The sequence below is a fragment of the Hypomesus transpacificus genome, chromosome 22 (assembly GCF_021917145.1).
Source record: "Hypomesus transpacificus isolate Combined female chromosome 22, fHypTra1, whole genome shotgun sequence".
Lineage (NCBI taxonomy): Eukaryota > Metazoa > Chordata > Actinopteri > Osmeriformes > Osmeridae > Hypomesus > Hypomesus transpacificus.
The window spans coordinates 4,962,706-5,034,794 of record NC_061081.1 but is presented as its reverse complement, the minus strand read 5'-3'; the positions used below and the strand labels follow the sequence as shown (position 1 = coordinate 5,034,794).

General features: G+C 42.3%; 3 protein-coding genes across 3 annotated transcripts; 2 read left to right on the top strand and 1 right to left on the bottom strand.

Annotated features, from left to right (window-relative positions):
- Window positions 1-38,865: 38,865 nt before the first annotated feature.
- Window positions 38,866-42,568, bottom strand: LOC124484725 (FAST kinase domain-containing protein 5, mitochondrial). The gene is made up of 2 exons (XM_047045792.1): window positions 42,472-42,568; window positions 38,866-41,967 (listed from the first exon to the last, which is right to left on the bottom strand). Exon 2 carries the CDS (start codon window positions 41,957-41,959, stop codon window positions 39,512-39,514), a length of 2,448 nt encoding a protein of 815 aa, XP_046901748.1. The 5' UTR covers window positions 41,960-41,967; window positions 42,472-42,568; the 3' UTR covers window positions 38,866-39,511.
- Window positions 42,569-49,863: 7,295 nt separating this feature from the next.
- On the top strand, window positions 49,864-52,151 carry LOC124484351 (zinc finger MYM-type protein 1-like). Its single transcript, XM_047045237.1, has 3 exons — window positions 49,864-50,055; window positions 50,150-51,066; window positions 51,627-52,151. The coding sequence occupies exons 1-3, from the start codon at window positions 49,864-49,866 to the stop codon at window positions 52,087-52,089; spliced, it is 1,572 nt and encodes a 523-aa protein (XP_046901193.1). The 3' UTR covers window positions 52,090-52,151.
- A 10,421-nt stretch (window positions 52,152-62,572) lies between these two features.
- On the top strand, window positions 62,573-66,264 carry LOC124484211. The gene is made up of 4 exons (XM_047045036.1): window positions 62,573-63,669; window positions 64,074-64,655; window positions 65,179-65,322; window positions 66,172-66,264. Exons 1-4 carry the CDS (start codon window positions 62,956-62,958, stop codon window positions 66,262-66,264), a joined length of 1,533 nt encoding a protein of 510 aa, XP_046900992.1. The 5' UTR covers window positions 62,573-62,955.
- Window positions 66,265-72,089: the final 5,825 nt, after the last annotated feature.

The window sequence follows — 72,089 nt, the reverse complement described above, 5'->3', positions numbered from 1 at the left end:
GAAGAAGTATAGGTTCAGCAGGCCCAGCATAGTTTATCTAGATAGATTTAATTGTCATTCTTACAAAAAGAAAAACATAAATAATATATACAGTGCCCTCCAAAAGTATTGGAACAGTGAGGCGAATTCCTTTATTTTTGCTGTAGACTGAAAACATTTGGGCTTGACATCAAATAATGAACGTGAGACCAGAGATCAACGTTTCAGCTTTTATTTCCAGGTATTTACATCAGGATCTGATGCACAACTAAGAAAATATCACATTTTGTTTGAATCCACCCATTTGTCATGTGAGCAAAAGTATTGGAACAGATATACTTAAAACATATTTAAGTGAATAAGACTTAATATTTAGTTGCAAATCCTTTGCTTTCAATAACTGCAGCAAGTCTGTGACCCATTGACGTCACCAAACTTTTGCATTCTTCCTTTTTGATGCTTTCCCAGGCTTTCACTGCAGCCTCTTTCAGTTGTTGTTTGTTTTGTGGGGTTCCTCCCTTCAGTCTCCTCTTAAGCAGGTAAAATGCATGCTCTATAGGGTTTAAGTCTGGAGATTGACTTGGCCAGTCTAATACCTTCCATTTCTTGCCCCTGATGAACTCCTTTGTTGTTTTGGCAGTGTGTTTTGGGTCGTTATCTTGCTGCATGATGAAGGCTCTGCCAATCAGTTTGGTTGCATCTTTCCTTAAATTGGCAGACAAAATGTTTCTGTAGACTTCCGAGGTCATTTTGCTGCTGCCATCATGTGTTACATCCTCAATGAAGATTAATGAGCCCGTCCCAGAAGAAGCCATGCAAGCCCAAGCCATGACATTACCTCCACCGTGTTTCACAGATGAGCTTGTGTGTTTGGGATCATGAGCAGTTCCTTTCTTTCTCCAAACTTTAGCCTTTCCATCACTTTGGTAAAAGTTAATCTTTGTCTCATCAGTCCATAAAACTTTGTCCCAGAATTTTTGAGGTTCATCTCTGTACTTTTTGGCAATTTCCAGCCTGGCCTTCCTATTCTTCTTGCTAATGAGTGGTTTGCATCTTCTGGTGTAGCCCTTGTACTTTTGTTCATGAAGTCTTCTGCGAACAGTAGATAGTGATACCTTCACTCCTGCCATCTGGAGGTTGTTGCTGATCTCACTAACAGTTGTTTTAGGGTCTTTCTTTACAGCTCTCACAATGTTTCTGTCATCAACTGCTGATGTTTTCCTTGGTCTACCTGTTCGACGTCTGTTACTTAGTACACCAGTAGTTTTCTTCTTCTTCAGGACATTCCAAATGGTTGTACTGGCTATGGCCAATGTTTCTGCAATGGCTCTGATTGATTTTCCATCTTCTCTAAGACTCACAATTGCTTGTTTTTCACCCAAAGACAGCGCTCTGGTTTTCATGTTGTTTTCACCTCTGAATACAGTCTGCATAGACAAAACCTATCTTACCCAATCTGAACCTGAGTGTAGACATTCAGTGGTATTTATTGATTGAATAATGTATGTAATAGGACACACCTGGGCAACAAAACACACCTGTCAGTCACATGTTCCAATAGTTTTGCTCACCTGACAAATGGGTGGGTTCGAACAAAAAGGTGATATTTTCTAATTTGTGCATCAGATCCTGATGTAAATACCTGGAAATAAAAGCTGAAACGTTGATCTCTGGTTTCACATTCATCGTTTGATGTCAAGCCCAAATGTTTTCAGTCTACAGCAAAAATAAAGGAATTGGCCTCACTGTTCCAATACTTTTGGAGGGCACTGTATATATAAAATAACACTTTAGCAACTCTTAAGGATGGCAATAAACACATAAGAGCAGCCTACCATCCTTTGTAGAAAGTAATAGAAAGGAGAGTAGACTATAATAGGAGAAAGGAGGGTAGTAGACTGCAGTCTATGTAGGTAGGTCTAGACTATGTAGTCTGCTGGAATCACACACAAGGAAGCAAACCCACTGTAGCCAAGCCTTGACACTGTTCACTCTGTTTGCATCTGTCTATGTCTTTGCATGTGGGACGTTCTTGAACTATAGCCTATATGTTGACAAGCCTCTATATTACCTCTCCTCTGGCTTCCCCAATATTATAGCTGCAATATACTGTCCCCATGGGTGTATCCAGGCCCATTGGAAGACTCATGGGGTGACTGCCTGGTGCCCCCATGGTTGAAAGTGTTTCTAAAATGCCCTTGAGTGGCAAAAATTAGACCAAGTGCCCTACTGTATGCCATTCACATTGTGAAATATGCTTGAGGGCCAAGGATGCCCCACGCAATAAATGACAGTGTGCCCTCTATAAATGTAAAAACATGAGTTCCTTTATAGTATAGAAAATGTTATGCAGTACCCAATAAGGTATAATGGCCTAAATTGGACTGTTCCCATGCCCTTACTTCCAATGGAAAAGGGTGGTGTTTTGAAGTGCCCTTCATGCTGCCCCTACATGACAGTGTCCCTAATGTTGCCCTTTCCAAAAAAGACAATTAGATGCTGTGCTCAACAGTCTCCCCTAATGTTCCCAGTAGGGCATGCTTTCCCAAAGTGAGGCTGTGACAACCCTTGGCACAGCCACAGTCTGTCACTGTCCAAGCCCCTTCTGGATCTGTGGAGGCAGACTGTGTTATGCTATGTTGTACGGAAATACTCGTAATATAATAATGATAGTCATGCTGAGCAATTTTAAATGACTGTTCTGCCAACCAAAGTGTGCAGTTTAGGTCACCTTCTGATCTAAAAAGTCAGTGCTGGATCTGTGCATAACTAGTCATTTCAGTGAATCCCTATTGTAGACATGGTTATCTTTCCCTTTTATCTTAAAGCTCAGCATTTAGCATATCTGTTAATAAATGTGTGTGGCAAAGTTATTTTGAAGTAATTTATTGATTTTGTTCAAGATGTGAAGACAAAAACATTATTAGCCCACATCAAGTGCAATTAACTATGGCCTTCTTCAGTGTTTTGAATTTGATCCTACATTTTTCAATTGCTGCCACGTTCTTTTTGGGAGGGGGCTATTATTCTCAATCTCCTGTTGAGAATATCGGCCATAGGCTAGCCTACTGCCAGAACGATTTCAGACAGCTCATCAAATTACGGTAATTATCATATATAGGCTATATATGTTAAGTAGATTTGGTAGGTCTACAATTTACGCATGTTAACGGTGGTACAGTAATGGTTTGACAAGTTGTCTCCCTTGCCATGTTAATTGCGGCAACATTGCCCTTTTTGGGGATAACTCCCCAAAATATCAAAAATATCAATTAACGCTGCTGAAACAACACCCCTCTGCTGATTTACGCTTTACTTTTTGCGACATAACTCCTCTTTTCGACGATCGCCTGATCTGGGCTGCACAGTCTAAGCTTATTGAGGTCTAGCTTGAATTAGCGCTGCCTGTTAATGGAACGGAACGTTAGTGGAACGGCTTGAGGCTTAAGTCTAAATTGACATTTACCCAAGTGATTATTGAATAAGTGACCTTATTGTTGTTAGCGCGACTTGCGTTAGCGACGTTGATGGAACACCCCCCTGATGTTGCATGCAGAGGTACCCCAATTGTAATCGCTCTGACTAACTGTGTTTTTTTCCACTCTCCTCTATGTCACGGTACCTGCTATGTCGCCCGCGGGCGACGCCATCCGAGCCCCCATTCGTCACCAACCAAGGCAAGGCCATGACGAGATCTTGGTTCGCGCAACGACTCCGCGTATTCTGTGGACTGTCCCCAGAGCTGTACACAGCGCACTGCTTCCGGATCGGGGCAGCCACCTGGGCATCATTCAAAGTTCCTGCAGCCACCTTGAAGATGATGGGACGTTGGTCTTAATCGGCGTATGAGCGCTATGTATGCACCAATGCCGTGGACGATGTAGGAGCCCAGAGGTTTATGAGTTTGTTATGAACAGAGCGTTGCGGCCATGTGGTCAAGTTCTAAGAATACTATATCAATAAACGAGTTGCATTCAGATGGTGGCTGGGTCGGCTTGTTAACCCATAACGGTAGATTATCTCTTTTGATCTCGGTTAGGCGTGGTGATCCGCAGACGTGCTCTGATCTGGTAGCTACCAATCAGAATCCATAGTGTCTGAACCGAGATATCTTTAGAGATGTCCTGGACTCCAGGGAACGGCGTGTGCTCTGCCGACACATTTGTTTATTAATTCTCAGATAGGGACATTGATGGTACAACATGCGCCTCGCGAACATCTTGGGGTCGCCGAATGGCGCTAAAGGAATGGGTCTCTAGAGATAGAAGTGACTCTGCCCTGTATGGTTGAGATGTTACCGGATCACAATCATGGTAGAATGTCTCCGTAGATCTTGGCTCAGCACTGGTGATCCACAGACGTGCTCTGACTCGGTAGCAATCGATCAGAATCCAGCGTCCGAGTCAAGATATCTGCGGAGACACCCTGGATACCGGTCAGGGAACAGCAGGTGCTCTGCTGACACTAGTCATTCTCACTAGATAAACATATCTTCGTGTTCCGGCACACATGCTGCCTTTGTCTACATCCTGATGGGTTCGCTGACGGGCGCAAAGAGGGGCAGCTCTCTAAAGGTAATAATCTGCCCGATGTCGGATGAGAAGGGTACCGGGGAGATGGTCGGTGTATTTGGCTTGTCGCAGGTTCACCTTCCGTCCAGCACCGGGTCCGGACGGGATGTGCGCGTGGGACGGCTCGGTAAACCGCACATCAGATGGTATGTAACACGATGGATATGCACACATAGTCTTAGTCATCGTTAATGCTAGCATGACCCCCGCATCCATAAAACGCTTGTTATCGCCCTAGTACGTACGTAGTGGGATGTCAGGGGGTCCTCCTGTGGCTCAGGAGCAGCAGTGCTCCGCTCTACACATAGGCTGGCGGAGTGGGGACGTGTGTTTGGGGGATTATATCTATATTGCTCCCTGCCTCATATGTCATGTATGTATGTGTTGCATCGAGGAGGCAGGGAGTGCTTCCCTTAGATCAGGGGTTGGCAACAGGCGGCCCAATTGTGGCCCGCCAGCGATTTTATTTGGCCCGTCAAAATATTTCCGATAATGCAAAACAAATTGCTCGCGCACTATGCGCTATGAGCAATAATGTCAACTTCTGATTTCACCTCATATCAAAACCTTGACTAGGTCCTAGTAATCCTATTCTCACTGGATGAGACAGTATTTATGTGCACCAACGATGACGACCCACCACGTTGGGATGACAGTGACGACCATGTTGATAGAGAGTTTGTTAAGATAATTAAATTATTCAAACAGACCACCAATGGGCTCACATGGTTTATTATCATTAGGTATTTGTAGTAGACCTACCCATTCTCCATGTAGGCCTAGTTGTTGCGAGTGCACGTATTGCAAGGGCACCTATCGCAGCGTCTAAATAGGCAGTAACCCAGACTCTGGCCCGCCATGTAGTGACGAGGAAAAATACTGGCCCGCGGACCAAGTTACTTACCGACCCCTGCCTTAGATCATCCACTCCGCCTAAGCAATCTACATGTCCATGTCATGTAACAATAAATGCTCAAATCTAATACGTGATTGTCTTGACTGAAATAAGCGCAGCTAGTTCTGGCAGGGTAATCGGGCAGCGCACGTCATTCATTTATCGGGGACGTAAGGCGTCTTACTCCACCTTCCTTTACTCCACCCACTACCGCACCCATGTTAGCAGCGCATATCCATTGGGCCACGTCCGATAAGGCGTCTTTAAAAGACGCGCGGATATGCACACACTCACCCCTCATGTTGTATGATCAGTGATGCTGCCACCCTCCACCGTCCCTTTCTCCCCCATGCTGTCTGTATGTCTATCCATCAGGGGGATTATATCTTTATTGCTCCCTGCCTCATTTGTCATGTATGTATGTGTTGCATCGAGGAGGCAGGGAGTGCTTCCCTTAGATCAGGGGTTCCCAATCCTGGTCCTCGGGCCTCCCTGCCCTGCATGTTTTAGATGTATCCCTGCTCCAACACACCTGATTCCAATGAATGGGTCGTTATCTAGTTATGCAGAAACCTGCTAACGACCATTTATTTGAATCAGGTTGAACTGACGCTCAAGAGCTCATAATAGTAAACTAATCCAATCATGAGAGTGTCAGCATCACTTCCTAATTATAACATTTTTTAAACAAATTATTATTTGTATTATACCTTGTTTAAGTTTGAAATAAACAGAGAACATACATCCATTCTTTAGTAAGAGTAGTCAAAATCTCAACCTGTAGTTAACGTATTTGGTAGGATATAATATTCATAAACTGGTTTCCACAAAGAACCCATTTGAGGCACAAGCTTCTGAAAAGTTATGACCATGTTAAGAGTGAACAACCAAATTGTTCACTTTTTAGACATGTTACTTTTGTGATTAGTAATTAATTGGTTATTTTTTCTTAATTGGTGATAGTTCACAAGTAGCTCTCAAGAGGATACATGTATTTATTAATAACCAAATACCTACCAAGGAACTACCTTTGTTGTAAATTAGCTATTACTTACTGCTTAGTTAATCTTGGTTCCATATTAGTTAATAGTATTAAATTCGGTGTTAATGTAGAACTACCTATTACTTCCTGCATAGCTACTTGTTAACAACGGACCATTATTCTAAAGTGTTACCGCATATACACATGAAGACATGGAAGAACAAAGATAAGTGTCCCACTTCGGCCTACCAATATTCACGGATTCTGAGTCCAAATAGATTAGAGTAAAGAAATGTGTATTTCATGCTAATAACTAACAGGCAATACATATATTATAGTTAAGTTACAGATTATGATACCCCCTGGTTGTGTTTATTTATCGACCCGGCTGTACAGGAGAACTACACGGAACGTTGTCGTGGGTGCACAACGTAACACCGGCCTCCTCTGGCCACTGCCTCTTCCACCTCCTCTACCTCTTTCACCTCTTCGGAATGTCTGCAACCTAGAAAGCAAGTTAGAAAGCACAATATAAACAACTTCAAACATTTACTTCTTAATTTCAAAACAATAATCATGCTTTCATCACATTGCCAGACCATTCTTACATCGAGTAGGCATACATGGTCAATCTCACTCTAATTATGAACAAGTAAGACTTGGCTATCTTTGTTTAGTAAGTTTAACAATTAAATAGCCAACTATAATTAGTTAAATATTAATTTATTAGCCTAGGCTATAGCACTTTTTTAGCCATGGGTTGGCAGCTAGTAGGCGAAAACATCAGTAGGCTACATTGTGCTGAGTATGTCCAGACACCCAAAATATTCATACCTTTTAATGATATCTTCCTCCTCATTCTCATTCTCGTTGCTATTTAAGATTATATTCATGTCAGCGTTGAACCTATGCCTTAGCACCAACAGTCGACTCTGCAGATTTCTGTTGTTCTGTTCTGTGTATTATCTACGTCTAAAGCTGCCAAAAACCCATACTGGAATGTTGAGCTCCTAAACATCAGATCTCTATCCACAAAGGCCGTATTGATTAATGATCTGATGTCTGAATGCAGCCTGGACCTGATTGGATTCACCGAAACCTGGTTAAAACCTGACGAATATTTCCCCCGGAATGAAGCATCGCCTCCGGATTTTGCGTACTCACACATCCCTCGTGTTTCAAAGAAAGGTGGTGGTGTTGCTATGATATATAAAGCTAGCTTCAACCTCAGCCTAAAATCTGTAAATACCTTTAAATCATTTGAGATAATTTGCATGAAACCACCAACTACTTTAAAAAGGACTAATTATACTACTGTTGCCCCCCCTCCCTCATTTTGTATAGTTACTCTATACCGGCCCCCTGGCCCGTATTCCCTCTTCCAAGAAGAATTTGCAGATTTTAGTGCTGATCTTGTGACATATACTGACAATATCTTAATTATGGGTGATTTTAACATTCATGTGGATTACCCAAAAGATCCTCTAAGTAAGGCCTTTACTGCTCTAATGGATTCCACAGGTCTCACTCAGGTGGTTTCTAAACCTACCCATCTTCACTTGCATACATTAGATTTAGTTCTCACAAGGGGAATCAAGATTAGTGATGTCATTGTCCACCCCCACAATCCTATATTATCAGACCACTGCCTGGTAACCTTTAAAATGGATCTCTGCCAGAGCCTTGGAGGCACCCAGAATATTTATATTAGCCGCTGCTTTACCCCAAACACAGCGCTGGAACTGGCTAGTATTCTACCCGCTGCACTAGAAGCACTTGGCGTCCCAAATAAATCATTAAATGCTAAAACAAGGGATCTGAATTTGGTTCTTCAGCAATCCCTAGATTCTGTTGCCCCACTCAAACCTAGGAAAAGAAAAGACAAGAAACTGGCTCCATGGTATTCAGAGGAAACCCACACTCTCAAGAGGTCCACTAGAAAATTAGAGCATAAGTGGCGTACCACTAAATTGGAGGTTTTCCGCCTGGCCTGGAAAGACAGCCAAATAGAGTACAAGCAAGTCCTCATCAGGTCCAGATCAGAATATTTCTCTAAGTTGATTAGTAAGAACAAACACAACACTAAATTCTTATTTGATACTGTTGCAAAACTCACTAAGAAAAGTACACTCTGTGTTAGTTCAGATCTCTCTCCCAATGATTTCTTAGATTTCTTTGACCAAAAAATCTATGCAATAAGGGACAAACTACAGACTAGTCCTGGAGGAGTGGCCATCACCACTGACTTTCCCTCTGTACCCAGCATTCTGCATGTTGAGAATCTCACTCACTTTAACCCTATTTCTATGGAAACGTTCATCAAGCTGATAGATTCCTCGAAACCCACTAGCTGCCTTCTCGATCCCCTCCCTGCCAAACTTTGTAGGGAGCTTCTCCCTATTATTGGACCACCCATGCTTAGTATTATTAATGAATCTATTGTAACTGGACAAGTCCCTGACGATTTCAAACAAGCTATTGTTAAGCCCCTTCTTAAAAAAACAAACCTGGATGAAGGTTGTCTTAGCAATTACAGGCCAATTTCAAATTTGCCATTTCTCTCCCAAATTTTTGAAAAAGCTGTGGCAAAACAGCTTACTGAGCACCTCTCCTCAAATCAGCTCTATGAACCTCTCCAGTCTGGATTTCGTCTTCACCACAGCACAGAAACTGCATTAGCCAAGATAGTCAATGATCTATTATTAGCCTCTGACGCGGGCTCTAGCTCTGTCCTGGTTCTTCTAGACCCAAGTGCAGCTTTTGACACTGTGGATCATGAGATTCTCCTGGAACGTATGGAGAACTATGTTGGGATTTCTGGTACTTCACTTCAGTGGTTTAGATCGTATCTATCTGATAGATCACAATATGTCCACTATGATGGTTGCTCATCCAGGAGCTCCACTGTAAAATACGGAGTACCACAGGGTTCAGTTCTAGGCCCTCTGTTATTTTCACTCTATATGTTGCCTTTAGGAAACATAATTAGAAGTTTTGGGGACAATTTTCACTGTTATGCAGAGGATACTCAGCTATACATATCTATAAAGCCTTGAGAATTTCCACATGCTATGGAAAAATGTGTTACCGGGTTGAAAACTTGGATGACAGCACATTTCCTTATTATTAATTCAGGTAAAACCGAGGTTCAAAATTTTGGCCCAAAAAACACATAAATAATTTATCCAATCTGACATTAGACTTAGACGGCGTCAATGTATCTCAAAGCCAGCTGGTAAAAAATCTAGGAGTCACATTGGACCCAGACCTTTCGTTTGAGTACCATATTAAGCAAATCACCAGAACCGCATTTTTCCATCTACGTAATATTGCCAAAATACGAAAATTCCTCTCAAAGGATGATGCTGAAAAACCAATACATGCTTTTGTTACGTCCCGATTGGACTAATGCAATGTGTTGTTCTCTGGCCTCCCAATTACGTACCTAAAAAAATTACAGCGGGTGCAAAATGCTGCTGCTAGACTATTGACTAAAACAAGAAAGTTTGATCATATAACATCTACTCTTATCTCTTTACACTGGCTCCCTATCCAAGCCAGAGCTGATTTCAAAGTTTTACTACTAACTTACAAATCTCTGCATGGATTGGCACCACTGTACCTCTCCGGTCTCCTTGCACCCTATTGCCCTGCTAGGAAAAAAACAGCTGGAGGTAGGGCGTTCTCATATAGAGCACCTCTTCTCTGGAACAAATTACCCATCTCAATTAAGGAGGCTGATACTGTTCTGACATTTAAAACTAGATTAAAAACGTTCTTGTTTAGTCAATTTTATGACTGTTAAAAGGAAGTATGTGTGTACTTTCTATGTAAATCTGGGGTGTGTGCTTGCCTATGTGTGTATCACATGTCACTTTTAAATTGTAATTATAGCTCATGTTCACATTGCCCATCTAGATGTTACAAATAAAGTAAACCGGTTCCTGTATCTTGTTATTATTATAGTTTTTATTACTAGTTGGAGACAACGGGGGACTGGTTGTTTTCATCCTTATTCGTAGAAGTATAACCTATTTTAGAGTTCTTTCCCCTGGAACAGATTTCATGTTCCAACCGAGGGGGGCTGTCGCTGTTTTGGTGTGTGGGGCTGCATCAAATACCCTTTTAGCTCTGTTAAATTGCTGCACTAGTCCACACTTGACCGGTGGGGATCTCATTCTATTATGACTGTAACTGTTAGCTGCTCCTGGCATTCTCTAATCCCTGCTCCCCTCTCTCTGTCCCCCCCCCCACACATTCCCTGTGGTGTGGGGGGTTTGAGCTGTCAGGACCTACTTGGTCGTCGGTCTGCCAACGTTGGACCAGGTCGTCACCCGGAATCCAGTCTCCATGACGGCCAACAGCGAGTTTCCCGGTCCCATCCAACGTCTATAAAGGCGAAAAATGGGTTTTGGAGTTTCAAAACCCGTTGACACTGTATGACTATGTTTAGCTTGTGTTCTGCTCCTCTCTCCTACCAACCGTCTCTGGAGGGGGGATGCTTCTCTGAATTGCTCCTCCCAAGGTTTCTTCCATTTTTTCTCCCGTTGGGAGTTTTTCTGGGAGTTTTTCCTTGTCTTCCTTGAGGGTTTAGGTTGGTTGAGGGGCAGTTCTATGGGCGCATGTGAAGCCCTCTGTGACATGCTTGCGTGTAAAAAGGGGTATACAAATACATTTGATTTGGTTTGTTCTTCATTCCACTGCAATCCACAGATGTGTAGAGAATGCGCCTTTTTATATATGAAATGATACATTTGTGCGCCTTTTCAGGAGCCTAATTGATTCATTCATTTTTGAATGACGTGCGCATAATTAACTATTGTGTCATGTTTGTATTTTTGTAGGCCTATTCAAAATAGCGCTTTCTATTTACTTTCTACTTCAATTTGCAACTGGAAATCCTATTTCATTATTAATAAAATAAATGTAGGCTAGCCTAATAACCAGACTAGTGCGATGGGTTTGGGGGGTGTTGCAGCACACCAAAAAAAGATCTAACTACTTTGGGATAGACTATAATTGACTTCTTATCAGTATAATCAAAAAAAGATTGAGACATTAAGGGGAGACTTTAGGCTTGTCATACAGTTGAGTTTATAATTATATTAGATATAGGTCTAGATTTATAGATTTTGGAGCAATCGTTACCAAAAGTAATCATATGAAACTATGCGCCAAACTCACCGGAGGTCGATAAACAAAACAACATGTAAACAAAACTCGAAGGGATTGGTAGCTTTGCCATATATACACCCAAACTGCGCAACTAAAATGGGGACACTGACTATATGAATGAAAGATTGCCTAACGTAAGCCTAATACAAATTCACATCGGACCATCACCGGTTTATTCAGTGGCTGCAGTCGACCAAATGCGACGCTTTTGCAGGACAAGGGAATATATAGCCTTAACATATTTTGGACTACTGCATGCACAAACTCTGTAAACCCTGTAAACTAATGACTGCTAATAAAGTAATCTATAATTTGTTTATAAAATATGAGAGAATCTGTAAGAATAGGTTCACTGGGTTTTATTCAGTAGTAATAGGATGAGGAAAAATAAGAGAGATACACACACAAAATAAAATGTTGGTAATCCTTTGAAGCCCTATTGCTGTTAGGAAACCTGATGAGACACCTTGGGGAGACTAATGGACGATTTATACTTCTGCGTTTTTATGCACACGCACACGGGGAACGCCCTCTCCGTCAAGAAACGCCCTCTGCGTGTCCTCGCAGAGCCCTCGCAGAGCTCTGCGTGTGCCTCCTGATTTTCCTGACTATCCGTCTGTCCGTGCGTCTTTTTACGGATACCCCTTGGCTATGATTGGTCCGTATTAAGAACCGCTTGCGTCAGGGGTGGGGTTGCCGTGACCAACAAGAGAACAGAATCCTTTGACCGCTATTGTTGTAAGTTTTTACAACTCTTATTTCAACTAAACAGTACATGTAAATCAGCATCTGAATTAAAATGTGACGAGAAATGGGCAGTGTAGTTGCTGAAAATTTGCTTATTTTATTGATGAAACGGTTCATTTGTAAATTTGCTCCGACTTTTCGATAACCTAGCTAGCATCGCAGTGCAGCGCCATCTACTGTTCTGGCTGTGAATTGCTTTCAGCACGCAGAGCCGTCGGAGTAGTATAAATTCAACCAGTCCGTCCGACTCCGTCCGACTCCGTGCGTGCGTCTGTCCATTAACGGAGACGCAGAAGTATAAATCAGCCTTAAGGAATAGGTTAGGCTACTACAATAACATTTGACTAAATGTAAATTTGGTCCGTGGGGGAAACAAAGGGGGGTGGGGGGTAAGGTGGTGGGCTAAACTAATTTTCTTAAGTCTTCCATAACTCTTATGAGGATAATAAAAAGACACAGTCAGAGTGTAAGCAGTTAACGGTGTATTAAAATATATTTGTACATGGTTTAATGATTTTGTTTTAACGAAATATATGGCCATATTGTGTGTTAAAAAACAACTAAATTTTCCCTGTTAACAGCATTGAAGGAGATTTTGACATGTGGTAAGCGTAGGCCTACCTATAGCCTAGCCTATGAACGACGAATCTGCAAGCTCAATTAGTTCCTCATTTGCATTTGCGAATGGGTCTGGCGATGCGATGCCAAGCTAGTTTACCTCTTAGACCAGAATAAAAAAAACTTTTGCAGAGTTCGGACACATACAAAGAAGTTGGAATTAACATTGTCTTTTGGATAATAGAGTAACCTCTAAAAGTAAGTTGACTTGGGACAGTAGGTTAATGATTTGAAGTAGACTTATGTCATAATCCTACATTTTCTCAAACTTTTGCAAGTGATTCAATGTGAATTAGTCATGGACATACTGCCATTGTACACTGCTATTTACATCACGTGACATCATTTGGGAGCTAGTTATACACATATAGGGAGGCCAGAAGTAGCCTAATATATGCTCTATGTATGTAGCCTATTATTGTAGCCCTACAGCTTTGTAACTATTGCAAAACAAAATCGCATTTACCCTGCTGTATACATGTTACACTGTGTGTACATCTAAAGACTTACAAATGTCTTCTTTTGTGTTTTTTGCAATACCTTACTAGGTTTTAAGGGTAATCTACTATGGATCGATGAGTTTTCCTCATACACTGCAGACAAATGTTTAACGATTGCTGTCGGCAACTACTAACAGACAACGTTGAAACCGATTTAATTCAACCTACAATAACCAGGTGAGAGAAATCTATGCAAACGTCACTTTATTATTTTGTTGACCATACTGCATGGATACTCAGTGGTGGATATTCACCAGTTGGAAAAAAAAGTTACAAATAAATGGTTCCAATGCTTGTTTACAATACTTGTAGTAGGTTGGAAACAATCAAGCAGAGTTTGGGGTGGGCAGCTGGACACCTGATCACTGTAGCTGAAGCAGATAATTTCATTCAGATCATTTTAGACTTCATCCAGGAGGTCCAGAACAATGTACCTCTTGATCAAGGTAGGTTTTATCGAAGTGGTTGCCTTTAAGATTGTGTAACTATAAATAATATACATTTTGTACACATTATGTATACGCAACTAATCATAATTGTTCAGGTGGATACATTTTGATGTTTTTCTGTATAGTTATAGTGAAACTTAGCCCTAAACCTTTAATGATTAACATTCAATGACCAAGCTAGCTTCTGATCCTATTCAGAAGGAATTAAGTACATACAGTATACATACACCTACATTACAGCTGTGTAAGATTTCATGTAAAACCGTCTGTATGTTACTGTTATAGATGTTCCAGGTTACCAAGCACCTATAGTTTATACTAGATTGAGAGGACAGCCAAGATACAACATCACTGAAGATCAGCTGGGATTTCTTGTGTCGTGTGGCTTTACGGGGACTGAATTAGTAACCATCCTGCAAGTGTCAAGAACGACAATGAAAAAAGTAAAGGATTACATTTATTTTTCACAAATATTGGTTAATGCGTTTATGCATTATGCAGGCTTTAACTAAACTCAAGCTTTATTACTAGTAATAAAGTGTACGTCAAATGCACCATGTCACAAAAGCGCAATGCTTTTCTTTATTTAAAGGGAATTAAATCTGACCCGGGCCAGTCAATATGCGCAACTCACTGATGCTGAACTTGATGACCTGGTAACCAGTGTCGTCAGAGCTAATGAGCAGCTTGGCCCAGAGTCTGTCAGAGCCCAGCTGAGGGCAAATGGTGTCCTGGTGAAGAGGAGCAGCATGATTAGGATAAATCCAAGGGCAGCTGCCCTCAGAGCCAAGTCCAACAGGCTTCACTGCAGGGCATACCAAGTTGCTGGGCCAAATTATTTGTTGCACATTGCTGGAAATCATTAGCCTGATCCTAACCAGACCCTCGTACATTTCATTTGTACAGAGGGTCTGGGATAGCCTGACGTTGTCATACTCATAATTCTAGTCAGAATATGAGTCTGAGAACTCTCCGTTGGGCTTTGACTACAGGGCGTGTTTCAAACGAGCCTGGAAAACAAATGCCTCTTCGCTCAATTGGATAGATCTACAACCAATCAGAGCAACAGAGTATGTGACGTATGTTAAGCACCGCATAGTTGTTGTCAACAGAACTAAACTACAAGCAGGGTAGGGGGAGTACTTGTTCACACGGTCAACCTTTTTGAGCGAAACAATAAAGGGCAATGCATATACGAACAAGTTCTCCGTTTAGGATTACAACTCCACAAAAGAAAAGGAGAAACCACAATGGCCACTGGGTTTTCATTGTGTCCCATCTTCTTCGCGACCATCGGGGCCAGCTGATAAATTCAACTTTTACCGAATCCCGTAGGAAGGACGGCAAAAACATATTTTCCATCGACAAATGCCTTGATTGCGTCTCTCTGTTCCTCTTTCAAAATTAATGCTCTGTCGATGTCTTCTAAAACAGACTCGATGGCAGAATCATAACATCCCAGATCTCCAGCGGTAGCCATGTTTGTTCAAAACGAATTCAACTTAAGCGCTCTTTTGTGACGTGGGTGATTACGTTACTGTTGATCATCTGTCCATCATCGTATAAAGACCGCCCTGGCAATTTCATTGGTTCGCCCAGATTCTGGTTTTCTGTAGTTGGTCCCCAATACGAGACCCTCCAGACCCAACTTCCCGACCAAATGTTTTTTTGGGCGGGGAGAAGTTGGGCTGGCAGCCAGGCTAGGTCTGGGATCTCTCCATTGACAAACGTTAACTTCCTTGAAGGCGGGTCCTTTGTTGAAGTTTAAAACTATTGGATCTGCCCAGAGCCACTCTGATATGCCATAACCAATCGCAAGCGTTCGCCTTAGCCAACTCCTTCACCACACTGTAACGGAACTAGCTGCCGTAGCTGGAAAATCAAACTTTTCCCGAACCCCGTGGGAAGGAGGGCCACAACATCATGGCCACAAACAAAACTAAGCAAGGAATATTCTTGCTCCGGCTTTAACCTATGGATATTCGGCAGCGTTGCCACACCCGCAGAATAGCTTCGCTCGCATCTTTCTCCGCCGCCATTAATGAACTGCTCAAACGAGTGCACGACATTAACGTCATCGTTCTCAGCCACTCCCTCTGTTCGCTGATCGGACCTCCAAAAAATGTGTTTCTGGAAACCGACTTCAAAGTCAAGCTCCCAGACCTTGTACAGAAGCAAAATCCAAATTGAGCGGAAGTACGTAGGAGGGCAGAGCCAGGCTAGGAAATCATAAGCTTATAAGGTAATTTTTATAAGAACTGTATGTTAAAATGACTGGCAAAAGCAACAGACTGTCCCTGTTAATATCTCCATCTCTTTGCCTGACTGTATTTCACTTACCCCTTTCCTCCTGAATTCATATTTATAGGATAGTGATATGATTATAAACAGACAGACCATGCCTCAATGGGTATAACATTTGTGATATAGTAAGAAAAGTATAAAGTTGCAAGTGGATATACAGTTCAAAAGAATGTTTACACATTTATTTTACAGTTTAACCTTAGCGTGAATGGTGATGTTTATTTTCTTGTGTTACAGATGGAGGATTGTTATTCATGGAGGCATTGATGGCTACAGTAGGCTTGAAGTTTTTCTTAATGCATCCAACAATAACAGGAGCCAAAATGTCATGATGCAATTCATGAATGCCATTGGCAGGTATGGCGTCCCTTCAAGAGTGAGGTGTGACTTTGGTGGGGAGAACAATGACGTCTGCCTGTTCATGGAAGTTTATCGTGGATTAGGCAGAGGGAGTGCCTTGAGGGGAAGGAGCACCCACAACCAGAGGATTGAGCGGTTGTGGGGAGACGTCTAGCGTGGCATAAACAATGTCTACCATGACCTTTTTTCTTTCCTGGAGTCAGATGGCATCATAGACATTGACAATGAAATGCACCTCTGGGCTCTACTCAATGTCTACCTGCCCAGAATAAACAAGGACTTGAGACTGTTTTGCTCTCAGTGGAACAACCATGGTCTGCGAACAGAGAGGAACCGTTCTCCATTGCAGCTGTTTGTTCGGGGAAGCCTAGAGCTGCAGGGTAGGCCACTGACTGCAATAACAGACTTGTTTGCCAGGGACCTGGAGGGACAAGGAGCTGCTGGTGCTGGGGGAGGACCAGGAAGACAGGGAGCTGCTGGTGCTAGGGGAGGACCAGGGAGACAGGCAGCTGCTGGTGCTGGGGGAAGACTAGAGAGACAGGGAGCCACTGGGGGAGGACCAGAGGCAGAAGAATTGAATATCCCTGAAGGCCGGTTTGCATTAGACGATGCACACTTGCAAGAACTGTCTTGAATTGCTGATCCACTTGGTGGGTCGAGAGAGTCTCTAGGTATGGATATCCTCCAAGGAGTGCTACGATACCTGGAGTCTATTGATGTGGCATGAATAATTAGTGAGCATGTGCATTTGAGTAGTGTAAAAACAATACATCCCTCCCACTACACATGGGTGTTCGGGTCCAATGGACCTGGGGATTAAAGATGTGAACTACCTATTGTAAATAAATGTTTTGTCACTTTTAATTTCATTTGTGCTCCCAGATTAGCACTTTATGTCAAAAATCTGTGTCAACCATGTTTGCATAAAAAAAGTTTCAGTTACATTGTTTAATCTTATTGGTGTTGAGCAGTGGCGGTTCTAGACACATTTTACTGGGGGGGCCAGTGTTAAATCAGAGGGGCACATAAAAAAACGGAAACAAATTATATTTAAACATAAATACTTAAATTTTGCTTTACATTAAAATCATACAAACGGCTCTGGCTCTCTTCCAGCTCCTCAGCTCTCTCAATAAATGTATATTTTACATTTAGTCATTTAGCAGACGCTCATTCCCCCCAAGGCAAGTAGGGTGAAGTGCCTTGCCCAAGGACACAACGTCATTTTGGCATGGCGGGAAATCAATCCGGCAACCTTCTGATTACTAGCCCGACTCCCTCACCGCTCAGCTATCTGACTCCCCATCTGAATACCTTGATATGTTTCTCAAACTTTTTTATTAACTGGAGCAAAACAGGCTGCAATGTCCCTTCCTCGTTTCATGATGACTACTAGAAGGTGTACAAAAAAAGTTTATTTTTATTCAGTCAGCTCAGCCACAGGGGGGGCCAGGGACATTTTTACAGGGGCACTGGCCCCTTAGGCCCCCGTGTAGAACCACCCCAGGCGCCTCATGTATAAACGTTGCGTACGCACAAAAAGCTTGCGTACGCTGGTTTTCACGCACACTTTGTGATGTATAAAGATTTACTTGACGTGGGAATGTGCGGGCCGTCACGGAAACTTTTGAGCAGACGTGAGAATGTGCGGACCGTCCGCAAAGTCTTGTCTGGCTCTGTAACATGGCGAATTCTAACTGAAAAGTGCAGAGACTCACCAAACATTACAAAATAAAGTTTCCACTGTACGTTTAGGACGTTGACTATTCAAAAAACATACAAATAAAAGTTTGATCATTAATGTGGATGATCACATTGTCGAACGCACCTGAAGGAGCCTTCGTTTTGATGGACTTTGGAGATTTCTTTGAGAAAAGATAGAACAAAAGAAAATGCTTATGAAAAAAAATGACTTTGACTTTGTGCATACGTATATACAAGTTGTGCATTAAAACAGTTTTTAGATGCTTGGAGACATATATAAAGGTTTTTGCATTTTTTCAAGCATACTTATATCACGTTTTGTATTTTCAAGAGAAGTTTTGATCTCTAGCATACATATGTTTTCAGAATGTGCATTGGCAAATGTTTTAAGAAAGTGCTTGCATATATTTTCAGAATGTGCATTGGCAAATGTCTTTTAAGAAATAGCTTGCAAAATGTTTTTGGAACTTGTTACCTTTTTGAATTTTAAATACTTAATAGATGTGCATCTTAAAATAAATATGTAGAATTGCTAATGTGTAGAAGTTTAAGACAAATGTTTCAGTATGACAGATGCAGAGGATGTGGTTAGTAAATGCTTGCATTGGTAAAACCACATTTGACCTTTTTGAAGAGTGCAGGAGACGTGTGTAACAAACAGATACCTACGTCATATATGGCCCAAAGTCTAGACAGGGCCATCTGTATTGAAAGATATAAGAATTAAAAATAGTGTGTCAGCTCACACTCTCAAGAGCACCCTGAACACTCTCTCTCTGCCTGTCGGAAGTTGAGTCGAGTCGCGAGTCGAGTTTTTACCTGAGCTTGTTTTTTGCCTGTTTTTACCTAGAGAGTTTTCTTTTCGTCAGTTGTACTGACCACCTTTTAATTTCTGTTTTACTAGTGGCCTTAGGGTCCGCGTTTTCTTGTTTTCTCCTGTCCGCCCTTGGTCAAAGAGGTTAGCTTCCTTTTTAATTTTCTTTTTACCATTTGATTTTGTTCCTATAATTTTATGCCAATAAAAAATTTGACAAAGACAGTCGTTGCCCCACCACCCATTTGTGCGCCCCTCACTCAAGACCAAGGCATCCTCTCAGCGCCTCACACCTAGATTCAGGTGAGTTCCCCGGGGATTCGCGACCAGTCATTTAGACACGAATACTGTCCAGCTGGTGATTATGCGAACACCAGAGTGTTCGTCTGTTCAGACACATGTACTCTCTCGATAGGTGCGGTGTTGCGTCTCACGTGGGATAAAACTAACGGGGAGGGAAAACGTTTTGTTTTATGTGACCCGTGGGAAGGACGTTAACCGGGAGGGAAACATAGCCAAGGAATAAGTGATCGATGAACTATGATGTGTTGCCCCAAAAAGGGCCTATAAATATTTGCTGCTATACAAGATCTCTTGAGGTTGTGATTGAAGGCCCGGTGAACGTCTGCGACATTGTGGTCGCTGTGTTGGGTGCGGTGATTCCTGAGGGGAGCCTTCAACTAACTCGTAACACAACGTTTTATATCGGACCATTTCTGTAACGTATTGAGTTTGATTTACTCCCGTGGCTACAGCCTGTTCTGTACTAATGTTTTACTAATGCTTTACCCATAGTGCTGTATGTGTGACGGATGCGCGGCACAATAAAGTTGGCATGATCGAAGCTAGAAGCGCGTACGTTGACTGAAGTACATTACATGGTGTCAGAAGTCTTTAAAGAACCAAATAAGAAATAAAACTGCCCAAAAAGAAATGGCTTGTCGCAGTTCGAACATCCCAAGATTGATTGGGATGCCTCTGATTTGTATCAAGAGTTTGAAAGATTCCGAAGTCACGTCACGTTCGTCTTCGATGGTCCCCTCTCCGCCATAGCGGCTAAGCGACAGGCAGGCTGGCTAGGTACGTGGATCGGGGAACAGGGCAGAGAAGTCTACAAGATGCTAGCCTGGGGTGAAGGAGAAAAAGAAGATCCGGCTAAGGTATTGGATAAATTTGCCAATTATATCAGACCCAGAAAAAACAAAAGGATAGCCAGGCACCGTTTCAAACAAAGGAAACAAGGGCCAACCGAAAGTTTCGATAACTTCCTGAAGGATTTGAGCCTAATTCTTATGGACTGTGAGTACACTGACCCCGACGACATGCTAGTTGACGCCATAATCGCGGGAGTGAGAGAGAAACGAGTCCAAGAGTGGCAAGAGAGGCGACGACCTCATGTTAAACAAAGCCATAGGAATACCTCAGCAGTTTGAAACTTCACAAAAACAGATGAAGATCGTCAGAGATGAGGATTCACAAATGTCAGCAGTGTCCGTTAGACCGAAGCACTTCCTACCGAGTAACAAATTGCACAACATGGGAAACTTTACACGAAAAGGAAACATCAGTCAGTTCAACAAAAAACTGCACAAGGTGTGGAAAAGACCCACAGCACAAGTGGAACCAAGGCAAGTGCCCAGCAAAAGGCTCTGTTTGTTCATACTGTCACAAACCAAACCATTGGGTGGCAGTGTGTCACAAGCGTGCGGTAAGCGCTGTAAGTATTGAGGCAAACCAAGATTCTCCGGACGAGGAAGAAATTCTGAGTATTAGTCTGATGCAACTTGCTGACCCCATTGTTGACAAATGGGTGGTAAAATTGGAAATTCTGTCTAAAGAAGTGATATTCCGAATCGATACAGGCGCCAAATGCAACACGTTAACGCTAAATAGCTACCAGTCACTCGCCCACAAAGGTGAGCTACAGCGCTCTGAGATAGTGCTCCGTTCATACTCCAATCACAGGCTAAAGCCCATAGCCTCTGTCAGTATGCAAATTGAGTCAACAAAGTGTAAAGTGAGTGCCGGGTTTGAAATAGTGGAGATTGTTCTCAGTGGTGCGACAGCGGAGGCGCTAGGCTAGGACTGATCGTGCGCCTTGATTTGCTGCAAAGCGCCCAAAAGTACTACATAATGAACCCTGACAAGACCGGAACACAGAGTGTTCCTGCTGGACTTGAGGAGTTCCCAGAACTGACACGTACCACTGGAACGATGCCAGGTAAATACACCATAAAGCTCGAACCAGGTGCAAAAGGTGTTGTCCATCCTGTAAGCAGACAACCAGCAGCTCTCAGAGGAAATAAATGGAAAAAGATGGCTACATTACCAAAGTCGAACAGCCTACTGAGTGGGTGAGTTCTATGGTTGCTGCAGTAAGGAATGGCAAGGTTAGAATCTGCATAGATCCAAGCGACTTGAATAAAGTTATAAAAAGAGAACACCACCCCATGCGCACCGTAGAAGAGGTTGTCTCAATGATACCAGGTGCCAAAGTCTTCTCAGTTCTGGATGCTAAATCTGGCTTCTTGCAGATAGAGATGGATGAACAGTCGTCCTTCCTCACAACCTTCAATACACCAATAGGTCGATTTAGATGGCTTAGACTACCTTTTGGTATCAAATGCGCACCTGAAATCTATCAGCGTATCATGGACCAAATGCTTGAGGGCATCGTGGGAGCTATAAGCGTGATGGACGACATCCTTATAGCTGCCCCCACTGTAGAGGAACACAACGCAATCCTGCGTAGAGTGGTCGAGAGAGCTACAAGCTACAACCTGAGGCTTAACATCAGCAAATGCCACATACGCCAGCCATCAGTGCCATATGTGGGTTAAAAAAGGTGTCCATCGCTTCCTCGGTTTCGTCACTTACCTGTCGAAGTTCATACCTAACCTCAGTGAAGTGGACGCACCGCTGCGCCAACTCCTCAAGAGAGATGTAGAGTTTGCATGGCAGCCAGTTCAGCAGCAGGCATTTGAAAAGCTGAGAGAGTTGTGCACACATCCTCCCGTGCTGAAGTATTTTGATCCAGCAAAGCCTGTTGTGATATTCTCTGATGCCAGCAGCAGCGGACTAGGAGCAGTCCTGCTGCAGGATGACCAGCCCGTTGCCTTTTCCTCAAGGTCACTTACTGAAGCAGAAACGCGCTATGCGCACATTGAGAAGGAGACACTCTCCATCGTCAAGCCTGCACCAAGTTCCACAACTACATATTTGGAACACATGTCATGGTATACAATGACCACAAACCTCTTGAAGATATCTTCAAAAAATCCCTGTTGTCCACACCAATGCGGATCCAGAGGATGCGTCTTCGCTTGCAGTGGTATGATCTGTGAAGTATAGAAGAGGAAAAGACATGGATCTTCCAGACACACTGTCCAGAGCACAGTTATCCGAGAGCACACCAGAGATGAGTGGCTTAGAGTGCATCTCCATGCTGAACTTTGTCTCAGTCAGTGATCAGAAGTATTCAGAACTGCAAGCACGCTCAAAAGAAGAGCTCAGCTGCCTCCAACAAGTCACTCCAACTGTGAAGCGGAGCGTGCAGTGCAAACTGTGAAGAGGCTCTGGCGCAAGGCACCAGACAAACATCTTGCGCTGTTGGACTACAGAACTACTCCCCTTGAGTCAGTAAGCCTTTCACCAGCCCAACTGCTCATGGGAAGGAGGCCACGCAACATGCTGCCTACGGCAAGTGAGCTCCTTGCACCAAAGGCCTACGACCCACTGAGAGTAAAGCGCCTGCTAGATCAGACTAAGGACTATCAAAAGTACTATCATGACCGCAAGAGAGCAGGCGAACCTCGTGTTGCTCTCGAGCCCGGAAAGGAGGTCAGGATGCAGCCTCATCCCGGTAGCCACACATGGACACCCGCGGTTGTGGTCAGACAGCACAGTTCCCCGAGATCCTATGTTGTGGACAGTGGAAACAAGGAGTACCGCCGCAACAGCCAACATCTTCGTACAAGCACTCCAGCCGCCAACCGTCCATGCCACTGGATGCGTGATGAATTGTGGACTGAGCCAACGAAGTAGACAGAACCACCGGAGCAGACAGAGCCACTGGAGCAGACAGCTGAAAAGCTACCACTGTCTCTCACCCCTTCTGAAGAGCCTCGCTCACCTCCCAGAGAAACCTTGAGACATGCTCAGGCCCAACAAGGTGAACGGTACATCACTAGGCGAGGCAGAGCTGTCAAGCCACCCGACAGACTGACTATGAGTTATGCACATGAAGTTAGTGAGGGACAAGGTGTGGACACCTTTGGAAGTGAAGTGCTAGTAACCTCTCCTTCCGAGTAGTGTGACTAAAGTCACTGTTTTGTAAAGTTCTTATGCGTTTGTTCATTTTCATAAAGTCACTGAACTCTAGAATGGACATTGATATTATTTAACATGAAGCCAGGACATTTAAACTGCTGACAATATTTCTGAGTTGCACCTGTGTACATGTTACTTATTTTGTTAAGAAGGGAGATGTAACGTATTGAGTTTGATTTACTCCCGTGGCTACAGTCTGTTCTGTACTAATGATTTACTAATGCTTTACCCATAGTGCTGTATGTGTGACGCATGCGCGGCACAATAAAGTTGGCATGATCAAAGCTAGAAGCGTGTACGTTGACTGAAGTACATTACAATTTCTTCGTAATTTTTGCCATGGTCCGGTTCTCTGAACCCACAGCATTGATGGCCCTATAATAATAATGATAATTTTATTTGTAATGCACTTTACATTTAGCTAAATCGCAAAGTGCTGCAGGTAAAAAAAAAGAAAGGGCGCAAATAGTGACAGTTTTCCACTCTGCCGACTTTATTTTGTCACTAATACCTGATGACAGGCCGCCAAACAGGACACATTTTATCACCTCCACCTCTGTTGTCAGAACCTTGATCTCACAGTCACCGTATTTCTTCAAATAAACGCTGCAGCGTTTAACGTTCATTTTTGGTGCGGCGTTTCTACGAGGGCGGCGTTTATTCGAAGAAATACGGTAATTCAGACAACGAAATGACCTTAGGAGCGCATTTATAGTCCATCTGCATATTAATTTATGGGAGGAGGCAAGGCGGGGTCAGTGGCTCGTTCACGTGCGGTCAATCTCACGTTGATTGTGATTTATAAAGGAAAAGTGCGCAGGACCTGGTGTACGACCGGTTTTATACATGTGAATATTTCTGTGCGTAGGTACCGTGGCCGTACGCCATCTTCTGGTATGAAAGCTGCGCAATCCTTTATACATGAGGCCCCTGTGTTGAGTATTGGATTTTAAAAGGTCAGCATTGCCTTCCGAGCAAGATGTAGGACACCCTGCAGATATTACGGTTGGACTGGTTCCCTGAATGGAAATGCAGTCAAAATATAGTCTTTTCCTTAGCGTAGAGGTGCTAAACATGTTGTAAATGGATACAGGTCACTATACAAACGTTGAATGTATTCATTCACACAAGGTAGTAAGTAGCCTACACTAAACCTCTTAAAGTGCCAATACACATATCTGTATAATCCCGGCATGAGGTGTGTAGCCAATCAGTGCTTGTTTAATGCTGTCATAACTGGATTCATAGGAAGATTAGATAAGAACTTCAGGAAGTGACAAGCCACGGTAATAAGAATAAACATGTATTTATTAAATAAAAAGTGTTTACAAAGAAACGGTTGGTAAATTAGTAGTGTAGGAAATGGGTGTGGAATCAGTGCAAGTGTCGAGTGTAGAGAATCATTACAAACTAAAAACAGTAACGATGTTCCTGCTAGTAATGGAGAGACCCAGCTTGTTAGTGCACAGCTTATTAAGGACCAAGGCACTGGTCACAGGTGTGCCCCTGCAGCAATCACAGCTCCTCTGCCTGCCTGCCATCCTGCAACAGAACCAAAGACACAGAAACGGAAGACAGGGAGAGGAGACCCAAACCGTGCACATAAAGGCAACAATCTAACATGGTTTATGCCATCATCACAGCAGGTACAGCCTCCCGGTCACCACAAGTCATTCAGGTAATGGTAATGTCCTATTGACTCATACAGCTGTGAACAGTATCCTTTTTGAGGTACAGCCATGGCTAGAGTTTGCTGACCAAGGCAGTGTTTAACAGCGTTCAACTCAAGTTAAAAGCAGTAGGCCTACATCTTACACAGCAGAAAGACAAATGTTTATTTCAGGTAATCTGCAAATCCCAGTGTGCCATTCAAATCAGCCCTTGGCCCAGCAGCAGCTTCGGTAGGCCTGGTTGCACAGTGAAATCCAGCAGCATGGTTGCTGCCAGAAGGTGACCTGAAAATGAGTTGGGCCTTTGAGACATCATAGATGATTTGTTAAGTATAAAGACAGTGTGTGAATGTGACAGTGTGTGAAACAGTGTGTGAATGTGAAGGACAGCTGATTAACCTTTATTTATGTCACCTTGGCTGTGAATGTCACTTTTGTAGGTCTATACAATGAAGATGACCGCTCAACAAATTAGCATCACAATATATTGGCATGAAACCTCATAACTGCTACATCCAATCACTGTACATACTGTCCTGTCACTGTACATACTGTCCTGTCACTGAACATACTGTCCTGTCACTGTACATATTGTCCTGCTACTTTACATACTGTCCTGTCACTGAACATACGGTCCTGTCACTGTACATACGGTCCTGTAACTGAACATATCGTCCTGTCACTGTACTTATTGTCCCGTCACTGTACATACTGTCCTATCACTGAACATATTGTCCTGCTACTTTACATACTGTCCTGTCACTGAACATACGGTCCTGTCACTGAACATATCGTCCTGTCACTGTACATATCGTCCTGTTACTGTACTTATTGTCCTGTCACTGTACATACTGTCCTGTCACTGAACATACTGTCCTGTCACTGCATACTGTCCTGCTACTTTACATACTGTCCTGTCACTGTGTCGCCACTACCAATATGGCCCTGTATGACTTTGGCGGCACCAATGTAGATCCCCAAAGCACGCACACACACGAGGGTTTATAATATACAAAACTTTATTTAATTTCATAATGCACTGCCCCACTGTCACGGTCCATTGCTGCTGTGCGCACTCCCCACCGAAACGGACCAGCCAGGCCCAAGCAGCCCCCTCCTCCCTGCCCCGTCCATACTGTAAGGGTGAAGTCCTCGGCACATAAAAACACACGACACAGCAAATTGTTTGTAAAGGCACCCAACTTGTGGCACACCGCACGTTAAAATCAACCAGCCACACCTCCAACACAGGGAGCACGAAAAGCAAAAGTTTATGGTACTCCGGGGTCTGAAGTCAGGGATGTTGCAGGGCTGGCCCCGAGTGCAAGTGGCTCGCCCACACCGTGCTAGCAATGACCGGGGTTGAAGCAGGCTAGCTGGCAGACAAACAACAAAAATAGGCAGTCCGTTCGGTCGGCAGTGGGCCGACCGATCAGCGCTCACCCACTCAAAAGTCCGAAAGGTCCATCCCAAATTCGTACTCCATTGCCCATCGGTTGTCCTGGTCGTGCAGAGCAGTTAATGAACGTCCTCCGTCCCGGCTCTCTCCGATAGTCGACTCCACGAAATCCCAAAGTCCCTCATCCCGGTGTTGGACCGAATTCTCACTCCCCCGCAGAATCCCACTCCCCTACGCGTGAACGCGCACTGCCTTCTTCTGCCTTCTTAGCCTAGTTGTTCTTAGCGTATTAGTTGTAGTTTGACGAACCTAGGCGATTTTTACAAGCCTAAAATCCCTCGTCTTAGACTTTGAGGAAACTGTCAGTAGGATATTTAATTAATGTTTCATCAAAATATAAGTTTATAGACTTTGAGGAAACTGTCAGTAGGATATTTAATTCATGTTTCATCAAAATATGAGTTTATGTTGTAATGTCATTCTACTCTGAAAATCCGAATGATTGTCTCAAGAAAATAGACGTAATTTGGAGCTGAAAAACGATGTTGATGTCGATGTTTTGCTACACTGTCCTATTATCGGAATGAGGGTAATATGTGAATTATGTTGTAGTTGCGACTGCTGTTATGTCACTGGTTAAAGCGAGCATCCTTTGTATTCATTTGTACAAATAATCACTTTTCACTTCTGATTCTTGATTACGTTGTAGGCCTACTTCCTGTTACAGGCTACTTACTGAATGCACTATATGCCAAATGTAATATAACCGTCTGTTACATATGGAAGCAAATCGTGACCAAAATTCAAATGAAAATGCATTTCCAGAAATGCATTCTCATTTTAAGAATGTGGCTGCATTATTTGACTCATAAATGAAATTAGTAATCAATCATCCTATTTGCATTTTATTTTTCTTCCTTAAGACTGCTCATTCTTTCACTTAATTAAAATGAAAACGAAAAAGACATTTGAAATTTAATTTTCAAAATATGCCCCAGCAAATAGATACCAAAATTCAATTTGAAATGTAAAATTTTAAAATGAAAATGCATTTCCAGGAATGCATTTTCATTTTAAGAACGTGGCTGCAAAATCGTGACCACAATTCAAATGAAAATGCATTTCCAGAAATGCATTTTCATTTTCAAGAACGTGGCTGCAAAATCGTGACCACAATTCAAATTCAAATGCATTACCAATATCAAATTGTTTCTGCATGTATAAAAAACAGTGTTGCCAAAATCCTACTCCCCTTCTAACTTGTACATGTATGCAACTAGTATTAAAAGTTTTTTGGGGCACACTTTAGAGTGCATGAGGAGCCACCAAAATAAATTTGGGGGGTGTCAGATCTTACAGTCCCAAAATATGAGGGGGGGGAGGATTTCGGCAGGTACAAAAAACAGTGTTGCCAAAATCCTACTCCCCTCCTAACTTTTACATTTCTGCAACTAGTTTCAAAAGCTTTTTATGGCACACTCTACAGGGCATGAGGAGCCACCAAAATAAATTTGGGGTGTGTCAGATCTTACAGTCCCAAAATATGAGGGGGGGAGGATTTCGGCAGGTACAAAAAACAGTGTTGCCAAAATCCTACTCCCCTCCTAACTTTTACATATCTGCAACTAGTATCAAAAGCTTTTTATGGCACACTCTACAGGGCATGAGGAGCCACCAAAATAATTCTGGGGGGTGTCAGATCTTACAGTCCCAAAATATGAGGGGGGGAGGATTTCGGCAGGTACGAAAAACAGTGTTGCCAAAATCCTACTCCCCTCCTAACTTTTACATTTCTGCAACTAGTATCAAAAGCTTTTTATGGCACACTCTACAGGGCATGAGGAGCCACCAAAATAAATTTGGGGGGTGTCAGATCTTACAGTCCCAAAATATGAGGGGGGGAGGATTTCGGCAGGTACAAAAAACAGTGTTGCCAAAATCCTACTCCCCTTCTAACTTTTACATTTCTGCAACTAGTATCAAAAGCTTTTTATGGCACACTCTACAGGGCATGAGGAGCCACCAAAATAAATCTGGGGGGTGTCAGATCTTACAGTCCCAAAATATGAGGGGGGGAGGATTTCGGCAGGTACGAAAAACAGTGTTGCCAAAATCCTACTCCAACAGTAAGTCAAAAAGAAGTACTGAAGTGCTGCGTCATTAAATAGTTGGTTCAAGTAGCAGTTGTTTTAAGGATTGTTTAACTGGTGAGGTAGTTTGCGAGGTAAAGAGAACTCATACACTGTAGCCGACTTCAATGCATACATGGTAAAAATAATGAGGCATTTAGTTGAATTAAACATAGATAAACACAGCTCTATTTGAACATTTCAGAGATGTAGGAGGTGGAAGAAAATACATTTCCCATGTGCCTATGCTGAACACAATAGCCATTTCCTTATCAACTGTTCATATAGCCTACACTATTTTTCATACCTGCCGAAATCCTCCCCCCTCATATCTTGGCACTGTAAGATCTGACACACCCCAAATGTATTTTGGTGGCTCCTCATGCACTCTAAAGTGTGCCCCAAAAAACTTTTAATACTAGTTGCATACATGTACAAGTTAGAAGGGGAGTAGGATTTTGGCAACACTGTTTTTTATACATGCAGAAAACCTCCCCCCCTCATATCTGACACACAAGTTATTTGTGTGTCTCACAGATGTGTCACTAAATGATTGTACTTTTGTGGAAAAATTATTTTGGCAAAGCATGTGTGTTACAGTGCTATCCCGTCTTTTCTTTTCTGTGATCAGACTGTTAGAAATAGGATCCTACTGAATACACTTTGTCTTATGTATCCCCTTATGCATATCGGAACATCTCAGCATGCCTGACAGACATGTCCTTATGGATGGCAAAGCATTTTTGTAAAGCAATTGTCATGGCAGGATGATTATTGTATGGCAGAGCTGATTAATGTATGGTAGGGTATTAAGGATAGATGGAGTCAAACTTTAGCCTTAGTTAGGAGAAGGCATGTCTGAGCAGGATGGAATGTGATGGCAGACATTAGGTCTGCCATGTAAGACAGGAGGGGGCCAAGGGTGTGTGACTAGGCTGTCTCATATGGAAGGATCTCTTCAGTGTGCTTATCTTGTTATGTGAATACTCTGCTCAAGTTGGACCAGGAGGAGACAAGGGAGCAGGGGTTGCTATGGTTGCTGAGAGGTTCCAGCTGTCCTCAGTAGAAACTGAGGAGCTTCTAACTCCCAAGGGTGGGAGCGGGATGCGAAAATGTCAGAGTGACGTCAAGTGAGGAGGGGGCTGAGTAGGGTGCAGGAAGGTTTGCGAGAACAACATGGTTGGGGGCTAGGAGATTTTGGGGAACATGCTACTTTAGGAAACTGTGTTAGTGGTGAAATTAGCCCCTAAGCCAAGGTTGAGGCTGTGCACGCAGGAAAGGGATGGGTGACTTCATCTTTCAGAAGCTTCTAGAAGGTTCCATATTGCACGATCTTACCTCTTGGGACAGGGGCTGGGAGCTAAAATATTGTGCCTATATTACCAGATGTTGGGGAGAGTTGGGTGCCCTTTTTTTGTTCTGTACCAGTGTATACTTGTATTCAACTATCTGCCTTAAATAAATACCATCAAGCCGCCTCTTTGGACTTGAGAACTAGACTTTGAGACTTGGCTCTATTTTTTATCCACTCCTATCTGAAGAACTTCTGAGAATTCCACATCACAATGTACCTCAACACAAAGCCCCTCCTTATATAATGTAATACATGTGCATGCTTACAATGGATCCAAACACCTGATCAGCTGCCATTAACAATATAGCTCTGGTCTTAATGACCCTCCTGCACAATATTTGTGGGTTTGACCATTCCTACTCAGTAAAGCAATCTTACTTCTTTAGACTGACATGTACCTATCTATATTTGTTGTCCTTTATCAGTTTCAGATGTTTCACCTTCTCCCCTGCATTTCCTAGGATCCATGACGACCAGAGCTACCAAATGGAGTGGGGTCCGCACGCCTTATGTATCAGGCAGGATGGACAATGAGCTTGGCATGGCCAAACTACAGCTCACAAACACATACAGTGTATCTGTTGAACGTTTGGAATGTATAATCATTTTGCATGTATCTCATTACTATACACCCCAAAGACTCCATCCAGGCAATAACAAATCTGTTGTTAGTGCTCTTTGATCTACAGGTGCGGCCAACATTTTCATAAATATTTCGGATAAAAACAACACAGTAAAAATAATTGTTTGTTGTGCTTATGCTTTTAAAAGGACTTGGTTGTCAGCTTTCTATTTCAGTCATTGCTCATTGATACGGTAAAGACAACAATTTTCAAGCGAATATAGTGCTACATCGATTAAGGTCTGTTACTACAGATAAAAACATCTGCATACTGTGTTATATGGCTTAACTGTAAAAAAAATTCAGAAACCCTTCCCTTGTTTTCCTTTTGTGTCTTAATTAAATGTTATATTATATTTTGCGTGAATTTTGTGTCAAATAAACAACATTCAGATCAATGTGGTCAGTGTGGCTTGTTAGAGGTGCGACACGTCCCAGGCCTCAGTTTCTCTGTTTTCATTTTTCTGTTATGCTATTATAAATTGGGTGCATCTTGATGTGGGAGGCTTGTGTCTATTGTGTCATTGATAGAAATGTGATTATTTCAGTTTCATTAGTTCCAATAGCCTTTGGCAAGGAATTACAGTTAGAATAACACACAGGATCATGGGACACGTGACTTTACAGATTGACTTGACCTTTAAGTAAAGTAGCAGCCATTATTTGTTTTGGAAGATGCGACAAGACAATTAGCTGTCAGTTTTAAAAACATTTAATCATTTATTGAAGGTAAAATAGTTAAAAAGTTTAGGCATATGCGTTAGAACGTAGATCCCGCACAATACAAAACGATTTGTAGGCCATAAACTATTATTAGTGCAAGGCATTTGTAACTATAAAGCAAAATAGCTGCCAGCATTTGTTTTGAAAGATTTGACAGTAGCCGATGTTTAAGTGTCAAAACCCTATTTGTATTCGACGTCAAATAGATTGAAACCGTAGGCCTATATGTTTTAGACCATGGATCCCGCAGAATACACCAGGATTTGTAATTACAAGGTGAAAGCGCAGTATCCCGAGGGCTTTTCTAAATTTGAAAAAAACAACTTTCGCAAAAAGGCCAACACGTACGAAATCGATGGTAAGTATGACAATAATCATTGTCAACATGTCTATATAGTTATTTATGTAATCATTTTCATGATTGTCTACATTTTCGTATTATACTGTGTCAATCCATGTTGTGTGTTTTTATATTTTTATATTATATTTACCAAATTTGGTTTTTCACAGCTGGTGTACTATACTACATCAGATACAGAGGCACATCCCGTGCCTCTAAAACGAAGGTTGTGAACGGTGCAGATGAGGCCAACGCCATCTTCGTAGAGTTCCATTCTAGCAGCATCGGAGCTCATTGTGGTCAACGAAAAACCAGAGATGCAATCTCAAAAAGATTTTATTGGCCAGGAATGTCTTCTGACATTGACAAATGGGTATGCATCTAGTAAAAAAAAAAAAGAAATTCTGTTACCATCAGTAACTTAGGCAAATATAATGGCAAATGGTCATAACTTTTTTTAATTTATTATTGTCATTGATAGTTAATAAACATTGTCTTTAGCCCAGTTAAAGATTATAGCCCTTCCATTATCCAGTATTTTGACAATGTTTTCCTCAGGTGGCACATTGTGTGCAATGCCAGGCCAGTAGCGTATCCATCAAAGAAAAGGTGGAATACACACCACAAACATACCACAAATAGTGGTATGTCTTCGCCTTTACATTCCATCTGAATGGTTGTGTGGTGTGTCAGTAATGAATGTAATGTATTGAGAGAATATGGGTTTGTCTATTTTTTGTGTCCTTAAGGTAACCCAACCATTTGAGCTACTTGGCATGGACCTGATTGGAAAACTTTCAATGACCGGCGGAGGACACCAATATATATGTGTCATTATTGACTACTTAACCAAATGGCCACAGGCTTACCCCCTCCACACCAAGTCTGCAAAGGAGGTCACAGAATGCATTTTGAAGTTTTTCTACCAGTTTGAGGCCCCAAAACGCATCCTGACTGACCAAGGGAAAGAATTTGTAAACCAAGTAAGTTATAACTGTGTTGCAGCAAGTGCATTTTCAGAAGTATTTGTCTAACATTTGTTTAAAGGCTAAATTGATTCAATTAAAACCACAGATCAACCAAAATGTGTGTAAGGCCCTGGGGATCAAGAGGAGTCTCTGCGCACCGTACCATTCCCAGACGAATGGTCTGGTGGAAAAAATGAATGGTACAATACAGAGGTAAAATTCAATGTAGTGTATTATTCTGTTACTCAAACAACATACAAAACTTTGGTTCAACTTCCTATCACATGGTGTGTATATAAAAGGCATGTTTATATTTGAGTCCATTTAGTTTCTGAGTGATAGTCATTGTTTTGATCACGTCTTAAGGGCGATCTGCAAGCTTGTTAATAAAAAACAAAACGAATGGGACAAGCACCTGGATGCGGTCATGTTTGGTTTAAGGACCAAAAAGCAGACGACCACCAAGTTTTCCCCCTTTTACCTGATGTTCGGTAGAGAGGCACGCTACCCGTCACAGGTTCCAGAGGAATACAGGGTTGGTGTAAAAAAAATGACTTTCTTATTAGTGTATTTTATGGGGAAAGGTTCAGACTGTACCCCAGTAAATTAAAATGTATATCACATCTATTTTGTAGATTGACGACAGTGTTGAGGAGGTGGTTGCTGTAGAGGACCTTACAGAAGAAATGGTCAATCTGAGCGAGGTTCTTCAAACAGCCATGGACAACACAGCTAAGGTCCAAAAGAGCTATTAAAAAAAAAACAGAGAGTCAGTGGCTGGATTTTCTGTGGGTGACAGGGTTTTGAGGCTGAATGTGAGAAGCCAACAACGAAAAGGAGGCAAACTGGACGCAAACTATCATGGTCCTTTCACAATAACACAAATTCAAGGGAAAAGTGCAGATCTACAGGATGACACTGGGATTGTTTTCTCCAAGATTAATGTTGACCACCTTAAGATATATAAAGATCAGACCCCTCGCATCCCACACAAAATCCAACCACCACCTGCCACCACCTCCACCAGCAGCAGCAGCTCAGCACCACCTGCCACCACCTCCACCAGCAGCAGCAGCTCAGCACCACCTGCCACCACCACCACCTCCTCCACCACCAGCAGCTCAGCACCACCTGCCACCACCACCACCTCCACCAGCAGCTCAGCACCACCTGCCACCACCACCACCTCCTCCACCAGCAGCAGCTCAGCACCACCTGCCACCACCACCTCCACCACCAGCAGCTCTGCACCACCTGCCACCACCACCTCCACCACCAGCAGCTCAGCACCACCTGCCACCACCACCACCTCCACCAGCAGCAGCAGCTCAGCACCACCTGCCACCACCACCACCTCCTCCACCACCAGCAGCTCAGCACCACCTGCCACCACCACCACCTCCACCAGCAGCTCAGCACCACCTGCCACCACCACCACCTCCTCCACCAGCAGCAGCTCAGCACCACCTGCCACCACCACCACCTCCTCCACCAGCAGCAGCAGCTCAGCACCACCTGCCACCACCACCACCTCCTCCACCAGCAGCAGCTCAGCACCACCTGCCACCACCACCTCCACCACCAGCAGCTCTGCACCACCTGCCACTACCACCTCCACCACCAGCAGCTCAGCACCACCTGCCACCACCACCACCACCTCCACCAGCAGCAGCTCAGCACCACCTGCCACCACCACCACCTCCTCCACCACCAGCAGCTCAGCACCACCTGCCACCACCACCACCTCTTCCACCAGCAGCAGCAGCTCAGCACCACCTGCCACCACCACCACCTCCTCCACCAGCAGCAGCTCAGCACCATCTGCCACCACCACCACCTCCTCCACCACCAGCAGCTCTGCACCACCTGCCACCACCACCTCCACCACCAGCAGCTCAGCACCACCTGCCACCACCACCTCCACCACCAGCAGCTCTGCACCACCTGCCACCACCACCTCCACCACCAGCAGCTCAGCACCACCTGCCACCACCAGCTCCACCACCAGCAGCTCTGCACCACCTGCCACCACCACCTCCACCACCAGCAGCTCAGCACCACCTGCCACCACCAGTGCCACACACAGTGGTGTCCAAAAATGTATGTACAGAACAATTACGTTTATCCAAATTGTGCTTTGAAAGGTTCAGTCATTATCTTAATATCTTTTTATAGGTATTTCTGAGGCTTGGGGAGGCAAAAACGCTTATGTCCTGCTCTCCAGAATTGGCCCCTATAAAATCTTTTATGCAGACATTAGTAAGACGGCTCCAAATAAGGAGCTGGAAAGTGAGGTAAGACTATGTAGCAAATACTATATTCAGTACCTGTGTGTCATTTTTTATTCAATATTCTGTAACATGTTGCTTCTAACAAATGATTGTTCCTCTTCGTTTGTGGGTCATGTCAGGCCATCAATGCTTACATGCATCTGCTAGTGCAGAAACACAATGAGCAGCATACTGTAAAGGCGTTCTACATAAACTCCTTCGAAATGTCATACATTTGGATGGGCAAAAAGTCCAAACTTAAGGTTGGTTGGATCATTCAGAATTGTATTTAATTGTATTCATGTTTTAAATCTAGCAACTGTATCATTACTATTTATTTGATTCTAGATGGATCCAATGATGTATAAATACATTGTTGGCATAGTAAATGAAAATCACCACTGGACTCTGGTGGTAAGAGCATCTAAAGCAGTTTTATAAATTGGCTCACAAAATCCATTTTTAAAATGCAAAATCATTATATCTAAATATTTTAAATATCTAATTACGTGTGATGGGTATTTACAAACAAATATAAATGTAATAATGCATACTCTGTGTCTGTGTGTGTACATACCTATCTGTCTAAACCTTTGAACAGACTATGCTGCCAACAGAGAAAAAAGCACTGTACTTGGACCCATTGGGGGAAAGTGCAAAAAACATAAAAAAGTGTCAGGACGTGACAAGGTAGAAACTATTTGTAATGTTCTTTGACAATGGTACAATTTAAAAATAAATGTTTTATTTAACTAAAATAAATTTAACAAATGTAACATTACCACACTTTCAGATCATTCCTAAGACAGAAGGGCTGCAACATTTCAAGGTTGGCATGTGGGACCTGTCCTCACCCATGCCAGTGGGATGCCACTTCTTGTGGAGCTTTTGTCCTTAAGGTAAGTTTGTGGAAATCAAGTAATAAGTATTTATATATTTACTTACTGAATAATGCTGATAGTATGGAAACAGCACTTGTAATACTGCTGGGTAAAAGACAATTTGCAAATTGCTGTTAAATATATAATGTCTTCTTTTTCTGCGTATACATTTGTTTTCCAGTTTGCAGAATGTGTTTTAAGGGAGGAGCCTATTGCATTTTCAAATGCAAATTGTGAGGTGAATGACATGAGGTGGCAGATAGCTGTCACTCTTCTCCAGAACACTGGTATGTAAATTCAGAGATTGTTTATTCATCTCTAGTTTAATATGTGGATGTTCTCTTGTATATCTTTGATTATATTGCTAACAGTATTTACTGTTTACTCTCTTTGCTAACACACTAAATATATAATACTGCTAAAATATAGTCTGTTGTAATTTCATTTTATAGATGACCTCAGTCAACTATGCCACCTGTGTGGAGAGGTGGACAGTCTGGATGGAGACACTAACTGGGTAAGTTAGTAGCTTGTGAACTGGTATTTTCACTACTAGACATATTTATAATGAAGCATTGGTGTTTCTTGTGTAAGAGGTAATGTTATTATAGGTGACAGTGCCAGTTTTTGCCATTCCTAATGTTTGATCATTCATTATTATTCCACACATTTGTCTTAATGTTCATCCAAAATCTCAGGTTGGCTGTGACAGCTGCCGCAGGTGGTTCCACCTGGGATGTGCTAAAATCCAACTAACGGAGGACTACACATGTGCTGCCTGCCGATAACGGCCCTGAGCTGTTTTCATTTTGTTCAAGTTGTTTAAAGTCTTAGTTAAAATATTCCTATTTATTTGTTCTACCTTTTGTTAAATATATTGTTATACATACTGTCCTGTCACTGTACATACTGTCCTGTCACTGAACATACTGTCCTGTCACTGAACATATTGTCCTGCTACTGAACATACTATCCTGTCACTGTACATACTGTCCTGTCACTGCACATACTGTCATGTCAATGTACATACTGTCCTGTCACTGAACATACTGTCCTGTCACTGCATACTGTCCTGTCACTACATACTGCCCTGTTACTGAACATACAGTCCTGTCAGTGTACATACTGCCCCTGGCACCTTACTGTCATGTTTTTTGATGGTCCTGGGGAAACTCTGTTTCGTTTGTACAACCATAAGTAATTGAAAATGACAATAAAATACACTTGACATGAATAGTAACAACAGTTGTATTTTGCCACCAACTGAGTTTGCACATTGCCTCTTACATTAAGGAATGTTGGCAGTGAAACCAACTTGCGCACGATACTGAGGCAACCCAATCGCAGTGCAAGGAAAGTTCACAAAGCTCCAAGCCAGACAACCAGCCAGCCTGATATTACAGCATTTATTTGTCTCTAGTCTGCACCCCTTTTTAGTATTGCAATTGTGACCACCAACTTCATACTAATAGCTAACTTGCTAACCAACATTGCATTTGATAGTAGCTCTCATGAGCATCCTTTGACCTACTTGACACGTTCAAAGCACGCGTGTTTTAGACACATGCTTTTAACGTGTCACGTGACACGGTTCAATTCGAGGCGAAAAAGACGCAGACTTTGCATGCCAAGTCGGCGTTAATTACGCGTGGTTAACACACAGGGGCGTTTTAATACTTGCCCACTAGGCCTTTCATACCTGCAAGCCTTAACTAACGCGTACATTCATATGTAACTTTCGTCTGCACATTTACGGCTGCAGCCGCTTATGAAACAGCTGCAGGCGCTTGCTAAACGGGTGTCCAATGAAAAATACGCGTTTAAATTACGAGTACATATGACCCTGTAGGCGTTCCATAGGCACTGGCATGTACCACTAGCCACTGTCACGTGCCAGTGGAGGCACTGGCACGTACCACTCGCTACAGTACAGTACAGTTTCTGTTCTAATCGCTACTGCTATTTCCAAAGGCTTCCGCCAGACAGGCGTGTTGATGTGACAGATACCCCTGTTTTTTCCCCTCCCCTTATTTCCCCAACTTTCCCAGACATCTTATACGTTTTGCACTAAACCCAGCGGAAAGCGCAGCGCAAATACCGTTATATCTGAAGTACAGGCAGACATAATTCATAGCTCAAATTCACCTATATAATTTATTGGTCCTAGAGGTTCACCAGGAAATTAAATGGGGCCTACCTCGAGTTGTCTGTTAATAATAATAATAATAATTCATTTTATTTGAGGGCGCCTTTCAAAGCACCCAAGGTCACCTTACAGGGCATAGTTAAAAAACTAAATCAACAATGATAAAAAACAAGAACAAGACACATTAAAACAATTTACACAGGGGTGGTGAGATGTGTGATAGACAATGAATTATATGGAATATGACAGTTTGAAAAGATGGGTTTTTAGATGGGTCTTGAATGTGGAAAGAGTGTCGGAGTTACGAATGACAGGTGTGAGGGCATTCCAAAGGTGGGGGGCAGATCGGCTGAATGCCCTGGACCCCATGGTAACCAGACGGGCGGGTGGAACAGTAAGTTGAGTGGAAGAGGAGGACCGGAGAGTGCGGGTGGGGGTGTTGAAGTGTAGGAGTTCACAGATGTATGGAGGGGCGAGGTTGTGGAGGGCCTTGAAGGTGAGGAGCAGAATCTTGTAGTGGATGCGGGTTTTGACCGGGAGCCAGTGAAGCTGCTGAAGAACAGGAGTGATGTGATTAATGGAGGGGGTTCTGGTGATGATACGGGCGGCAGAGTTCTGGACCAGTTGGAGTTTACGGATGGACTTGAGGGGGAGACCGAAGAGGAGGGAGTTACAATAATCAATGCGGGAAGTGACCAGGGTGTGAACCAAGATGGCTGTGCTATGGGGTGTGAGGGATGGGCGGAGGCGGTTGATGTTGCGGAGATGGTAATAGGCAGACCTGGTGATGTTATTGATGTGTGCTTGGAATGATAGTGTGCTGTCGAGGATGACACCCAGACTCTTAACCTGAGGGGAGGGGGAAACTGAAGTGTTGTCGATAGTGATGGAAAAGCTGTCAGGTTTTGAAAAGGGACAGATCTGAATGCATCGTGGGATTTAGAAAACAGGAATGGGTTAACATATCATGATAGAAATTGGTAGATTTTTTTTATATATGACCTTCCTTTTATATATGGACCTACCTTCTGAGCAACTGGTAAGACAGAAGGTGCCCTACTACTTGATTCAAAGGTGTAATTCTTTTTGCAATATTCTGCAAATAAAATGACATTAATTCTGTATGGGGTAAATGAAAGAAAGAATAAGGACAAATGCTGGTGATGGGTCATAATATTTACATGTTGCATATTCAATAGGACACAAAAAAGAAGACTACATGACAACCGCAAGTTATGTACTGTACTTTGTTCTCCAAGAGTTAATTATTACATTAACCCTTATTTGCCATGTACACACAACTTCTTGAACAATCGCTGTCAATCTCTATGAGTATTCAAAACCATGTTAACCTAGCCAATAATAATAGTATACTCATCAAACAACCCCCCCAAAAGAAATTCTGTATAACCATAATGAAAATGTGTCCCATAATAGCATTATTCTGAACTGTGTTAAACACATAACATTGGAGCTCTGATACCAGAATGTTGGACAAATGTAATTAACAGTACAGTGAGTGTTCCAAAGTGTATATAACTGCACACTTGCTACTTTTTGTTCACTGTAATCACAGTCTAGGTCACTCAAGTCTACTGAAAACCTTGCAGTGGAGATAGGCCAGTTTCTCAGCACGGCTTCTCCTAAGCAAGGGAAACCATTCCCAATGGGGCAGTTCAACCACCCTGTACCCAACTAGCTCCAACTGCCTCCTTTTCATGGTATGGAGTCCCAACAGCTGCTGGGAGCGGTAGCAGTAATGGTTCCTGTTGGACACTTGAATGGCCAGTTTGACAGGAGCCCCTTTAAGCAAGGGCAAGTCTCTGGAGGCGGAACTTGAACTACTAGGTTTGGTAAGAGACTCTACGAGGCCATCGGACAACTCCACACCGATGCTGAACAGCCGCCCCCCCTCATCAGGTTCCATCCTTCGAAAGGGGAACCTCTGGGGTGTCAAATTTGCGGGTTTGAGTTCTTTGCTCTTTTTGTTGTTAGTGAGTTGAGCCATGAGGTCCTCAGTAAGTGTAACCCCTGTGCTGATTCTCTCCCAACCTGCAGAACATTTGGAAGAAGATGTGCTCCTCTCCAGAGAGGATGTGAGATTACTTGTTGCCAAGACCACAGGTTTACCAGTAGAGTCAAGATGGACTTCGAGGTCAATGGAGCGTGTGTGAGGGATAATCATTCGTTTTTTAACAAATTCTTCCCCTCCAAGTAATTCTCCTAGAACACTCTCGGCCTCTAAAACTTCATCTTTTTTACAAACGTCAGACTGGGCAAAGTTCCAAAGCATTTCTTCCACCTCTTCCTTTAGTTGTCGACTCAATCTCGGCCCAGTCCAGTGAGGAAACTCAAGAGCTACTGTACCATCTAATGTAAACAAGTCTTTCTTCAGGTCCAGCTGCTTGGATATGGTTGCTAAGCTAACAAACTCAGGGCTCAATGCTAACACTAACAAGTCCTCAGGAAATATACAAACAAAGGCTAGGCCTAGGAGGCCTGTCAGGAGGTGCTCTGGGTAACGCTGGAATTCAGTCTCTCTTTGTCTGAGTGCCTCTAAGAGGCTGGGGTACAGACTGGGGCATTGGCTGGGCTGAACTCCCAGGGTACCAAAGGCCCAAAGCAGCTTACCGGAATCTTTGCTCCTACAGTGTGACGCCAATAACGGTAGCCTCTCGGCTATGGCTAATAGGATGTGGTCATTGCGATAATGCAAGGCAGAGCAGGCCAGTGCTATATGCATTAGACCTTGGACGCCCATTCCAGGGGTGCGACAAGGAACCTCCTGCTCCATGGCCTCCAGCCATGCCCTGTGATCCAGGTAACTAAACCGCAGCAGCTTCAGTACATTGACCAGGGCAAAGTCGCTCATGTCTTTCACCGCAGAGACAGCCTTATCCACCAAGCGATTCACTACCCCAACCGAAAGTGATGTCTGGGACTTAAAGAGACCCAAGCACACCACACCTATCTCCTCGGGCTCTAGCATTTCCACATATTTTATCAGGAGCTGTTCTATGGGATTTACCAACTCTTTGGGGCACCACCTGCCCTCTCCCATGATATACAGAAGTTGGACAAGCTCAGGTACACCAACCTGTTTTAAGTTCAGGCTAATGCAGTGGAAAAGGCGCTCCAGGTACTGAGGTACAGACCTTCTCAGGCTGCGCCATAGGTCTGCAGCTAGTAGTAGCTGGTGGACAGTCATTTCCCCTGCCCTAAGGGCAAGCTCAGTTTCATACAGCCCTAGCATGCTGTGCGTTGAGGGAAGGCCAAGCCACACAAAGGACTGCAGTACTTCAAGTAGCTGGGTATGGGTGAAGTATTGCAGGTTTTCTACAGCATAGCGAAGCAGCATTATAAAACGTGTGTCTCCCCTCACTAATGGGGTCTGGTCGTGGTGCAGGTGGCCTAGTTTACAGAGGAAGTCAGTCACATTTGAAGGCTCCATGCTGCCTTTGAGGATGGTAACTTTGTGGAGAAGGAGAAAGGCCTGTTTGGATTGGATAGGGGGAGGTCGCTGGGAGAGGTCAAGGCTTATTGCGGCGTATTCGGGGCGACATCTCTGGAACGCGCGTGGGTTGCCTTTGATATCAGGGGTTAGGGTTTCAGTCTGATATTGAGAAGCATTTCCTGCCTTCTTACCGCCAGAGTTTCTGTTAAAAGCCAGGTCTAGTAGTGTGTTCTTGGAGCTAGACAGATGACGTGATGAGCTGACACTGTAGTGGTTACTCTGCTGTCTGAAGGGAGGGATGAGGGTAGTCTGGTCGGTTTCCTCCTCCACCTCTACTCTGCTCAAGGAGGTCCCAGAATCATGCTGGGGGTATTGATATGAGGAAGGGTTGTACTGCAATGTGTAATCCACATTGCAATCTGCTCGCTGCGGTAACAGTAACACATCTCTCCCCTCCTCCTCATTACGACCAGCCACGGTTCTATGTCGATGCTGTTCCCAGAATACCTCCCTGTAAATGGCCAGGGATGGGTGGCAAAACCTGGCCCCATGTTGATACAGAACCCTGGCATACATCCACGGGGCTGAAATTAATCGAAACAACAGTTAGGACATAGAATAAGACCAGAGAGTTCTTAACTAGGTAGGCCAGTATCAAGAGTTGCTTACACACTACTCTATAATTGACTGTATGCTGCAATTCATCAAATTGACTAAATAATGAATAAGAGTCCATTGTTAAATTAATTACTGCTTTTGAAGCAGACTTAAGTTTGATCTAATCTAATATTTGATAGTTGCTCATTCTAACAGGCAGTTTCACACATGCTACTCAATTAACTAATAAGTAGCTTAGGGGCAAGGAGTGAAAATGCTATTCACAAACACAAAAATAGTCAAAAAGTGTGTTAGATGATTGACAATAGTGTGAGAGAAAAATCTTGTCAGCTAGCCTACTAGGTTTAATAATTAGGCTACTAGTAGTGGCTAACTGCCGTTTAGCAAATTGTAGTTCAACACAACAACGAAAAGTATAGACTATAGCTCATTTGAGTTGGAATAGATCGATTTGGTGAAGGTAATCTCACCTTTAGGCACTATTATTTACTGGCGATGACACGTCTTGTGATATTTTGAAAACATGCTAATGGTCAATGTGGTTGCAAGCTTCGATAAAGTTCCTGTTTGACCTACTGCTGCTGCGTACGCACAAACATAACGCTGACGAACGGAAGAAACATGAGATTGTCCAATAGAGGGCTCTCTTGACCCGACTGTGCTGATGACTATTACATATTTTTTTATTTGCTTTGGTACTTTTTTCACAAGTGGTAAGTTTTCAAAACTCTTGGTACAAAACCCAAACAGATCACACTTGTAACACAGCTAGTTATTCTTTCAAAACATGATCTCGTGCTTTAATTACAGTTATACATATTTTCTTTCCACAAAATCATTGTTTCAAAACACAAGATTAATGTAAAATGGTTGCCACCCGTCCTTTAAAATACGGAATCGTCCCGTAGGTCTATTTGAGAATAAAAAAGCGCGTCCCGTTTTGGGGACGCGCTTTTCACGGAACGGGTTTTGTCCCGTATTTTCTGAGTTGTCTTCAACGCAGCATCCCATGCAAATCATCCCATCTGCATTCTGTGAAGACTCGTCCACGGCCAATCAGTCAGAGGAGGGTGGGTCTCTTGGCGGAGAGTATACTACCCTCCGTATAATAAGAAGTACACTTATAAAATAGCCTGGCTGCCAACCAAATTTAGCCCCGCACACAAAAAAATGTGGTCGGGAAGTTGGGTCTGGGGTAGCCTGGATCTGCCGTCCTATGTACTTCCGCTCAATTTTGATTTAGCTTCTGTACTCGGTCTGGCCATTCAGTAGGTACGTAAGTTAGATTTTGCAGGTTCCCAGCAAACAAAATGACGTCCCCAGGACGTCCCCAAATGTTATCAGGACGTCGCAAGGGAACGTCCCCATGACGTTTTTTTGGAAGGTCCCCTGAAAGTCCCGGGACGTCCATGTAACGTCCTCATAACATTTAGGGGACATTCAGGGGACGTTCCCTTGCGACGTCCTGATAACTTTTGCATAGCAAATGCAGAATACAATTCTCAACCTTAATTTATAGTCACATTTATGCATTTAATGGATAATTTTTGTATGCAAAGTATAAAATGCATATTACCTAGTAAAATGTAGCCTATAGTGAAAAACTAAACTTAATGTGTACACTTAAACTCAACAATGTAATTTAACCCCTTTATTTAAAATAAATCTACTTAAAGTAACAGGCTGCTGCTAAGTATTGTGTATTGTAACTTATTATGTATATGCTTATAGAAGAAAAAACACAATTTAAAGTATTAACAAACACTTTATTTAAATTTATTTTTAAGGCCTGAATTAATTCTTATATTTTGATTGTCAACCCCTCGTTCTCCCCCTCCCTCTCCCCCTCCTCCTATTCCTCCCCCTCATCCTCCTCCTATTCCTCCACTTCATCGTCCCCCTCCTCCTCCTCCTCCTCCCCCTGTTCGTCCGGAATCAACACCTGCAAAAATTAGCTACAGTTACAACAGAGCAATTTTACCTGCTTTTACCTAGTGAGAATTATAATGTAATGCATTAATATGTTAACATTAATGTTATCTTATTGACTCTTATAGCCTACTTACATTTAGTAAATAACACAATTTGCAGTAACGGGTTTCCATATTCTGCTTAATCAACATCAATCCACTGTTGCATTAACATAAACACAATCGAAACAAAATCGGTCGCATGGCAATAGCAAAATGCATTACAATGTAGCTATATATTTGCACCAATCCACCCCCTTCAGTTGACTGATCCATACGTATGTATGGATAAGTGTATATAATGTGTGTATATACCTGGTTTGTTGATCTACAGTGGGGAGCATTTTTCAGTGTAACCACAATGGCCTCCTCCACCCTCTGGCAGTCCACACTGGTAAAGGAACAGCTGTGGGCACCTAAACAAAAATATTCATATGACTGAACTAGTAATGGTGGTAGTAAAGTGTTGGACAATCACCATTACTGCCCAAGGAGTTTATTTCCATTGTGGTTTGTTTGTTTGTATTTGTCAGCAGAGTTATGGAAAAACTATAATACAGTGTATTATATAAGCATTGTAGACTACAGTTAATGTTTAGTATGTGTGTGTGTGAGATTTAACTTAAGTATCACCACATCATAAATTAATAAATGGTTGAAGGGTCTCTTCCCCTTTCTCCCCTTCAAACTAAACCCCTTCCATAAGTCATTGGTCCCAATTTTTTTAAGGATTCTCCTAACACCGTCTCCAATATTGTTGCCTCCAAGAAGGCTCAGGTATCGAATCTTAAGAAATAAAATAACAAAAATCACCTCAAAACCATTTCATTTCAAACAACATATTTGACACATTTAATAAGTTGTACATATTAATGTTCTGTTAAAGAATGTGTCACATCAATATAAAGAGAAAAATAAACTTCATTTGTAGGTATATTTGTCTCTTGGTCTAATTGTAACAGTTTACTGCCATTAAGAAGAGATGGTGTATTCCAGGACATACCATTTTCTTTTTAAATGAGCGGTCTTTCCGTTTTTGACAGAGGTCCTCCAAGTCTCTGACATTTTTGCATGGACACTCCAATATCTCAATTTCTGCTGCTTCAAAAGGTCTCATTGGCCGGGACTCTACAGCCTCCATCACACGGCCAATGGTATTCCTGAACTCCTCCTGCATCCTTTCTATTTTGATCACGATTCTCTTCTCAACACCCTCCAGGAAACCGAAAATCTCTGTTGAAACAAGCATAATAATTAACATTACAATCAAGATTCACAAAATGCTTCCTTAGTGTAACAAGTACAAGGACCAGGTCTCTAGATTCCTGAGAGAACAGATATGATACGGTGGATGATTACAAAGATTTATTTTCTGTAGCAAAGCAGATACTCTGAAACCTACTACAACTTAATACTTTAAAGAATGTATGAAAAATAATAAATCCAATGAATTTTGTTTGAAGTAAATGTGGTTATTCTTTTATATCCTGCTATTTATCTGTTAAGTTATGAATGTAAATCGACTAGGAATTTCTTAATTTGATACCTATTAACCATGGTTTTCCTAATTTAGAATGATATTTAACCTTACACTTTTAGTTTACTTATCAGTTATTAATTAAAGAAATTAATTTTAAATTTAGATTTCCTATTTATTTTTTAAATCTTAATTCAGTTAAGATTGTTTGGTTTAGCTTTGTTATTCAATTGAACCTTGTATATTTTTAAACCACATTACTGTACCTTTTCCCTTAAAAGTACACAATAGAATATACAATATTCAAAAGGAAAATAAGAAAGGATTACATTAACTAACTGGTCCTCAAAACCATCAATGTCCATTCTATTACAAAAGATTCGGATTGTAAACAAAATAAATGATCAATCACTTCTTTTCTGTATGATTTGCTCTGGCATAAAGTTCACTTATCGTCGTCAAGAGTTTGCACTCTCGATCCAGAAGGTTTCACTCGCGTCGGTGGCTCGCCTAGCCTGGTCCTAACCCAGGCATGAAAACGAGTCAGGGGTGAAAAAGGTGAGAAGGATATTACCCGTCTGAGGGGGTCCGGGTGCATGCTCCCCCATAAGGAAAATGTAAATATTCCATATTTTAAAGCATCAATCTGATGCATTTTGAGATACTTTTTTGCCAACCTGGGGCGAGCTGGAGAAACGTAACTTAAGCCACGAGTCAAACATTATTATGGCCTCCTTACTAAGGCAGCGTTTCCCCTATGTTGGCCCGCCACGGTAAAATTTCTGCCGCCACGGTATCAGAATTAGAGCTGTACTAAATTTTAGGCCGTCTATCAGCCGTGATTGTTAGCACAGACGTGCTTCACAACGCAGTTGAGATTGCGCGTGTGCATCCTTGAGAACTGAAAGTCGTATAATTTATGTTGTCAGTTCATTTAAGCCTGTTAATGTATTAGTCTATAGTTCTTGCAAATTTAAATGAAGTTAACTGGTGATTTTCGTTGTTTGTATTCTTCCCCTGCTAGCGAAATTGCACGTCTGTTGATTCGATAGCGATTGCTGCCCTTGCTCACGTTTGTATTTTAGGTGCATTATTATGCTTAAGTAGCCTAGTTTTAATGAATAAATAATGAGTATATTTTTATTATTTGCTACAGAATGCTTAGCCTATCAAGATCAAATGAAGTGGCCTACCTTAATCTGTCGGCTAGGCCACTGCATTTACAATAAGTTGTTATGTCAATTATTAATTGGCAGCATTTATGCCATTTAGAACATACTGTAAGGTGTCTTTAAGTATGCTAATTTTATATATTTAGGGGAAATAGGACGAAAATATGTGCAATATTACATTAGCTATTAGACTATTAGATTAAGATGCTCCGAAATATAGGGTTAGCACTTTGTTTTGGCCGGGGTAGGGGGGGGGGGGGGGGGGGGGGGGGGGGTAGACCTGACCTGCCCCCACTGCTAAAAAAAATCCTAGGGGAAACACTGTAAGTATTATGCAAGCCATTTCATGCCAGCCTGTCACTGGGTCTAACATTTACAGTATATGAGGCACAATGTGGTAAGGGCACCACAAATGGCTTAATGCATAACCCCCACAAGAGATGGTGGACATGCTGTAACTTAACTCGTCTACTCTTCCATCATGATTGACAGCCAATACAAGTACCAGCGTACTTTGAAGTCAAAATGCGTATCCGCTACACAAATTGCGTACAGGTTGGCAGGTCTGCTTATTGATTGAACGGCAGGGACGGACTGGGAGTAAAAATAGGCCCTGGACTTTGATCCAGACCGGCCCACCAAATCCGGTCCCATATACGCCACCACAGCGAGAGCCCTGCTAATGCATGCACTTTCTGTGCCTGATCTGATGCTAGTTAGGGACTTCCATGGTTAATGCGAGTGCGCGTAGTGCGCGAGCTAATTTTTTGGGCTGATTTGAGCAAAAAATAGTTTTTGGAGCTTGAAACAAACAACGTTGTCTAGTGAAGGTAATTACGTTTACGTTTCTTAGCCTGGTTTTCCATCTTTATATTGTTTCAAATTAGCTTTCGATCTGTCAGTGTCACTGTTGTGTGTAGGCGGCACTAAGGGCGGGCTGCATACGTTCATTTGGAATTGTCCACCGGAGCTTTATAGCTAGCTGGCTAACGTTGCGTTCTCTTCTGCTATGTTCAATGACTGAATTCATCAAGCTGTAGCTAACGTTAGCGAAATTTATGTCAACAGAGCTTATGGGTAACTTAACTTACTAGAAAATATAATATGATTGAAACCATCATTCACCGAGGCCAGGAGTGCTTCCAGATTCTGATGGTGGTTTGCACTGGTGATGCAAGGCCCTTTGCGTTATTATTTCCATGCACTCGTGCTCCCTTCTGACACGTGCACCTGTCCGCAGTTCACTGAATATGAATACCCCCCCCCCCCCAACAATTTCTCATCGAATCTACACGATTCACGTAGGTCACCTATTTTGGTTACAAAACGGCGAATTTCGCAGAAAGGTGAAAGATTTTTATGTCTGTAACCAGACCCTCGTACATTTAATTTGTACAGAGGGTCTGGGATCTCTCCATTGACAAACGTTAACTTCCTTGAAGGCGGGTCCTCTGTTGAAGTTTAAAACTATTGGATCCGCCCAGAGCCACTCTGATTTGCCATAACCAATCGCAAGCATTCGCCTGAGCCATCTCCTTCACCACTACTGTAACGGAGCTAGCTGCCATAGCTGGAAAATCAAACTTTTCCCGAACCCCGTGGGGAGGAGAGCCACAACATCATGGCCACCAACAAACCTCAGCAAGGAATGTTCTTGCTCCGGCTTTAACCTATGGATATTCGGCAGCGTTGCCACAACCGCAAAATAGTTTTGCTCACATCTTTCTCCGCCGCCATTACTGAACTACTCAAACTAGTGCACGACATTAACGTCATCGTTCTCAGACACTCCTTCTGTTCGCTGATTGGACCTACAAAAAAATTGTTTCTGGAAACCGACTTCAGAGCCAAGCTCCCAGACCTAGTACAGAAGCAAAATCCAAATTGAGCGGAAGTACGTAGGAGGGCAGAGCCAGGCTATGGCTCGCCATCTCGGGTTTAAAGAAACCGTTGGTTTCCAGCAAGGTCTTCGACCAAGTTGGATAATTGAGGCTACAACACTAAAAGTCTGCATGGCAACGATATCTGCACTCTAGTATAAGTCAAATATAAGTCCCCAACGTGGGTTGTCACTCTGCAATTTATATGTCTTTAGAACTTAATTGTTTTTTAATGTTCTTAAACAATTTAATCAGTATTTTTCTTAATTTGTGAGATCACCGTCATGCGTGTTTCTCATGGTTCTCTCAATCAATCTCTGACAGGTGTCCGCACGTCAGTTCCGACACGCCACAGATCAGTCACACGACATCCGGTGAACATGGATATTTTCATTATCTTATTCCAATTCAATATTATTATAAATTTATCAGTTTTGGGCACATTTATAATATTTTTCCCATTGTATGCATATTTACTTTAATATAGTTTTGCTTTTAGTTGATCTATTATTTTACCTGGGTTACATTAGTCGTTGTAATAATCAATGGGAAGGGTCGATTTTTTTTAGATATCTTTACGTAGCTGGTTCAACGTAGCTTGATAGCCACTCATTCAGCTCATTGGTTCACATATTGCTTATTTAAGTCAAGTGTTTGAGCAGGGGCGGTGTGTTCATTAGGGCGATATGGGCGACGCACTGCCAAACGGGAAAAGGAAGGGATTTTTTTCTAATCAATTATATCACGGCAACAGTCGTTATCAGTGTTCTAATCTAGACGTCTGATCTGCCACTAAATGTCCAATCAGGCTAAAGTCGTGTTTCAAATGGCCCCGCCCCTTTTGGGGCGATTTCAGTCAGGTTGAAAATCGCCCCAGAAGTCTCTCATAGACTCTCATGTAAAATCTTTTTTTTCAATTATCAGAGCTTTCAATACAATCTCTATGGGTTCCGGGAGGGCTTGCACGTACGCGCTTTCGTCATACGTAACATAACCATGAACGTAACTAAGAAAAGAGCGGGTAGCAGCGTCAATCAATTCACGTACAACTGTCAAGATGGCTAGCGTTCAGTGCAAAACGATTGTCTATTTGAAAGAAGTTCCTTTTTGTCTGCGAACAAATCAATATAAATTGGCAACGAAACAATTAGCACCTCCCAGACCAAATTTAATAATTCAACAGGTTTCTACTAAAGGGGGAAAGTCCTACACCCGAGGATTTTCCAAAAATTGGTACGAACGAAAAACCTGGCTAGCAGGCTGCGATGTAGCTATTGCAGTCTTCTGCTACCCCTGCTTACTCTTTCACCCTGAAGGCGGCAAGGCAGACAGCACCGCTTGGACAGCGACTGGTGTAACGGACATGCACCATCTTTCAGAAAAGATTAAGAAACATGAGCTGTCAAAGACCCACATGGATAGCTGTTTGAGATTGTCTGCTTTGGGGAGAGTGAACATTGCCACTCAACTGGATGAGGGATACAGGCTAGCTGTCCGCCGCCACAACGATGAGGTTAGCAAAAACCGCCACATCCTCAGCCGGCTAATCCAGTGTGTGAGTGTTTGAGTTAGCTTTACGAGGCAAAGATGATACTGAGGGCTCCACCAACCCTGGTATTTTTCTTGGACTTGTCAACTTTGTGGCACAGTTAGATGAGGTGTTTGATGACCATCTTAAAAATGCTAAAGTTTTCAAGGGCACATCAAAGACCATTCAAAACGAGCTACTGGAGTGTATGCTAGCGGTCATGAGGGAACATATTGTGGAGGAGGTGAAGTCGGCGAACTTCGTAGCTATCCAAGCTGACGAGACCACGGATGTTTCTACACAGACACAGCTGGTGCTTGTGCTGAGGTACATGGATAGCAACCACAAAGTGCAGGAGTGCTTTTTTGAGTTCCTTCCCATCTCGGAATCAACCTCAGTCTCAATAGCCAGTGTGCTTTTGGAGAGACTGAACGGTCTTTTTGCCGACGACGAGAAGGTCAAACTCATTGCGCAAGCTTACGATGGAGCCAGTGTGATGAGGGGAGAGAAGGCTGGTGTGCAGCAAAAGGTGCGTGAGCATTTCAAGAATGCCCATTACGTGCATTGCTATGCGCATCAGCTGAATTTGATCATGCAGCAAGCTACTTCTCGCATAAAAAAAGTGAACATTTTCTTTTCTGATCTGAGCGGGATTGCAACTTTTTTTTCTCGGTCACCCAAACGCACCAGCATTCTTGACCAGACTGTTGCACGAAGACTGCCCAGAGCTTCATCCACACGGTGGAACTTCAACAGCAGAGTCGTGAACACTGTCTACGAGAATCGAGACGACCTCATAGAATGTTTTGAAGCCATCCGGACGGGTTCATTGGGTTCATTTGACCAGCCCACCGTGAGAGAGGCATCTGGCTACGTGAGGATGCTACATGATGAAGATTTTATTTTTTTCCTGGGGCTTTTTCACGAAATCATGCTTCACGTCGACATTCTGTACCAAAAGCTACAGAAGAAGGACATCGATGCTGTCTTCATCAAACGTGCCCTCGACAGCTTCACAAGCAGTGTGCAGGCCATAAGGTAAGATTAAACAATATCATTCGATCTTTATCAAAGCAGAGCTTTATTTGAAAATGTATGCATGAAAGGAGACTGCATTTGTGTTTGAAATTACATTATTCTCATTTTATATGGCCAGTGGTGTAATCTAGCTTATTTTATATACTATGTGTACTGTACAGTGGTGCTCATAAGTGTATGAACACATGCTAAAGTTGACTAAAAAGAGGAATAAAAAAATAAAAAATCATCTTTTGGAAATTGATCTTAATGACTTAATTAAAAAAGTTGGAAAATCCAACCTTTAAGGACACCAATTTTCTTTTCTTTTTTATTCCTCTTTTTAGTCAATTTTAGCATGGGCTCATAAACTTCTGAGCACCACTGTATACTGTGCTGAACATCCAGGCTATGTGAGACACAAAGGCTAACTTAAACACTAAAGACTTTATGCATCCCTGCCCATTTTAAGTGGAACTGAAGTATTTGTACTATACATGGATACATTGCATATACCTGTGCATCACATAGACAACAATACTGTACAAAGCCAACAAACACATTGGTCTGTTTGCCTTCAGGGACTCCTCTCAACAGCAGCTGCAAGAACCAACAGGAGCCAAAAGACCCAGAACTGCTTTGAGAGAAGAGGAGAAGCAGAGGCTGTCTGAAGAGGTCTGCAACACCATTCTGGATCACACCAAAGAAAGGTTCTCTTTCTCTGGCCACCTTGTGAGTGCTACCTTCCTGCAAGCAGACATGTTTGAAAGGTACTGCCATTCATTTCCTGATGAGGCTCTGAATGCCACTGTGAATGCATACCCCATGCTGAGCAAGGCAAAGCTCAAGACAGAACTCTTTCTGATCTATGAGAATCCTGAATTCAAGGGCTGCTGTGGTGCACTGGCACTGTACCAGGTTCTCATGAGCTACAACCTCCAGGAGACGTGGGAACTAGTCCTCAGCAAGCCTGATTTCAATGAGAAAGTCATTGACCGCTTTGCTGCATTGAAAGAGAGAAGAGCACAGTTTCAGTACAAGTAATTTAGCCTCCCCCTCTCTTTGTCCCTCCCTGTCTGTCTCTTTAACACACACACGCCCAAATCAGTTCACAGTTGATGTTGTTGAAAATAGTTATCTTTCATTAAAAAAAAAGTTACAACAAAAAAAAAATTAATGTTCATTTTTACAAATCTATACAATTGGCCAGAATATGGTTGTTCATATTTACAAATCTATACAATTGGCCAGAATATGGTTGTTCATATTTACAAATCTATACAAATGGCCAAAATGTGGTTGTTCATTTTTACAAAGCCATACAGATAGCTGTGTTTACCTTTTCTAGAAATTATTTTCAAATTCTGTTTTCAGGCAAAATGTCTATGACTGTTCATTTTCACAAATCTATACAAGAGAGCAGAATATGGGAGTCTATACAAGTTTCTTATTACCAATAACTTGCATCAATGTTTTCAGTAGCCTCTATCAAAAGCTCCTGCTTGCTTGTTGTGAATTATGCTCAAGTGCACATATTTCCAATTCAACAATGAGGCCTTTTTGAAGCAAGTAATGTATATATCAGAATTCTTTAGTTAAACTTAGCAGCACCTCATCATTCTGGTTTGGTCTTCAATGTGTAAAGCCAAGATGCCCAGACCACATTAGGTCAAGCCTCACTTGTTCATTCCCCTATTTGGGACAACGTTACTTTGCTTTTATTAAGTAGCACTTTGGTCATATCCTACATTCCACAAAATGTAGTTCTAAAGATCCACTTCTCAACAATTTGTCTACTTGTTATTGCCATGCTGTTACTATTTATTGTGTAAGTGTGGATTTCTCTTTTACTCTTAAACATTATTTGGCTGCACTACCATTGAAATGTGGTAAAAGCTCTTGTTGATCCTGCAATCTGAACAAATACCAAGATGCTGTATTTTCACACCCAGAGTTTCAAACTTCAACAATGAAAAAAAAGGTTATAAGTATCACTTATATGACAACTGTTGATGCATTTGAATAAAGGAATACTAAAATAAATAACATATATTATTTGATTTGAGTCCACAGTCAATATTACCTTTTATACAAAATATACCTGTCACACAGCATTGGCGTCATTTCCACCACAACGACTACTGTCCCTTTAAAAAAGGTTCTAGTGAAAGATTGTTTAGATGGTTTCCATGGAAATGTATAGTGACATTAGAGCACATGCAGGACACGGAGGCCAGATAAATATCCATCCACAACTTCTGAAGAAAAGCATATAATCTTAAATGTCTGGTATGGATTGTGAAAGTAAATATATTCCCTTAATAGGCTCTAGGCTGTTGTACTTTTATACTATATAGGCATATACTATACATTTTTTACAATGTCTTTTAATAATATTAGCCTATTTTATCTGTTTTTAAGATGCCAAAGACAATAAAACAAAGATCCCAAGCCTACAGGGACAAAATAAAGGCTGACCCAATAAAATATGAGAAGCTGAAAAGAGACAGAAAGATATTTGAGGAAGAAAGAAAAAGGTGTGGTAAAGTCGATCACAGAGCTAACAAAGTGGAAGCAACGCAACAAGCGGAGAGAATGGAGAACATACTAACAAAACAGAAGAGAGAATATAAAGAAAACTCTAACCTTACAGACCTACCTCACCACCACCACCCCTCCACAGTCTCCTGAACCTGCCATTCCACTTGGAAAAGTTGTTGACCTGCAGCCCACTCCACAGTCTACGCTGTCCCAAAAGGAGAGAGGTAGAAGAAAGGTGGCAAGGCATCGGATGAAGGTGTACACTGCAATATATGAGAGCAATGCAAAACTTGAGAAAGCCATCCAAAATTTGCATAAATACCGCCAGCGGTTTGAAAGGCTGAAAAAAAAAATGGAGCAGACGGACTCTCCAAATGCAAAGGCCAAGCGCCAAATGGATGCAGAACCACATATTCTCAGAAAGACCTTGGTCTTCCACAACGCATTGTTGAGCGAGCTGAGACAAAAGTACAAACATCTCAAATTACATAAAGACAAACGCATGATCTCTGCCATAATGGCAAAAAAAGTCCTGAGAAAGTACAGGCTTCAAAAAAGGGCTCAAGCCGAGGTTGGCATTAGGGCAACGCAACATAATAAACAACACACAAGAAGCACATAGGCAAAGGCAAGAAAATTCAAGCATTCCTGGAGAGGGACGAGAACAGCACAAGGCAAAAGGGAGACACTGACAAGGAGAAAGATTAAACAACAAAAACGCTACCTGTGTGAGCCTATGAAAAAGCTCCATAGCAAGTTTATCCAAGAGTATCCAAATATGACTATATGAGATATCACAGATATCTCATACAGTGAGTTCTGTAAGAATAGACCATTCTGGATCGTGAAGCCAACAGTGAGGGATAGAGATACCTGCATGTGCAAAACCCATGCAAATGCACAATGCAAGGCAGACAAGCTGCTCTACCTTAAGGTCATCAAAAGCAAAAACATTGAGGATCTGGTAGAGTCCGTTCCCCAAACCAGCAGTGCATGTACAGGGAATGTGCTGTTTGTGAGGAGAAAACCCTGGATGTCTCCAGTTTTGACCCTGGTACCCACACGTCCTGGTTTGAGTGGAAGGGGAAAGCAGAGGAGAGAACGAAGAAGAAGAAAGATGGGACTGAAGAGAAATTCACTGTGCATTTAACTGTTAAAGAAAAGGTAGAGGGCACTCTGCATACCTTGCTGGAGGACTTTTCGAAAGAACTAAAAACAAAACTAGGGAAACATGTCTACAATATAAGACACCAGCACAATACCCTTCGGAGTTTGAAAGAAAAGCTGTGCGAAGATTAGGTTGTGCTACACATTGATTTTGCTGAGAATTTTCTCTGCAAATACACTTCCGAAATACAGGCGGTACATTTCGGAGATTCACACAAGCAGGCTTCTTTGCACACTGGTGTAGCCTACACCAAAGATGGCATTGTGTCAGTGTGCTCAATCAGCCCCTCTTTCCGACATGTTCCCTGTGCAATTTGGGCGCATCTATGGAAAGTTCTCTCCTGCCTAAAAGAGAAGCGCCCTTCAGTTACAGTGCTGCACATTGTCAGTGACGGCCAACCACACAGTACCGCTCAAAGAAGAATTTCTTCTTCTTCACCAACCTGCCATATCAGATGGGCTGGAAGAAACTGACATGGAATTTCCTGGAGGCTGGCCACGGCAAGGGCCCTGCAGATGGAATTGGAGCGGCGGTGAAGAGAAGAGCCGATGACCTCATCGCTGGAGGCAAGGATATTCAAAATGCACAAGTGCTCTTTAGTGAGCTTCAGCAGGAGACATCTGCTATACAACTTTTTTATGTTGAGCCAGAGGAGATTGACTCTATGGATATGCATTTACCATCGGAGCTGCAGACCATTCGGGGCACAATGAAAATCCATCAGGTAATAGTATGAAAGTGCCCTCCTAAATAATTATTATGAAATATGAAACAATAACTACCACCCGAGATGGTCACATTCCCTACATGGGATGAAAAGATTCCCTCAGCCAGTACATCACATCCAGTCACCGTCCATCACATGCAGCGTATTGATGATCTCAACGAGGGCCTAGTTGGTCAGTGGTGTGCCGTGAATTATGATGGCGATGCTTATCCTGGCATCATTCAAGATGTTGATCGGTATAGTGGAGCTCTGGTGAAAACCATGAGCCGTGTAGGTGAAAATCGGTTCTTTTGGCCTCAAAGAGATGCATGTCCTAGGCCTTATCCATGAGCCTGTACCCGTCACTAAAAGGCACAAAGAAATTATTGTGCCTGTTTGGAAGGAAATCCGAGGGGCACTTCGTAAAAGTTGTCTATGACACTACAATCACTAGTTCTTTGAATACAAGTATACAAGTTAAGTGTTCATTGAAGAGAGACTCTCTATTGACTCTCAAAAAGAAATCATCATTTATTTTAAGTATTCTTGCCAACCCACCAGTTTTGGGGTTATTTACAGCATGTACTGTTACAGTTCTGTGAGAGTTTGAAGATTTTGCCAAAAAGCCAGAAATTAGATGTTGGCTTAAAGCAACACCAAAGTGAGTGATTGGTTTTCACATGGTGTTGTAAATGAAGTTGAATGATTTATGTTTTTTCTAATAAATATATCTATGTTTTCTCTAAGTGTTTAGCTTTTGTCATTTCCACAACACCTTGTCATTTCCACCACAGCTCGTCATTTCCATCACAGCACATATTTTTCACAAAATTCCCCAAAATTAGTCAGCTCATATTAAAATCATGTTTACATTTATTGATGGCTTGCATTACTTTATGTAACAAACCAGATTATTAATTATTTACAAGGACCTACCCAAAGTAATATTGAATTTCACACTGTGAAAAGTGTACAGTTCAGCATTTTATCCTTAGGACAGTTAAAATAAGGTCATTAAAAATTGAATTATTGTTATAAATAGTAGTTACTGGTACAACTAGTTAAGCTAATGGTCCTAGAAAATTCTAGGATGTTTAAATTATTACACTGTTTATTTATAGGTGTTAAATGAAATGTGGTGGAAATGACATTTGTATACTCGGGGTCAGATAAAATGTGAAAAATAACAATTAGTCTTGTAAATTTATTTTTAAATCTAATGGATCTCCATACTACACTAGTTATTTAAACATATGGAGCTGTGTGAGTTGAATTTGTATAATGTTGTTTTCACTCCACTTCACCAGGCCAAAAGTACACATAATCTAAGAATCGCCCATATATTAACAACGCCAAGGGGCCCCCAAATCAATTCTGCTTAAGGCCCTGTAAAGGCTTGGGCCAGTCCTGTCCTCAGATCTCAGACTCAATTGTCAGACTCAAACGAAAAGGCGTCAAGTCTCAGACCAAAAGTCGTCAGACTCAGGCGAAACGGCTTCAGTCTCAGAAAAACCTCTGTCATCCTCAGACTCAGGCGAAACGGCTTCAGTCTCAGAAAAACCTCTGTCATCCTCAGACAAAACACTCTCAAACCAAATGCCATCATTCTCAGACAAAACGCTTTCAAACCAAACGCCATCATTCTCAGACAAAACGCTCTCAAACCAAACGCCATCATTCTCAGACAAAACGCTTTCAAACCAAACGCCATCATTCTCAGACAAAACGCTCTCAAACCAAACGCCATCATTCTCAGACAAAACCTCTCAAACTAAACGCCATCATTCTCAGACAAAATGCCCTCAAACTAAACTTTGTCAGAATTGTTTTTGTCAAAGTTGGCTAGATGGGGGAACTGCTGACTAGCTTTCTGAATTAGCTTAAGTAGCAGCTTTTAAAGTGAATACCATATGGTGTTGTTTCTGTTAACTGGTACAGCAAGAAAACTTACTTTTGATATGGCTAATACAAAATAATTGTTTTCTGCAAGCTAGTTCACTCGTGTAACGTAAACCCATGTGTAGTCCTCCGGTTGCCATGAATACTGCAAACAAACTTTGCTAAAGAATCCGACGGGGCGCGACGATCTGAACAACTCATAGAGTTATTATAACTAGAGTAAGCTACTTTTGTCTGCCAAGATGGCGTCCCCATTCATTTCTATGAAAAGTGCTCAGTGGCGCAGTGAGGCAAGCGAGAGGGCGAGACTGGACGCGGCCATCTTTCCACTTCCGTGTCTTCCGGTCTAGCTTTAAACAGTGGCTCTTTTTTCCCTAGCTCTGAGACCTCGTGCACGCTTGAAACTAGCTGTACACGTCATACTTTGCGACAACCAGTCGCGAGCATAGATTTATATGGTTACGAGCGTGTGAGCTAAGGCATTGCAGTTGCAGAATCTATGGGCAGAATGGGGTACAAGTCCGATAAGAATCAGAGACATGATGCAAACTTAACGGAAATGTATTCTGTCACTGTATAGTATTCCTTTCACTAGTTTAATCAGAGACATGATGCAAACTTAACGGAAATGTATTCTGTCACTGTATAGTAATACTTTCACTAGTTTTTTAGAAATAGGCTATAGGGCTAAATATAGGGGCTATTCTAGATGGAACTCATCACATATGTTGCTTTTTTTCTTTGTGATAAGAGTATGATTTCCAACCCATTGTATCGGATGAAATAAACTGTTAACATGAACAGCTCCGTCGTTGTTCTCGCCAGGCAAAGAAAGCTTAGTTATTTTGGTAACTGAAATCTTCCATAATGCAGACTTACCATAGCTTACTGTCAACTTTATATTCAAACGAAATTCACACTGCCTTCAACTTAACATCAGAGTAGAAATATCACCTGTGTTTTATATGTTCATCCTACAAAACCAAACGCCTATTAATGGATATAACGTGATCTAACAAGACTTGTTAATAATGTAATAAATAAAAGGTTGAGAAGTGTGTCTAAATTATACTTTATTGAACATTTGCCTTTGAAAGGGGAATATTCGCAGAACCATATAGGCTACAAGACGTTTCCATCAGATTTAAGTGGGGGTGAAACATAGAGTCCCTGAGGACCTTCATTGTCCCACAAAAGCAGTCTGGTTTGATAACACGCTCAAAAAAAGAATAATGGGTGTGTTTAACAAAAGCTTCTGAAGGCAAGACTAAGATTATTTAAATATAGGCCTATATAATTTCCTACAATCAACAATCTATGCTTGCGCTCAACATAATATATTTGCCATCATGTCATGAACGTTTTTAAGAAAAATCAAATCTGTTTTAAAATAACGGGAATAAACAATATTAACAACATTTCATGTATGTGTGACAACCATTTGCTAAACTTGCTACAACAGGGCAGGCAACTCAAGCCAGTTCTCCCTGTGCTCATTCAATATAAGTCTATGGCTCATTCAGCTCCATGTAAATCGGCTATCGGCCAAACTGAACTTTTGTGCTGATGCCCTGTTAGTATCCGCGAGCACATTTGCAGGCAACTTTTATTGACGTAAGCAAATAAATGGGGTGCTAGTTTACCCATTTCAGATTGGTTTTTCAAACTTAGCATCGGGAAAAAAATGTATATGAAAAAGCTAGTAGTATGAGCCAGGTTCGAGAATCAAACAAAAATTATTGGGGGTGATAGTTTTGTAAATGTTGACTGGAGTTAATAGAATAAAAATGACCGGAAGAGTCGGAAACCTAACCGTAAATGCAATACCAACTACATCCGTTGCTTCAAGCCGAGGGGCGAGGGCTTGGAACAACTGTTCCGCCAGTAAAGTAAAGTTTTTGTAGGCTGTATGTGTCGCATAATGATGACGTAGCCTACATTCAATATTAATATTTAATATAATAATATTTCGACAGGCACTGGTTCGATATATCAGCATGTGCTGTACATGATTGTTGTGTTGTAGGCCTATTTCTACAATAAATATTTCTATGAAGACAATGCTGTCTGACAAGGGTTTTCTGATGCCGTTTAATTTGACGTTGTTTTGTCTGAGTCTGAGATCTGAGGATGTCCTAAAACGAAAACGTGTGTTGATGACGTTTATGATTCTTTAGAAAGTTTGTTTGCAGTATCCATGGCAACCGGAGGACTACACATGGGTTTACGTTATACGAGTGAACTAGCTTGCAGAAAACAACTATTTTGTATAGAGGGTTTTCACGACGCGTCATCAGACCTTAAGTCACCATATTGGAGGCACTCCACATCACAACAAAGCACAGGCACTGAAGTTTATACCGAACATCGTCAAGGAAAATGGTTAATTATGGCCGTGTTTCAGGTTGTACCAATAGGACAGATCGAGAAAATCTTTTCGAATATTATCGACTTCCAAAAATTATTAAAAACCAGGAAGAGGAATGCCAGAGATTATTAAAGGAAAGGAGGCGCTTGTTGTTGGAAATGCTCAACCAAGATCTATAAGGGAAAAAACACGATTGAGAGTCACTTGGCTACACCTTGAGTATGGAAATGACTTACTTACTTAATTACTTACTTTGGCCTTCACAACATAACGGTCGTTGATAACTTGGTACTGCGTCTCCCTCACCCATCCACACACCATCTGGTTATAGGCATCCAAACATTTGTAGGTTTTAAGGTATTCCGCTGTGTATGGGCTGGGCGAGAAAACCAGGTAGTTGACCATATCGGGATCTGCAACTGAAGGAAGAATCACCGGGTCGTCACGGATCCAAGAAGAGGGAGCTAACTCATAGGATCTGCACCGCCAATAAATCGTAATTTCTCGCCTTTTCTTGTGGTCCAAGTCCTTCCTTATATACCCTCGCATCTTGGACGCGTTTTGATGAGCTTTTTGGTTGTTTAGACATGGCTACATTCACTCCACAATGGCCGCGCATCCGGGTTAGCGCCCAGAACGTGACGTCTGTGAAAACCCTCTATTAGCTATAGACAAGTGCATGAGCCGTTTCCGCTCTACTTCCTGAACTGCTCCCCTATATGCAATCCATTTCCGTTCTGGCGGGCTGGGTTTGTTTTGCTAGCTAGCTCTGTTGTGCCGACAAAGCACTGATATCGCAGTGACAAAGAGGATATAAAATTTACAACATGAAGAAAAGTGGTTCGGGAACGACGTGTGCGGTAGTTGGTTGCAAACACTGGAGAATGCACCTGAACGAGTGGTTAGATAGAGTGCTACGACCAGTTTTAAAACCTAGAATCGCCTCTAGCCTGTTACAGTTAGGCTATACTACAGTATTGTTTGTAGGCTATTCACATTTTGTTGGTGTTCATTTGTCCTATTGTTGCAGTGGATTTAATAATTATACATTGATATGTGGATATAATAATTCAAACCTTTCAAAGTGCCAATACACACATCTATATAATCCCGGCTTGAGGTGGGTAGCCAACCGGTGCTTGTTTAAAGCAGTCATAACCGGGTTCATAGGAAGAATAGATACGTAGGCACTTCAGGCAGTGCCTACAAGCCACATACATAAGGATAACAGTGTACTGCCTGTCTTGTCCTTCTGAAGTTGTTAAATTGAATAGGCTGAACATCAACATGTAACATCAAGTATAGCCTAGAAATTCCAAACGAATTAGCGTTAGCTTTCAGTTTTACGTATGCCTAGGCTACTTGTACCGTGTCTTGGCAATAAATAAAGAACATTATGCTGTATGTTTTGCCAGGATAACTGGCAAGACCATTGAATGTTCATGATGCTCCTGTGTGTTTATTCCTTTGATTGGGTACAACAACGCGATCAGTCAACCGACTATAAATTTTTTTAATGTCGGGCTATACATTTATTGAGCAACTTCTGTCTGTTACGTGTGGCATCCTTTAGCCAAATAATTAGCCTACATTTTGCTGAGAGATTGAAGAGCTAGACAACAGATGTTCTAATGAATCACCGACTAAAGTCATCTTCTGACATTGCTTTTGCTCCATGTTAAAAGCTCCAAAATGATGGACTGGCAAAAGCTTTATAACTATAAATCTACTCTAAAATGTACTTTAAAGTATGGCGACGACGTTGGCAACTTATCCAGTAGTAAATGTCGAACGACAAGTATGTCAAAGTAGTAGAACCGTGATCCCAAGCTAGCATCGACATCGCTGTGTTTACATTGGCAGACGCTGTGCAAACCACTTCCGATGGAAATAAAGTGCATATTTTTAGAGTCATGGCGGCCCCCTAGTTTTGGCGCGTAAACTTGTCTATATCAAAAGTAAGTTTTCTTGCTGTACCAGTTAACAGAAACAACACCATGGTATTAATTTTAAAAGCTGCTACTTTAGCTCATTCAGAAAGTTAGTCAGCAGCTCCCTCATCTAGATAACTTTGACAAAATAAATTCTGACAAAGTTTAGTTTGAGGGTGTTTTGTCTGAGAATGATGGCGTTCAGTTTGAGGGCGTTTTGTCTGAGAATGATGGCGTTTGGTTTGAGAGCATTTTGTCTGAGAATGATGGCGTTTGGTTTGAGAGCGTTTTGTCTGAGAATGATGGCGTTTGGTTTGAGAGCGTTTTGTCTGAGAATAATGGCGCTTAGTTTGAGGACGTTTGGTCTGAGGATGACAGAGGTTTTTCTGAGACTGAAGCTGTTTCGGCTAAGTCTGACGACTTTTGGTCTGAGACTTGACGCCTTTCCGTTTGAGTCTGACAATTGAGTCTGAGATCTGAGGATGTCTTAATATGAACACCGTATCGTAGTCTAACTTTACTAGACTTTTAACTGCGGTACTAATGCTGAGGGCTCGCTGATTTCGCTTTCTTTCTGGAACGTGCATTAGTCATTTATTTAGCACACGCTCTTATCCAGATCGTCGTATCAATGAGTCGTTGGTTACATGTACTGTTGTTGTGCATACACAACAAATTCCACATTTGTAGGTCGCACATGCGCGAGTAGGCTACGAGTAAAAATGTATCCTCGCACTGTCTCAAAAAACTGTCTGGAGCACTGAGAACCTAAAGCCAATTTTTTTTATAGCGTATGTCTCAGGCTGTATTACATACAGTCTCTCCCCTGAGCTAGCTGCAACAGCATGAGGTGTGTAAAGTAGTAAACAGTAAGTACCCTACATAATCTCCAGCAGGGTTCCCGCGGGGTCTTAAAAAGTCTTAAATTCGGAACTTTAAATTCAAGGCCTTAAAACGTCTTAAAAACGGCCATATTTTCATCCGAGGTCTTAAATTTAATTTAGTCAGGTCTTAAAAATGGGTTTCTCTCGTTCATTTCCAGAAACGGGCGCAGAAAGTTATTACAAAGTAGCAAACAAAAATTGAGTCATAAAATACATAGCGGAGCTCTAGAGTCTTTGCTACAACGCTGCCCTGAGAACGTTGGTTCGGTGTGTTGTAGTTCTTTCGGGGGATATTGGTGATGGTACGTACGTGGTGATGGAACTACAAATCCCATGATGAATGCATTGCAATACTTGCCCGCGAAATACGTTTGTGTCTCCTCAGAGTTTGAAAAGTTTGGTTATGTGAGAAAATGGGAAAGTGTAGTTTCAAAGAGTCATGGCTAGAGCACATCGATTTCCGCTGTTGGTTAGTAGCGGTACCCAGCTCCAGGTACGAGGCTCGCTGTAAACTATGTCTAAAAAATATTAAATTAGGGACTCTGGGTGTGAAGGCGCTGGAGTCACACGCAAGAGCGGAGAAACACAAAGTAGCCATAAAATGCCTTCAGCGGACACAACCAATTAGTGAGTTTTGTGCCTCACCCCTGCCTTCCCTGCCGTCTTCCTCCTCAATGCCGGGCCCCTCCGGTCTCCAGCGCAATATCGCAGCTCCCTCGAACGACCTTCGGGCTACTTTTGGATCGACTGATACGTCGAAAGCCGAGGTGCTGTGGATACTGCACACGGTGACTAAACATCACTCATTTAATAGCAACAGTGAGATTGGCGATCTTTTCCGAGTGATGTTCCCTGATTCGGTAATTGCGAAGACGTTCACTTGCGGGCCCAACAAGATCGCCTATGTGGCAAGATTTGGATTGGGGGAGTTCATAAAGAGGGAATTGATTCGTTCCATAACCGGGCCGTATGTCGTAATGTTCGACGAAAGTCTTAACCAGACCACCAAGACCAAGCAACTTGACGTCCACGTTCGTTTCTGGAATAATGGCAATGTAAAGTCGAGGTACCTGGGTTCACAGTTCATGGGACATGGGACAGCGCGGGACCTACTGAAACATGTCAAAGTAAGTGAAAGTTGAATGGGCTATTCTTTTACTTATCAATTTTGAGACTAAGGAAACAATACATGTAGAAAGCGATGTCTGTCTAGTGTCTACACATTTGAAGCTGTAGCCTACATAGAAAAAGTAACCTAACATTGTATATGGTTTAATTTATTTTATCAGTTTAGATGAACCTTTATTGTCTCAAACAAAAATTAGGCAATCGAGAGAGGAAATGTAGGTTCACATACAGTTTAGGCCACATTAGCAGTCATAGTTCTACAGACCTAACTACAGAGATACATAAAGTAAGGCTTGTAGTCAAACATGGAGATAATTAAATGTACAATGACTGTGTATGTGTGTGCGCCATTGCTTTAATGATGTATATCTGTCTTTATTTCTCCTTATTTTCAATACATAAGGAGTCTTTGGATCAATTGGACTGCAGCAGGCTGATGTCAGTCTCCATGGATGGGCCTAATGTTAACTTTAAGTTTTTAGAGCTCCTCCAGCTTGACCATGCTGAGAACTACGGGGGTGCACAACTGGTGTCCGTTGGCAGCTGTGGGCTCCACACACTGCATAATGCCTTCAAGGCTGGCTTTTCGATGTGGCATGTGGACAAGCTACTAAAGGCAATGCACACATTATTCCACCATGTTCCAGCGAGGAGGGAGGACTACGTAAGAGTCACCAAGTCCACAGTGTTCCCTCAGCCATTCTGCGGCCATCGGTGGCTGGAAAACCTTCCGGTTATCGAGAGGGCTCTGGCGGTCTGGCCATCTCTCCAGCTATACCTGGATGCTGTGCACAGAAAAGAGCTGCCAAACCCCAAGACGGCATCATTTGACACCATTGAAGCAGCCCACAACGATCCTTTAACCATCACAAGGATGCACTTCTTCATGACAGTGGCCAGGACCTTTGATCCATTCATGAGGAAGTACCAAACAGACGAACCTGTGATGCCTTTCTTTGGCAAAGACTTGGCTGAGTTGCTTAAGGTAATTGTTTTGGTGGTTTTAAAAGGACTGTATAATTTGTTGGTCTTCAAAGGGTTGTGGCCACCAGGGAGCATCGATTAGAATGCAACAAGATGTTCCTTTTATGTGTCTTATTGACTAACAGATGTACATATTGATGTGTGTGGTTCTGAAACACATATATGCATGAATCAGTAAATGATCAACTTAAATGCAGTGTTATACAAAATGCTAAACAATGTTACACAATATGCAAAACAACATAAGGCTTACAAAGCAATCTTCGCTTATATTCGGCGTTCTAAACAATAGAAAACACGGGTAATGCGAGGCTCCGACAATTATACAATAGCTAGAAGCAACGTGCTACAACATTCTTGCCTCACAAGAAACACAGTAACCTTATGATGTGGTACAACCAACAACAAACAGTATAACTTACTACACAATTTCCGTAATTTGGACAGTACAGCAACACTTGGATAAATATATAAACCCTTTCAATTCAGTTATTGTTTTTGTTACTTAATTTGTCCGCTGACAGAGTCTACTGAGGCGCTTTGTTAAAAGGCCGGTCCTGCAAGACATCACTGCCCTTCAGCTTACCACACTGGACCTGTCTGACAAGAACTTGCTCCTCTTCCCACAGAAGGTTGACATCGGCTTGGGTGCTGAGGAAGCTCTCAAGGTATTGTCATGATTCTTCTTAAGCTTTTGGAAATAATGATCAATACGCAGGCAGCAAATATCATTTTGTTTAACATACTCCAAACATGTCAGTTGTAAAGTGTGCAACAGGAAGAAACTTTGCCATTAAGCTAATACACTAAGAAGTCATATTACCTGTACATGTGTACTTTTTAATTTAAAATTGTTTTAATACTACTGATACATATTTATGATACATACATATTTTTTTATTGCACATTACCTTGTCCAGAACAGTAAAGGTTCAGAGCTAAGGGTCCTTGAGTTTCGGAGGGATTGCATGCAGGGACTCTCAAACATTGTGAGGAAAGTTCAGGAGAAGAGCCCCTTGAAATATGCCACAGTTAGGCAGATGGAGTGTCTGGACCCGTCTCTCATGTTCAGGGACCCAGACAAAAGCAAGACTCAAATGAAACGTCTCATACAGACATTTCTGAAGGACAAGCAGCTGACAGGAGGTGTATCTGCTGGTAGGAATATATTTGGAAGGGGTTATGAACCAAAGTTTTGAGTACCATGCTCAACTATACTCTGAATTTGTATAAGACTGTTTCGAGCATTCTCTCTATGTTGCAGACATTTGGTCCCCTATTTGGCCCTTTTCTCTTTTCCTATTAGGGTATTGGTTTAGCATGGACATCTTGCTTTTGTTATTCCTTCTTCTAATGGTCCTGCACCTGTTCTGTGTGCAGTGGCTCATATGTATTTCACACAGGCTTTTTTGTTATTGAAAACATTACATAGGTGAAGAGTCGGTTTAGGTATTGAGTGCTGTGATTTATCTATATATGCATATTTGACTTTTCTTTTATCACTCACTTTGTTTTAGGGGATACCATTGTCCAACAGTTTGAGTCTTTCCTGTCTGTTGAGGCAAGGAACGAAGAACTTCTCAACTTCCAGCCATTTGAGAACCGACTAGACACCTTCCTACATGAGAGGTTAAGCCGTCCCTATCCTGCTGCTTGGGATTTTTGCCAGAGGTTGCTCCTTCTTTCACATGGGCAGGCCTCCGTTGAAAGGGGATTTTCTGTTAACAAGGAGGTGGAGATCGAAAACATGCATGAGGAGACCATCGTCACAAATAGGCTGATCTGCGACCATGTAGAGATGCATGGGGGTGTGACAAAGGTTCCCCTCACCAGAGAGCTCCTAACATGTGTGGGTGCAGCCCGCTCAAGGTACCGCATCTTTCTTGATCAGGAGCGTACCAAGAAAGAATCGGAAATGCAGAGCCTGAAGAGAAAGCTGGCAGATGAGGGTTTAGAGCAACTAAAAAAGAAAAAGACCAGTTTAAAGGAGGTTTCCGACTGTTTTGCCAGGGAGGCAGACATGCTTGCCGAGGAAGCCGAGGGAAAGGCTGGCTCAAAGATGGCCCAGCTCCTCTCCAAGTCAAATGCCCTCAGAAGGGCGTACAAAGACAAACTGGCTGAACTCAAAAACATTGAGGCTGAGATTGGTGCTAAAGGAGAGGAACTTAGGCATATGTAATCTCTTTCTCTTTTCCTTTCTCTCGCAGTTCAGTAAAGTTCAGAATGTTTCATTTGCATAACAGTTTGGGTTGAGCAGTATTGCCAAAGCAGTCCATATTGAAGGGACATTTGAACATATATATCATTATATATAACAAGGAACTAGTAATAAGACAAAATAGCAGTAACATGGATAGTTGGAAAGTAACATATAAATGCATGTTAAGATACTAAATGTAAAAAATGACTAAAAGTAAAGATACAGAAAGGTTTTAAGTCATACAAGGTTGATTCACTGTCCCTCAAGTTGTGACATTGACATACATATCTCACACACACACACACACGCACTCACACACACTCTTATATAATGATATTAAATGCTTTTTTCAGAATTTCTTTGATTTGAATATTTATTTGGTCATGCGTCGTGTAGGTCTTAAATTTCAATCTTTATGGTCTTAAAATGTCTTAAAAAGGTCTTAAATTTGACTTACTGAAACCTGCAAGAACCCTGTCCAGACTCCATATGTAACTTGTTAACGAAATAAGAGTTATAAAACTGAAAACACAGCATCTCTTATTTATTAAGTACATAGAATACCTCCTCACTAAGTCCTTGTCCTAACCACTACTCTTTCGCTTGTACTACAGTAGCGTTAAGTGACTGGGAAACCGAAGTCAGCGGGTCCTCTAGCTCTTGTGTGTCGCTAGCTATCTCTGACTCACTCACAGTTCGGCTACAGAGGTGACAGCGATAATCAGTTTCAGAGCTAAGGCGGATCTACAGATTACGTGTTCATAAAGAACACGAGTATCTAACAGTAGTTCCGCATTGCATTAATTAAATTGCATGCGAGTTTTATTTATTTTTATACCGTGTATTCTCCGTGTGTATATACATATAGAGGGTTTTCACTGACGTCACGTTCTGGGCGGTAACCCGGATGCGCGGCCATATTGGAGGCACTCGGTGTAAACAACTGAACAGAGTACAATCAAAGAACGTATATTCTATACTCTTTGGTACAACTGTAGCCATGTCTAAACTACCAAAATGGTCATCAAAACAGAGGATTCAGAACGCAGCGGCCCGCCTGGTCTACAATCTACCCAGACGCTCCCACGTTACCCCGCTCCTCATCCCCCTCCACTGGCTACCCATAACGGCCCGCATCAGATTCCGAGCAGTGAACGGGACTGCGCCCGACTACATTAAGTCTCTCCTGCAGCCTTACACCCCCACCCGCCACCTACGGTCTTCTTCAGACAACCGCCTGGTGGTCCCACCTCTCAAGACCGCCCGGTCCCAGCACAAGCTCTTCTCCTGCCTGGCACCCCAGTGGTGGAATCAACTCCCCACCTCCATCAGAGACACGGACTGTCTCTCCACCTTCAAGAGAAGGCTCAAGACGCACTTGTTCCGGGAGTACAATGGTAGTTAGGAATGGTTTGCTGAACCCAACGCTAGTTTCCTTAAGGATCACAATGACTCTTGCTTAGACTGTTGCTCTTGTTGGCTAGTGGTAGCTGATTTAAACTGTTGTATTCTATTTTAGTTAATCCTATTTTTATTGCTTTCCTACAGGTACACCTGCACTTCGAGATTAATGTTGTGTAATTTTAACTTGTTTAACTACATGCTCTTATGGTTTCTTCCCTTTAGCACTATTTTTGGTTGTTCACAATATGTACTTTTTGTTTTTGACTACCCGCAATGCCGTGGGGCTATCTCGTTGTTATTATCAGTGACCTATGCACTTTGTAAAGCTCTCTCTTGGAAGTCGCTTTGGATTAAAGCGTCTGCTAAATGAATAAATGTAATGTAAATGTAAATCAAAACGCGTCCAAGATCCAAAGGCATATAGGGAAGGATTTGGACCACAAGAAAAGGGTCGATATTTTGAGAAATTAGGATTTATTGGCGGTGCAGATTATTGGCCTACCAGTTAGCTCCCTCGACTTGGATCCGTGACGACCCGGTGATTCTGCCTTCAGTTGGATATCCCGATATTGTTAACTACCTGGTTTTCTCGCTAAACCCATACACATGCAGTAGTTTGATATTAATTATATTATGTCATTGTCAGCTTTACAGAAAAATAACTATGTTTCCCACAGATTAGAAATCTAATTGTGGCGAGGAGGGGTGGGGGTTGTCAGACCGGGGGGGGGGGGGGGGGGGGGGGGGGGTCGTAATAATTCCTTCGTTAATAATTCGTTACACAGTTAATTTGTTAATAATTTGTGACATTAAATATTAATCCAAAATGATTCACACCTTCACAAAATTAACAACAACTAACATATCATTTCTGCATTATGCATGTAGCAACGCTAGTGCTAAACAACTATTTAACTGGTTGGCTCCATGACGCCGGGTAAGTAGCTAGCTCTTGAGACTTCTCACCAAAAGAACGGAGGGGAAACTTCGAGTACTGTAAATCGCTCTGGATAAGAGCGTCTGCTAAATGACTAAATGTAAATGTGAGTAAGGTACCTAGCGAAAAGTAGCCTCAACTTTCCTCGACTTTTAGCTACGGCACTAATGCTGAAGGCTCGCTGATATAGCTGTCTGTCTTGCTAGAACGGCATATGTATGCATTGTTGCTAACGTGTGCTGACGTTGTGACTGTGTGCATGTGTGAGAAAGACGCATGAGTGACAGAGAGACGGAGGAACAGCAGGGGAAAGGAAATGCAGCTGAACGAAAACGCTGCGTGTTTTAACCTAAATAGCGATTAAAAAAAAAGTTTTATGAAACGCAATATGTGGCGGCCGGTGTTGATTCTGTGGCGCACCGCCACATATTAGTCTATGTGTGGGAAACACTGAATTTCCCACACAGTAAAAAAACTAAAAGCAGTAATTGTTTTTACTATAAAAAATATTATCATTACAATAGAAAAATTGTTATGAGCCGCTGAAATAAACATTTCACAATACCTGACAAGAAATGTGCCAAACAAATACGGATGTTGTCCAGATTTTTCCCTCGTAGATCTTGGTTGAGCTTTGCTAACCACAAGCGCCTCCTTTACTCAGATAATCTCTGGCATTCCTCTCCCTGGTTTTTCATAACTTTTGGAAGTCGATGCTATACCAAATCTTTTTCTCGATCTGTCCTATTGGTACAACCTGAAACACGGTAATAATTCACAATTTTCCTTGACGACGTTCGGGATATACTTCAGTGCCAGTGCTTTGTTGTGATGCGGTGTGCCTCCAAGATGGCGACTTCCGGTCCGATGACGCGTCGTAAATACCTTCTATATAAAAATGAATGACACATAATTACCATCACTATCAGGTATCTGTCAGGAACATAGATTTTTCTAGCATTTCCCTGTTTCCACCTGAGAGGTGTCTTGCCTCTTTCTGTTAATGGAAAGGTGCAACAATTAGAATCTAAATGTAAATTACAGATATGCTATCAGTCATAGGCGATTCTAGGTTTTAATTTCATTAGAGATTAGAGAATCATAGATTCCAAAATAATTGTATTGTTTTCTTACATTAATTTGAAAATGTTAATGTTTTTAATTTAAGTAGAGCGCAAATGCACCCCCTGCACGTGTGGTAAAATCGCCTATGCTATCAGTTATGTTATTAGAGCTATTGTCTCTATTTGTCATTACGGGGTGAAACACATTTTACCCGTTGTAGAAAACACTCTGACTTGGTACTTCTTCCACTGTGCTTTATCTGGCAGAGCACAGCGTCTTGCCAGAACGCTAGCATTAATCTGAGGCCAATAGCAATTCAGAACCTGTAAGATATTTGCAATTGTTGTGTATGCTTTTTTTGTATATGACACCGTCATTGAACAATTTAGAAAATATTATGCAACTTTCAATGAGTCACCTTACCCCATTACTCCTCTCCAACCATAATGATGGTGCCACGTTTTCTTCGATAAAATGCACCACCGAAAACTGTAGACGATGAACCTGAAGTATGAAGACATTTTGATTGAGACTGCATCAGTGATGGAGTCTGAGGTGATGCGTCAGTGATGGAGACTGGGGTGATGCTGCGGCCAGGTCTGTCAGTGATGGAGACTGAGGCGATGCTGCGGCCAGGTCTGTCAGTAATGGAGACTGAGGCGATGCTGCGGCCAGGTCTGTCAGTGATGGAGACTGGGGCGATGCTGCGGCCAGCGCTGTCAGCGATGAAGACTGAGCTGATGCGTCAGTGATGGAGACTGAGGCGATGCTGCGCCCAAGGTAGACTCATGAAAAGGAGTGGAGAATTGTAAAGAAGACTTGTGAGCCATACTCCTCCACAACCATGATTGCCCTTTGTTTAAGGCACTACTCTGATATTAGTTTCATCCTTGAGTTTCTGATGTTTGTCCGACATGCTCCACAAAGGCGAGAGTCACAGGGACTCGAGATGTAGGGTTCCAGGTGGTCATACACCCTTCAAAGGAACATTTGTGCGCCCTCGTCTTTCTCAGGGGTTGTTGACATCACCTCACAGCATGCTCTGTCATTTAGCATGTAAGCTTTGTTGGGATGTTTGAAGCTTACTTTGTCTGCTTTTTCAGTAAGATCCCTCCTGATTATTCCATTCTCATTGAGTTTTTGTACAATTTGGGCCAGAGGACTTCTTCCAGAGCGGACCAGTTTTTTCAGGTGGTGAAGATAATTTTCAAAAGGAAATGCACTGCAGTTGTCAGGGCAGCCAAATTCCTTGGCATCAGCAGCGAGGTGCAGCATGGAGTGGATGTTGTACACTATAGGAAGCACTCCTCATACAGAAACCTTCCTTGCTGTACAAAAAATTAGAGAAGTTCATGTGCATATTAATAGTGGGCTTGCACCAGGCTTGGAGAAATTAGCATGCACGCTGAAAGCCATGAAATGCTCAACAGGTCATCTTGCAGAACTCCTCTCAGGACCAACTTGCCAGTGTAAAGAGCAAACTGATGGAACTCGATGGCCTTCCAACGCTCAAGATGTTCTACTCACCTCCTTAATCTGCCCTGAGGACATTCTGGCTGTTGATCAATCCGAAAAACGCTGAGAACGCAAGTACATTCTTTTGAAGAACCTTCTTGCAAGCCACCTTGCAAGAATTGTCTTGCAAGGATGCAAGGACAGAGAATGAATTGAGATGGTTAGGGTTTTCCTGGACTCGCAGCATTATGATAACACTGACTAACTACAAAGACTAGATAACAAAGCTAAAAAATGGTCCGTCTACCTGTAATTTTACGTTTTCTGTAGCCCTTGCTAACTTACAGTACCTAGTGTCTGCACTGCACTGAGAT

Excerpts from the sequence above, each read along its gene's own strand:
- LOC124484725 (XM_047045792.1), bottom strand. The coding sequence starts at position 41,959 with ATGTATGCCAGGGTTCTGTATCAACATGGGGCCAGGTTTTGCCACCCA.
- LOC124484351 (XM_047045237.1), top strand. The coding sequence starts at position 49,864 with ATGCACCATCTTTCAGAAAAGATTAAGAAACATGAGCTGTCAAAGACC. Across the intron at positions 50,056-50,149 it reads TCAGCCGGCTAATCCAGTGT|TTAGATGAGGTGTTTGATGA; the intron begins GTGAGTGTTTGA and ends TTTGTGGCACAG. Across the intron at positions 51,067-51,626 it reads AGCAGTGTGCAGGCCATAAG|GGACTCCTCTCAACAGCAGC; the intron begins GTAAGATTAAAC and ends GTTTGCCTTCAG.
- LOC124484211 (XM_047045036.1), top strand. The coding sequence starts at position 62,956 with ATGGGAAAGTGTAGTTTCAAAGAGTCATGGCTAGAGCACATCGATTTC. Across the intron at positions 63,670-64,073 it reads ACCTACTGAAACATGTCAAA|GAGTCTTTGGATCAATTGGA; the intron begins GTAAGTGAAAGT and ends TCAATACATAAG. Across the intron at positions 64,656-65,178 it reads ACTTGGCTGAGTTGCTTAAG|AGTCTACTGAGGCGCTTTGT; the intron begins GTAATTGTTTTG and ends GTCCGCTGACAG.